General features: G+C 34.1%; 2 protein-coding genes across 3 annotated transcripts; one reads left to right on the forward strand and one right to left on the reverse strand.

Annotated features, from left to right (window-relative positions):
• The first annotated feature begins 21,754 nt into the window (after nt 1-21,754).
• Nucleotides 21,755-53,587, forward strand: LOC149531599 (mediator of RNA polymerase II transcription subunit 15a-like). Of its 2 annotated transcripts, XM_089809839.1 has the most exons (4): nt 21,755-21,911; nt 52,191-52,302; nt 52,848-52,966; nt 53,165-53,587. In XM_089809839.1, the coding sequence occupies exons 1-3, from the start codon at nt 21,853-21,855 to the stop codon at nt 52,929-52,931; spliced, it is 255 nt and encodes an 84-aa protein (XP_089665965.1). In that variant the 5' UTR covers nt 21,755-21,852; the 3' UTR covers nt 52,932-52,966; nt 53,165-53,587. The 2 variants fall into 2 exon arrangements, with proteins under 2 accessions (XP_089665965.1, XP_089665966.1); XM_089809840.1 differs by lacking the exon at nt 52,848-52,966.
• On the reverse strand, nt 29,971-30,695 carry LOC149531600 (uncharacterized). The gene is made up of 2 exons (XM_089811159.1): nt 30,265-30,695; nt 29,971-30,142 (listed from the first exon to the last, which is right to left on the reverse strand). Exons 1-2 carry the CDS (start codon nt 30,693-30,695, stop codon nt 29,971-29,973), a joined length of 603 nt encoding a protein of 200 aa, XP_089667285.1.
• Nucleotides 53,588-72,089: the final 18,502 nt, after the last annotated feature.

Consider the following 72,089-nt stretch of genomic DNA (forward strand, 5'->3'; position numbering starts at 1 on the left):
CCAACATTGGCATTTGCAATCCTTGCATCACACTTGGAGTCATAGGTTCTCCATTGTGTGGCATGCCATTACTGAACCCAAAATTGTGCATTTCACCTGGTGTATCCTTTTCCAAGGCTTTCCTTTGGGCCCCCAACTACGGTATGTGGGAGTTCCTGACCCCTATTGCCCTTTTTGTGGTCAACCAAAATCTTTTTTGCACTTTTTTTGGTTCTGTAGATGGGCTTAGTGCTATTGGTGATGGATCCATGATATCTTTCACCCCTTCCACCCAAAACCTTTTTCTTGGCATATTGTTCTTCTGGGTGATAAAACTTTGATACCCTTCAAATATGCCTAGATATGGCATGCTTTCATATTGGAGATCTTATTTACTATTTGGAAAGATCAAATGCAATCATTTATGCTAACAACACACTTGACATTAATGTGGCTATGTACGCTAAAGCATGTATTTATAACAATGCCATGTTGTAGATTCAAGTACAAATGGATAAAGTGGCTTTGGAGGTGGCTCACTTATAGGGGCTTTTGGATCATTGGTGAAATGCCCCTTGTATAGTTGCTCATATTCCATTGGATTTGGCCTCCGACAACTATACCCCTCCTCATGGTCATCATCAAGGACATAGTAGTTCTGCTTGCCACTCACACATGCCTCGCTCTCAGGGGCACCGCTCTCCCAACGGTGGTTCTTTTGGTTGGTGCCACTCTTCTGGAGGTTCTAGTGGTTGGCACCACTCTACCTCGCCTCCTTGGAGATCTGGTTCAGGGTGGTCCCCAATGGCTCTTCCTGCTACTCCTACTACTAGTTGGCCCTTTGCTCACTCAGACCCCAAGTGGGTGTTTCCCCGGCTGGACTTAGCCATTTCTCCTCCCAGGCCTAAGGGAGAGAAAGATGAAGCTAATGTTGATGTTGTTGATGATAGATGGGCTCCCCCTGAGCCATCTACTCACCCCAACCTTGGGGGGCACTCTGATGATAAGGATCCTCCTTCCTCGGTTGGCGCTATGCTAGCAGCATGAGGATTTCTTTGTTTTCTATTGATTTCTAAAAGTTTTTGATGAATAGTTGATTTTCGGCCTGTGACTATATGAACATGCGAGGTGATCCTATTTCTCCCGGCCCCTTTTTTTGTGAATATGTAACTTTATTGCATTTTTTTAAATATAAGGAAGGGACTAATCATCAAAAAAAGATTGCATGATTGTACAATTAGAGCCCCAAATTAAGGGAGAACTCTTTATCAAAGATTTAGAGCTCATTATGCAATTGCACAAGTTTTGGAGGAGGAATTTTGAAAAGGAAGTTTTCAAAGAAAGGGGATTATTTTTGCGTGCTTCATGTGATTGTTGTTTTAGCATCAGATCCAAGTAGGATCTTGTGGTTTATTTGTATAGTGGTTTTTTGTCCTTTGAATTCCTATCTTCTCCATGTTTGTTCTATTTTTGTTTTCAAAATTCTTCTAGGTTGAGACCCTTGTTTTGCATATTTATTGTTCTTCATTTTCAAGAACTTCTGCAAGCAATTTAATGATTGAAAACCTTGTGTGTGGATTTGGTTGTTCATCATTCTCAAGAAACATTTGTATACAAATTGGAAACTAGAAAACCCTCATGTTAAGATTTATTGTTCTCTGTTCTTGAATACATTTGTTAAAGAGTTAAATTGAAACCCTTATTGTTAAATTGAGGTTTTGTATATGGAATTCTTAAATTGGGTTTTGGATTCTGAACAAAAAAAACAAATTTCATTTTATAGAATTTGACCTATGGGTTCAGATTTCTATATCAGGGCTATTTTGGGAAAGTTTCTATTTTTAGAAGGTTCTATTTTTAGAAAGTCTCTATTTTTAGTAGGTTTCTATTTTTAGAAAGTCCCTATTTTTAGTAGGTTTCTATTTTTATAAAGTCTTTATTTTTAGTAGGTTTCTATTTTAGCACATTTCTATTTTTGAAAATTTTATGTTTTTAGTAGGTTTCCATTTTGGAAAGTTTCTATTTTTAGCAAGTTTTTATTTTTGGAAGTTTCTATTTTTAGTAGGTTTCCTTTTTGGGAAAATTTTTTTCCAAAGTTTAATTAATTTAAAATTATTATGGTAATAATTGATAATTATTATGATAAATAATTTTAATAAGTTAAAATTTGAAATTTAATTATTTGAAAATTTGATTTATTACTTTATTATTTAAATATAATTCTAAAGTAAATTAAAAATTAAAGAAATTAATTGGGAGAATTAATGTTTTCTTTTACAAACTTGGATGTGTTATATGGTTCAGATATATGAAAATGATTTGTAATACTAGGAAAATTTTAGTATTTGAAAACCTTAGTAATTATAATACTTTGGGAAAATGAAAACTAAAAACCTAGTTTTGAACATTGAATCTTGTGTTTGTTTGATAACAAATTGAACTATGAAACTATATTTAAATAACTTATATGAATTAGTTGAATCGTCTTGGATTCTAGTGAACTCGAGAAAACCTTAGTGAATTTGGTAACTAGAGAAATTAAAAATTGAAACCCTAATGGAGATCGAAAACATTAACTATAATATTTGGAAATAAAAATGAAAACTTGGAAACCTATAGTGAATTTTAAACTTGTGTGTTTTCCAAAACAGAATGAATTATGAATGTTACTTTTGTATGTACTCTTTCTATGATGTGTGATTTTACTGTTGGGTGTCAAGGTTTGACCTAGCTTTGACCAATCTTAGGATGTTACTAGAGGCTTGGGAGTTTTGCATTTGTGATGTTATGATGATTTGATTTCGATCTTTTATACTCAACCATGGTAATGTGTCTGGTATGCTCCATGATGTGTGTTGATCTATTAATTGTATTTGGATTTCTTTCCAGTCATTTTTATAGGACTGAGGTGTTTGGTATGATATGTTCTTGGTGATGTCATGTTATAACATTTTTTACTTAACCATTTTGAGTCTTTGATCAGTTATTTTTGTGATGCTTTCCATTTTCTTGTAGAGAACTAATGTGTTATTGTGATTTATCTTTGATGCTTTCCAGCTACTTGTAGGGAAATAATGTGTTATTGTGATTTATCTTTGATGCTTTCCAGTCACTTGTATAGGATTGAGGTGAAATTTGTGATTCTTTGATTTATACTTTTATGAACCTAGGGTAGGTTATCTATATGTAATGTTGGGAAGTGGCTTGCAATGGAGGTCGAGGCCCTAAGTGGTTGCCAGGGTAACCCATTGTAAGTTGTTTAATAAGTGAATATATTACACTAAATAGGAATAAAATTAACCTAATAAGAGTCTTTGTATGTTCTCGCACATGCCTTGTGTGCTAGTACAAACTAGGATGGGAGTAGAGAGAACACTTTGTTGCAACCATGCATCTTTAGTATGCCTTGTCTATATGAGAGGATATTAGTGCCACATAGGGATCACTAGGGAGCCGGGGTCCAGAGAGACTGTCAGGGTAACTCTAGCATTGATTCATGCGATGAAACTTGCCCACTTACATAGTAGGTTTCCTACGTGTCTTTGTTTTCTTTTGGGTCTAGATCTCGATTTATCTTGGAACCCTTGAATTAGATTACTTTTAGGATTTCTTGGACTTAGAGATTACTTTTGATTTTGGAATTGACATCATGTTTGGGACTTGGGACTATCTCCTCAGTGTGGTGGGAGTGGGCCTTTTTGGGTTACCATGCGGTCGGGTGGTAGTGCTTTTTACTCTTACCATTAAGATCCATCCCTTATTGTCATGGTTGGAGTTCTTTGTCTGCATTTCCTTTCATTCTATTCTTGTGTACTATGATGGATGGTTGTATCTTTATGATAGATGGTTGTATCTTTATGATGGATAGTTATATCTTTATGATGGATGGTTTCATTTATTGTATTGTACTTTGTATCATGGATCCAAAAAGGATGATGTAATCTAGTTTTATAAATGTATATTCTTATAGCCTTTCATATCCTTTGACATGTATAGTGGATGATTGAGCATTCTGAATTTTATTGCAAAGTGGCATTTGGAACAAATGTATATTATTTAAAATGGACTTTGGACTTTTAATTATTCTTTCATGTGGATGTGTTATTTATTATACTTAGTATTCATTAAAAATTAAATGTGACTCAACATCTTAGGATCTTTAAGGAATGTAATCTATTATGTTTTCTTATGTATGATTGTATGTTATTGCTTCTGCTACTTTATGTTTGATGTGTATGTCATTCTTTCTTTTAAAAAAAAATGGCAAAATTAATCAAAACTTTAGGTTAATTCTTTTGGATCCCTTGGCAGGGTGTTACACCCTTTTCCTCTTATTTTTCTTAACCTATATTCTACTCAACATCCACTCATCCTTTAGAATGCAAAATTTTGTTTCTTCTATATAAACTTGTGTACCATAATTATTAATGTCTTCAACACATAATATATCAGCATATTCACCATTCCCACAATTCATATAATACCTTTGGAAACATTCATATACATCATTAACAAACAAAGATGAAATATCTTCATTAATAACCTTTTTAGCAACATGCATTTCTACTTGTTCATTCTAAACATAAGATTGAAATTGAGAGAAAAACCTTTCTATGGCTATGTTTACCTTGTCTTCTTAAATGCTGATGTCAAATCAATCATAGATATACTCAACATTTCATTCTCTATTTTTTTGTCCTTCTTTGAATTTTTTCTTTTTAATAATTTTTTTAGTAGGCCATGTGATCTTTTTAGTTAGTGGGTACGATTTTTGCATTTCTAGCTCTAGTAGCATTCCTAATAGTTCCAAACTTTGTTGCATTTTTGTTAATATGTCTATCAACTCTAATCACTTCATCTCTTCCTCATTTCTCCTCCTCTCTTTCTCTTCTCTTTTCATTTCTTCTTTCTTCTTCCACAAATACTTCTTCAATAAATCTCTCTCTTCAAACAAGTCCATTAGCTTTGCTTCTAATTTGCCTTTGCCTATGGCTTACCTAGGTATTTTCTCTTCTCTACCTAATCTTTTGGAAACTAGTTCCTCTTCTCAACCTACATAAACATAATCTCAACAACCCCACAAGTTTCCTTTTCCTAGACCTTATGTGCTCTGATACCAAATGATGCAACTAGAATTCTACAAGCAATTAACAAAAACATGAGAGAAGAACAAATACTAAAATATTAAATGGAATCCACAATTCTTCTTTATAAATCTTTTAAATTTTCTTCTCCTACAATGAGATAAATTTTAAATTTAAATACAAATCCAAAATTACCCTTTTTAGCATTTTTTTCATAAAATCATTTTTTGCCATTTTTTGTAATTTTAAAAAATAAATAAAAAAAAGTTGAATTTTTTCACAAAGCTTCCTAAAACTGAGATAAGATGAAACTCCAACTAATATTTGAAATTGGAAATAATATTTTGAGGTTATTAACAAAAGTCAACTCTCTAAAAAAAACCAAGAAATCATTAAAAGCATTAAAAACTACTAACGACTCCTACATTGTAATCACCAAAATACCAAATGTGGGATAGACAAAATATTCAGTGTTACTATTTTTGGAAAAGACTAAATAATTTCCCTATATTTATATTATTGTGCAATTCTAAATATTGAATTCCCATTCACTGAAATAGTATTGCATGGAGGAAGATGAGAGAATTCAAAAATTGATATAGTTAAGTTGATATCCATTATCAAAGGATTGGGTATGATGGTCAAAAGAATGGTAAATAGATATTACCATTTGTTCATTTGAGAGAAGGGATAAATGAATAATTATAGCAAAGAGTTTTATGGTATTAAATGGATCAGTTAGAAGCCAACCAAAAGGTGTCTAGGATATGAAGAGCTTGGTGAACATTCCTTGGTCCTCAATGAGAGTTAGAAATGAGTCATCAGAAAAATGACCATTAACAAGATCGTTGGGTGAATTGGGAAGAGAAATTTCATCAAAATGACCAGTAGAAATATGAAAAGAAAATAAATAGCCAAACATTTATGTAGAAAACACATATACAAAGAAGGGACTAAAGGGTTTCCCTAATGGACAAATGCAAGTCAAAATTGGTATATTGGTATCCATTAATTATTATGTAGGTGTTGGCATCTATGAAAAGCACTTGAATAGACAAAACAAAGTGAGGACGAAAGTCAAGGGATTTCAACATGGCTAAAATGTGAAAGGCAATTCAATACAGTCATAAGCTTTGGTAAAGTGATTTATTTTTTAAATAGCATTCCGGCCATATTGGTGCACCCATTCCATACCCTCCTAGACATAATGATATTATATAGGATGAACCTAGATTGAATTGAACTAGTTTTTGTAGGGAAGACAATTTGAGGTAGAAGATGACAAATTTTCAAAGGCAAGGCTTTGACAATAACTTTTATAAGAAATATTCAAAAAAGTAAGGAGGTGCTGATTACAAATATCTTTAGGATCACCAAACTTAGGAATGAATTTTATATTTTCCTTTTTAATTTTTTTTCCTAATGAACTATAATGATAAGCCTTTACATAAATAGGATGAAGATCTAGCTAATATAATCCCAAACAGACTTATAAAATTCATAGGGGAAGCCATCATAGCCAAAGATTTTGTCATTATCCATGTAAAAAACTTCTTACTTGACATATTGAATTGAAAAGATTTGGTCACAAAAATCTTGTTGGGAATCTAATAAACAATTTGGAATAATAGTTAGACAATCCTCTAAGGCCTAATGATTGGCACTAGTAGGATCTTAAGCTATAAAATCTCTCTAGTAATCATTAATAAAGGATTGTAGAATATGTGTAGTTCTTCAAGAACTAAATTGTCCTATTTGATTCTTATAATACCTAGAGAGGGAAATAATTCCTTGTTGGCTTCATCTCCCACTTTAAGCTAATGCAAACATGTCTTTATTTGAGAACCTTTGGCAACATAATTGTCAACCACCTATTTATGTTGATGAAAGATTGTCACCATATGTTTTAATTTATTTGATAAATGGTGAGCTTCCAAGTCCATGAAAACAAAACACAAATCCTTAGTGGTTAGTGTGTGAGACAGTCAATAGAATTGGGCTAGCTACTTGCGATAAAAGTAGAAAAATTTAGTGGTTTGAAGAATGTCATCATCCCACTACTTAATCCAACCAAAATATTGAGTAGGATGAGGCTCTAGGTTCCAAAATCTCTAAATGTGGGCCAAGGTGGGAGAATGATTCAAGACTAATGTATTCAAGGAAAAAATAGAATGAGAGTAACATGGAAAAACACCACTCTGATATATAGAAAGATTATGGGAAAGTGGTTTGACAAAATGATATCAAGTAAATGCAAAGTGGACAAATATTGATCTACACCAAAAGAAAAAAATGAAATAGAGGAGATCATGATATGATCAAGGCATTTAAAAAACTTAACTCTAAAATTAATCCAACTATACCAAACTACATGTGGGAACGATGATTAGTATTGGGATTAAAAAAGGTGTAATTTATTGTGCATGTAGAACCAAGACTCACACTCACAAGTTGTTCAATAGAATGGTGAAATTTTGTCCTTATCAAATCCTACCTCATCCCTATTAAAATATCCTCATAAATCCTATGTGGTTGTTGGTAGTAAATTAGCTAACCGCTGCTATATGTAACCTCTTTCCATTTTATCATTATTTAAGGCATAAGTATTAATCATACCAAAATGGTGATTTGCAATCTTCATACAAATCCATACCAATCTATGCATGGGGTCCTCCCATGATCTATGATTTTATTTTTCCAACATGGTCCTAACAAGGTAACCACCTCTCCTCAACTAACTTCATGGGTGGAGAAAAAAAACTAAGTTGTGAGACCAAATGACATGACAAGTAATCACAAGCAGAAAACCAACTATATTAATTTCTTGAAGATAAAGAATATTGGTTTGAGGAAATCTATGATGAAGATATTGAACCAAATATTTTGTGAGAGTCCATTAAGAACCCTAAGAATCTAGGATAGGAAATTCATTAGAAACCATTATTCATAGCATCCTCATTTGCAAGAAAGGAGAAATTATTATGAAGGACATAAAATACTAAATGGAAATCTAGGTAAAGATCTTATGGGATCACCTACCTCTTAACAAGACCATCTTCATCAATTCCCTTATGTCTAGAAGGTCTGCAAGATTGAGAATGAAAGGAACCTGAATTATTTGGAGTCGCTAAAGTTGGATGAGGAGGTTTAGAAGTATCCAAGTTAGGATTGTGCAAAATGTTGGAGAATTCCATGGCTGATAGAGACTTCACCTAAACAATAGAGCTTCAAATGGTTCTTGTTGGAGATAAGGCCATGGAAACCTTGGGAGATGAAAGGTCTTGAGTTGTAAAAGATGATACATTTGAAAACTACTTAAGTGGAAAAAGAAGAGGATGTTTTCCCTTAAATACCACCCCAGTCCACTAACATCATCTCTGGTAGGCTTTAGTCTACAAGTAACAAATGACTATATAGGAGGTTTGGTCTTAGGTGTGACCATAGAGCAATCCTTAATTTTGTGATGTACATTGTAAAAATGGAAGCATACATTAGGCATGTGTAACATGAAACATTGAAAAAAAAACTATCTGCCAACTTGAATATCTATAGTTTCTCTTTTAAGTCCCATGCTAGGCCAATTTCTATGCAAACCCTTTTTTAAGTGCAAGCATGATAGACACATTAAGATGTCATACACACAACCTAGCCTAAATTTTGGGTAATTATTTGTAAAAATGGCCAACATGGAAAGGGAATCATACTAGGAAACTCAAATTCAAACAAGGACTTAAAGCTTTTTCTATTACAAGCTACAGTTGTCATTGCACCAAAAGATTGACTTGCCAATGCCCGATATAATCATTAGACTTATAGAACACATGAGGTGGTTAAGCCATGTCACGAATCCAAAAGGGGAACATTGGTGGAAAGTCCAAGAATCCTCCCCTCAACGTTACACAAGGAGATTCAAACTTGTGACCAAGCTTTGATACCACTTATTACAAGCTAGAGTTGTCATTGCACCAAAAGATCGACATGTGAATGCCTGTTACAACCGCTAGACTTATAGAACATAAGAGGTAGTTAAGCCATGTCATGAATCCCAAAGGGGAACTTGGCAGTAAGTCCAACATTTTCTCATTTGAGACAATGAATTCTCCTGACCATGGTTGAAACACAAGAAGGTAAGTACAGACAAACCAAGGGCCATTTCTTGAGAACACCCTCAACATGAGAGGGGTTCCTAGGGCATATCAGAAAAAACCTTTGGTTAGGTTTTGGATGTCGTCAAGGAAAACCCCATGGGGAACCGAAATCTTGGTCACCCAATCCTTTAGCACACTTTCAAAAAGGACATTAGCAACAAAGTACCCAATTAAAATTACTTTCTCAAACCATCCACAAGCTTTATCAAAATCTAGCAATGGTAAAATTACAAGAACTACAAGCTAAAAGTGGTCATGACCATAAATAATGGCTTTAATATTTCATGTAATAAATGCAAAATATTTGGATTTGTGCAAGAAAACAATATCATAACCCTAAAAGACATAAGCAAACAATTATGCAAAGATAGTTGGAGAGCACTCAAATCTCCCTCATTTCAATTTATAGAAGATTATGTACATTGCTTTCCATTTCATTAGATATCATATTATAAGAAGGATTTCAAGACTGTGTGTTATCTTTAAAAGTATCATTTTTCGTAATAATATTTTTAAATATCTTTTATATAAATATTTCTAAATATAATATATATTGATTTATATTCAAATCTTAAATATTATTTCTAATTATTCAACTTTATATAAATGACAAGACAAAATAAAACTCGATAATAAAGCACTATCTTATAAACCATCATATAATACTTGTTAAAAAAAATAATAAATGTTAAATAATACTAATGCATATTAACTCAAACTTTATATATATATATATATATATATATATATATATATAACACAAGACAAAATAAAATAAAATAATAAAACACTATCTTATAAAACATGATATAATATTTGTTAAAAAAAATAATAAATTTTAAATAATACTAATAATTCATATTAACTCAAACCTTTTTTTCATATTATAATTAATTTAATATTTTAATATATTTCCTTTATATTTTTTTAATGTGAAATTAGAAAGTAATAAATTTACTTTCTAATTAAGTTTTTAAAAAATCTTTGAATTATGAATTTAATTCTATAAATCTGACATAAAGCTTGTTAAGACATAATTTAACCGATAGGCTATTTTGTGGGAACTTTGTTCTTGAAAATTGAATTTTTGATGGAAAAATTGTGAAAAAAATTGTTAGTTTGGTCGAAAAATTGTAATCCCTTCTCGTTAATTATTTACCATTTTTTTAATCTCACTCCACTTTTAACTGTCTTAAATTGATATTTATTAGTTGTTATCTCCACTTTTAACTATTGTTTTTCTTTATTTATTTATTTTTAAAAATATTTATTTGTGCTCTCTAATGTTGTAATCTTATTTATTTAACTTTTGACTTTTAAAATTGATTTAGATTTTAGTTTTTAAATTATTTTAATTTATTTTTATAATAGTTTAGTTTTTTTTAAAAGTGGTTTTAAGTTTTTTTTTTTTTAGTCAATAGAATATTTGTTAGAGAGGCTATTTTTTCATATTTTTTTTGTATTTCACTTATTAGTTTTTCATAATAGATTTTTTGATGGGTTTTTTAACTGACTTTTTTAATTTTATTTGATAAATTGAATTTAAATAATAATATTTATTAATCTATTTAAAAGATTTTAATAAATATTATGTTATTTAAATTGAAAACTATTAATAATCTAATTTGTTCACATTTAACTATTATTTTTCTTTTCATATTTTTTCACATTGAAAAATATTATAATTTAAATCTCCACTTTTTAACTTTTTTTTTTCTTTTCATATTTATTTAAAAAATAATTACTTGTGATCATTAGCTTAGGTTGCAATATCTATTTATTTAACTTTTAATTTTTAAAATTGATTTAGGTTTTAGTTTTTAAAATATTTTAATTTATTTTCTATATTAATTTAGTTTTTATTTTAAATGTTGTTTTTTAGTTTCTATAATTTATTTAGTCAATAGAATATTTGTTAAAGATGTTATTTTTTCATATTATTTTTTTGTTGGGAATTTTTTTTTTCATATTTCATATATTGAATTTAAATAAATAATATTTTTAAATCTATTTAAAATATTTTCATAAATTTTATGTTATTTAAATTTAAAATTATTAATAAAGATAATTTGCTCACATAAGAATATATTAATTTTATTATCGAACACCTATCGACTCATCATTGTAAGCACAAAAGTATGCAACTACTAGTTAAAGTTAGTTTAAGAAATTTTTATTGCAATATCAAAGATTTTATATTTTATGTTTAACAAGACTAAAAATTTAAATAACAAAATAAAGTTTTTATCACAAATTTCTTTAATTTAGGAGCTCAATTTTTTAGTGTGAAATACAATATAAAAATTTAAAGAAAATAAAGATATTTTTTGTAACTATTTAAAAAAAAAAAAAAAAATTGGAACGGTCGAAGCCTTTGGATATATTAATCTAATAAAATAAATACAACATAGTACCTCTATTCAAATGGGCACTGGTAGGAAAGAATGGAGAAGAACACCTCCAGTCTTGCTCGGGACCTAAGTCCTTTATTATTACAAAATAAAAGGAGCATTCCCCAATTTTTACACTTGGTATTAATTACAATAGAGCAGACATGAGTCCTAATCTACATAAAACTATTATGAATAGTCCAAACTAGTTATTTTCCTATTTCGGGAGAGTCCCTCTAGCCAAAGAATTAGATTTTTTTTTGCATCTCTGCTTTGTTGATTTATCTGTATCTCACAAACCTATCTGATCTACTAAAACAGTAGGCGGCTAAGAGGAAATTTTGAGTACTCTTAAAGAAAATATAAATTGGGCATCCCTGGTTAGATATTGGCATGCTTTGCAACCATATGAAATCTAGGGAAATCTGGATTATCCATAATTGATTAGAAATGCTCTTAGTCCTGACAATTTAGGCTTAGCATTCTTTTGATATGTTCTAATATAATTGAAATCCTCCTAAAACTAGGTTTTAAATTATCATTCTAGATACCACAGAGTATTTAATACTGATCAATATCACATAGAGGCTACCATGCAGAGTGCCTTAGTTGAGGCCCAATAAATAAAAATTGTTCTGATAATGGGAGTTTGATTATCTTATAAGGATACTTGATTGTATATCTTAAATTTATTTAATTACTAGTTCTTATCTAAGTAGACCTAATCAAAATTACTTATTAATCTTATTAAGGTCATGGACCTGATTACTGCCTCAAGCGATATTCTTCCCATCTTAGAAACTATTAATGCTACAACATTCAGACTAACTAGTCTACTTGATTTAACCTAATGGAAAATGAGGAATTTCAAATTCGTATCATTTGATTCAATTAACAATTACTAAAAGCTAAACTCATTACCTTTGTTCTACTGAAAAACTACACATACGTTCAATGTAGTGGGAGAGTGCAGAACCTCACAAGCATCAAAGACCAACAGAGACCAATAAATTGATAAAATGCCACAAATATAGTAACCATATTTATATAATAAGCAGGATAATTACATATTGAAAGGACCAAGATGAGAATAAAACCCTATATACATCCTAATTGAAGAGAGGGGAACCAAACAAAGAACTTAAACCCATAACCATATTCCTTCCATACTCTATATCATGCTGGGAACAAAATGGAAGGAAAAGGAAGAGAAATCAGACATAGGCCCCTAAATACATAAGAAAAAATTATCCAAACAACTAGACTATGATATCAACAGAGAACTAACATACCACCAAACTGAGAATAGAGGACACAAATAGGGTACACCCACACCCAATCTAACAGGAAACAAAACCAAAAATAAGACACCAACATAGCTCCTAAGAGCCTGCCTACTTCCAATAGGCCATGATGATCTCTAATATGTCATTGGGCTTCTCCAGCTGGAAGTTAGGTAGAAATTCAAACTCATACTTCTCCATGCTAGACTTCTCCATGTTTGGGGTGCAGAAGTTCAAAGCCTCTATGTTATCTAGAACCACCCCAGGATGGATGTAGGCTTTAAAAATGTTGAGGTAGTTCATAAGCCATTATTCATCCTCTACAATCCCTCTCCACCAGAGGAGGAGTTGTATGCTGGCCTCAATGCTTGGCCATTCCTAGTAGAAGGCCAAGTTCTCGTAAATGACTAGAGAGGGGTGACAAAATACTACATTCAAGTTAGGGTTGCCTAGAGTGTGAGCCATATACCTTTTCGGGAGGGGAATCTGAAGCTTGTTGTTAATGCTTTTAATGTCTTCTTCCAGCCCCTTTTGCCAAACTGGGTAGAAAATATTACAATAGAGCCTGATCATGGTCCACAGCTCCACCTTGGCTCTAGCCAAACAACCAATAAATGTCCCAATGATGTCACTATTGGTCCACCATGTGTACTTGTAGTTGAAAGCGCCTTTACTGATGGCTTGACTAACTGCTATCCTAGTCATGTCATTGATCAACTTCAAAATTCTACTCCATCTCTCTGGTTTAACATTGCCCTGAAATGCCATTGTCCTCACCTCCAAGCTATGAAAGAGATTGATATTTGAGTCCATCTAAAAAGTTAAGATTGATCACAATGCTAGAGAAGGAATGCGACAGTAAGGGAATAAATAGAAAGGGCTAACAAAGAAGGACCTAGAAACTCCTAGATGTAGTGACATCATCCATAGATGATACTAGCTTGGGCAGAGGCACAAGGGAAGCCAATGACTTATTGATGATGAAAAATCAGAGAAGAGAGTTAGCAAAATAATCATGAAAAGAAGGGGAAAAATGTCAGACATAGGCTCAAAAAGGGGCAGACAATTATGCCCAAAAATAAAGCAAGGAAAAATAGAGGAGCACATAGAGGGAAGAAAAAAATGGAGAGAACAAAGCTTAAGAGGTGACCTAGCAAATAAAACTCTGATCCCAAAAAGTGGAGAAATGTAAGGAAAGAAACCCTAAAAAATTAAGGGAGAAGTTAAAGAAACTGCCTCATCGGTACTTTTAGAAGTTAGTGAACTATAGTTTAAATAAGGGGTGGAGAGGTAGTCCAAGACTTAGGTAAAATTACCTATCTCTAATAACCAAGTAGGTTTTGCCATTAGCCCCCTCATTTGCCAATAGGTCTACCTTCTTATTACCTTTCTATTAGATGTGATTAATCTGAGCATCTTCAGACCTATCCAGAATATTAAGAACCTCTTATAATTTTGAATTCAAAACCTAGTTGGGCATAGCTCTTTTCCTTATAGCATTTAATATGATTTGGAAGTCTCCTTCAATGATGATTTTGGGTAGTTCTAATTTTTGGCAGAGTTGAAGCCCATCTTACAAAGCTTCAAACTCAGCTAAGTTGTTAGTGGTTGGATCAATAGATTTGGCCCTCTTAGCTACCCAATTGCTCGACTTGTTGATAATGATGTAATCGATGCCTGCTGAGCCCGGGTTGCCTCTGGATGCTCCGTCAAAATTTAATTTAGACCAACCAATAGGCTGTGGTTTCCATCTACAATTTTCCCTTACCTCTTTATTCATCTTTTTGTACGTGAGCAGATGATTAATGAGGTTAGTCTACTTTTTCTTGATGAAGCCATCCCAACTTGAGAATGATCCTTCTTCTTTCTAGGTCTTCCTGAGATGGGAGTTAAGTGTTTCAACTATGCTTGCTTCTACCTTTTTGACAATCTCTTATGGCTACATTTCCTGGTCCCTAAACAATCTTCTATTACTTTCTTTCCATACCTCCCACATGAGGATGGATGGGCATATATTCCAAATGCTACTATAAACACCTTTATAGATATCAGTGGGCCAACTTTTAAGAAGATCAACTAAGGAATTTGGCAAAGGGGCATACCAACCCAACATGTGTTTGAGCCAATCCCAACAGTGTTGGGTGTAAGGGCATCTATATAAGATGTGATTAGTGTCTTCATTGTTTTGTCTACATAAAAAAATTCTAGAGGGACCTTCATTACTTAGTTTGTGGAATCTATTTGTTGTAAGTATCTTGTTTTGGTATGCCAACCATAAAAAGAGCCCAACCTTTGGTAGACATGATAGGTCCCAACACATATTGAGTGGAAGTTCCATTTCATCCCATTTTTGGGAGTTAATGAGGGCTTTATAACTGCTTTTAACACTATACTTGTCATCTTTAGATGCTACGCAAATCAATCTATTGTTCCTCTCTAATTGTTTGATTTTCCTATTTTTGATGATCTTTTCATATTTCTCTTTTGCTGAGGGTTCCAAGTCTAAATCATCCAAAGATTTCCATACCCAGCAAGAAGTGTCATTTGTTGTGATCTTAGTTTTATAATCACTGACCTTGCGACCCCATAGAGTGATTAACTTCTCTTTGAGCTCTATAGGGATCTCCAAGCTGTCTATGGGAAGTAGCCCATCCCATGAGTCCTCCTAGAATAAAGCTTCATCTCCTTTATCAGTGTCCCATGTGAGGTATTTAGTGATGAGGGCTTTGCACCTAATAATAAACTTCTAGCTCGTTGATTCTTTAGGGAGAGTCTTCATCCTAAATATGGAAAAGGGGTCCATAGCATTAAGATACTTACAATATATAATCTTATCCCATTTTCTATTTCTATTTACAAAGAGGCTCCATATTAGTTTGGCCCCAAATGCTTTGTTTAGCTAAAGTAAATTTTTAACACGTAAACCTCTAGAATCCTTTGGTTTGCAAATGTTTTCCCACCATATAAGTGGAATACTTTTAGAGAGCTCACCATTATCCCAAAAGAAGTTTCTAAAAAAAATTTCAAGCTTCTTATTGATGATCTTAGGAAGTGGGAGACAGGATAAAGGATATATAGGGATGACAGACATAACAGATTTAATCTTGACAATTTTACCCGCTTTTGAGAGCCATCTATCCTTCTAGCTACCTAACTTGGATTCTAATCTATCCAATATGTTTTGTCAAACCTTACTAGATTTGCTTACTTTTTCTAGATCTATACCCAAGTACTTTTAAGGAAATTCACCCTTCTTATAACCCATGATTTGACAAATCTACTTTTCTATTTTTGGTTTTTGGTTTTGGACTAATATTTAGTGCTGCAAATTGTTGATGAGTAATAGGAATGCTATCTATAATGATAATACCCTTGATATCCCCTTTGTTATAAGCTTCAGTGAGAGCTCTCCTGAAGGCTTCTGCCATAATGATAAATAGGAATGGGGAAAGTGGGTCTCCCTATCTAATCCCTCTTGACATTTTGAAGAAGCCCTCTGGGGTACTATTTACAAGGACTAAGATCTTGGTGGTTGAGATACATTAATAGATGAGGTTGATCCATTGGTGAGAGAAACCAAAAGCTTCAAGGGTTTTACATAGGAACCTCCAATCCACCATGTCATATGCTTTTTGAATATCTAGTTTCATGAACATGCTTGCCCTTTTATTCTTATATGCTGAGTGGATTGTCTCTTGGATAATAAGTATATCATCTAGGTTTGATCTTCCAAGAACAAAACTGGTTTGTTCTTCAGAAATAAATTTTGGAAGGATTTGTTTTAGTCTATTCACTAAAATTTTATAAATAGTGTTGCATAAGGCTATTGGTCTGAAATCCCCAGGATTATCAGGGTCCTCTTTTTTTGGGAATCAGAGTAAGAAAGGTATGGTTAATTTCAGATAGCAATGAGCCACCATTTCTAGAAGCTTCGATAGCTTACGAGAGGTCTTCACCCAAGATATCCCAACATTTTTGGTAGAAAAATGTCTGAAAACCATCTGGACCTGAAGATTTGTCAAGATTCATATCGAATACTACCAATCTAACTTCTTCATCTGATGAGACTACTTTAGGAATAACTTCAAGCATTTTTGATCAGGCTATCTTATTGGAATAGTCATAATTATTCAATATACTCTAAAAGTGGTCAACTAAAATTTTAGAAATTTTAACCTGATCCTTAGGTGATCTTTAATTTTGACTATTTTTCTTTTAGCTCTATTATGGAGGGTGGAATTGTGGAAGAACTTTATGTTATGATCTCCTTCATCTAGCCATTTTTCTTTAGACTTTTGTCTCCAAAAAACTTCTTCCTTAGCCAAAATGTTTTCTTGTTTGGCGAGTAATTCTTTTTCCAATAGATAGCTCTTATTATTCATACCCTTTTTTATTACTTTTAAATTTAGTTCCTTCAGTCTCTCCTCGATTTCTAGTTTTTCTTTGAAGATGTTATTGAAATGATCTTTATTCCATTTTAGAATGTTTTCTTTTAGCATTTTCATTTTTGAGACAAAGATATACATTTTAGATCCTTTGAAGATACCTTGACTCCACCAATATTTTATGCGTTCTAGGAATTTTGAGTCTAAAAACCACATTTTTTCGCACTTGAATGAGTTTCTCACTAGTTTAGAAGGTTTAGATAAAGCCATTCTTACAAAAAAAAGATCAGATCCAGCTATAGGCAAGATTGCAGAGTGGATGTTGATATTAATTTCACTTAATTCACCTTTGAGGAAAAACCTATCCAACTTCTCAGTTATATACAAGAAATCCTTCCTTTTATTATTCCATGCATAATTCCCGTTATTAAGCGGGATATCAATCAGATTATTGGAATTATACCAATGTTTGAAGTCTTTAGAGGCTTGGGAGACTCGTTGAATACCTCCAATTTTTTCATCAATATTTAAAATCGTATTAAAGTCTCCTCCTAGAAGGATTAGATCATCCTTGTGGCTGTTAAAAAATAAAGTGATTTCATCTCATAAGCATTTCTTGTTTGTATTGTAGAATGAACCATATATGTTCACCAGAATAAACTGAAGATTGGATTTAATGCTTTTGACTATTCTACTTAACCAGTTATTATTGGAGATTAAAATTTCTAAATTGGTTTTCCTAACATTCTAGATGAAACCTAAACCTCAAGAAGCCCCTCTAGATTCCTGTAATTTAATATTCCAACTACCTATCCTCTTTTCTAGCTTGGTTCCTTCTTCCTTATTTAACTTAGTTTCTTGTATTAGAATGATTTCAGATTCAAATAGTTTTAAATTTTGTTTTAGTAGTCTTTTTTTGCTAGGGGCATTTAAGCTCCTAGCATTCCACGTAGTGATCTTCATGATTCCTTGGGAAGGACCTTCCCCTTCCCTATTTTGAATAGCTGGCTGATCTTTTGCTGCTCTCTGGCCCGACTCTCTACTTCTCTGAGGTCCTTGAGGGATTTTCTACCTCTTTTAGATTTCACCCTACCATAATTAAGGGATTTAACTCCTTGATTCATTAGTATGCCCAACTATTCTATATTTTTTTGTGTACTTATGGAAATCTCGAATTGATTACCTTCTTTATCATCCATGTCTTTTCTTTCCAGCTCTTGTAATATCTGCTCTGCTATGCTTCGCTGGTCCTTTATGGCTCTATCCTCTGCATTAGTTAACCTCCTAATCTCAATTTCCTCAAAGTCCTTGTCTAGCATAATTTCTGGAAGAGAACTATTTGTATGTGGAGTTTCCTCTTTTTTATCATCATCTTCTATCTTTAATAGGTCTCTTTTAAGATTTTCATAGGTGTAATTATCTCCTCCTAATTTTAAAACTCTCTAGATCAAATTCTCCTTCTATGCTTCACTGCTCTTATCAATGTTTTCAAAGTTGAAGACTTCAATTAATTCCCCAATTAAGGATTCTAGATTGTCTACTTCATTCTTGTCTAGATATAGGTCATCGAGATCTTCCTCCCTAACCAATTCTCCGTGTAGAAAATCTTGAAAATCTTGTGTTAGTAGTCCTTCTATTTTAGTTTGCTCACTACTCTTATCCTTATAATTGCTGCCAAAGAGAGCAGTTGGATCTGATTTGGTTGGTAGCGTTTGTCAAAACTTGAAATAATAACTATTTTCTAATATTATTATTCTTTTTATAAAGTAAATTAATTTTATAATACTGATAATTTTTTTATAATAAAATAATATTTTTATTGAAACAAAATTTTCCCTATATTCTTAGTTTTGAAATTATGATGGCTATAAATCTAGCTTTTACTATGTTTAAAATACTTTTTACAAAAAGCTCTAAATCAAAAATTAGAAATTAATTTTTTTAAAGAAAATGAATGCATGTTTTATCTGGCTGTTCCCCAATTTTTAAATTTTGTAAAAAAAAATTTCGATGGAGGGTTTAGACCTGCGAGGCACGGAGCTTGTGAGCTACCAACCAGCGAAGGCCACCACAAAGACATTTTAGGAACCTGATACGAGCCCACTCGTGCTTAAAACCTCTTTGGCTTAGAGCCAAGGACTGAGGGGCATCCATACCATCAAAGTCACCTGGGGCACGATCCCGACCTCATCCCACCACAAAGACATTTTAGGAACCTGATACGAGCCCACTCGTGCTTAAAACCTCTTTGGCTTAGAGCCAAGGACTGAGGGGCATCCATGCCATCAAAATCACCTGGGGCACGATCCCGACCTCATCCCTTCTTGATTCATTAGTATGCCCAACTGTTCTATATTTTTTTGTGTACTTATGGAAATCTCGAATTGATTACCTTCTTTATCATCCATGTCTTTTCTTTCCAGCTCTTGTAATATTTGCTCTACTATGCTTCGCTGGTCCTTTATGGCTCTATCCTCTGCATTAGTTAACCTCCTAATCTCAATTTCCTCAGAGTCCTTGTCTAGCATAATTTCTGGAAGAGCACTATTTGTATGTGGAGTTACCTCTTTTTTATCATCATCTTCTATCTTTAATAGGTCTCTTTTAAGATTTTCATAGGTGTAATTATCTCCTCCTAATTTTAAAACTCTCTAGATCAAATTCTCCTTCTATGCTTCACTGCTCTTATCAATGTTTTCAAAGTTGAAGACTTCAATTAATTCCCCAATTAAGGATTCTAGATTGTCTACTTCATTCTTGTCTAGATATAGGTCATCCAAATCTTCCTCCCTAACCAATTCTCCGTGTAGAAAATCTTGAAAATCTTGTGTTAGTAGTCCTATTTTAGTTTGCTCACTACTCTTATCCTTATAATTGCTGCCAAAGAGAGTAGTTGGATCTGATTTGGTTGGTAGCGTTTGTCAAAACTTGAAATAATAACTATTTTCTAATATTATTATTCTTTTTATAAAGTAAATTAATTTTATAATACTGATAAATTTTTTATAATAAAATAATATTTTTATTGAAACAAATTTTTTCCTATATTCTTAGTTTTGAAATTATGATGGCTATAAATCTAGCTTTTACTATGTTTAAAATACTTTTTACAAAAAGCTCTAAATCAAAAATTAGAAATTAATTTTTTTAAAGAAAATGAATGCATGTTTTATCTGGCTGTTCCCCAATTTTTAAATTTTGTAATTTTTTTTTTCGATGGAGGGTTTAGACCTGCGAGGCACGGAGCTTGTGAGCTACCAACCAGCGAAGGCCACCACAAAGACATTTTAGGAACCTGATACGAGCCCACTCGTGCTTAAAATCTCTTTGGCTTAGAGCCAAGGACTGAGGGGCATCCATGCCATCAAAATCACCTGGGGCACGATCCCGACCTCATCCCTTATGATGTTGGAGCCTTGCACTCAACAAGACTTGATCCCTAGTGGGCTTTTTGCGAGCCATTGAACTTCTCTAGTAGACCAAGGGCCCATTGACCTGTTCCCCAATTTTAAAAAAGAGAACTTTTATAAAGTAAATCAATTTTATAATAAAATATAATAATATTTTAAATTCAATTTTCTCCATATTTTCAGAATTCAAAGTCTATTAGGCAGGGGTCCCATGGGCACCCACTTCCCTAAAGTAGAGTGGGTGCCGCTGAGATTTTTTAGGCATATTTAAAAAGGGAAGCAGTCCTATGGATTTGTATGTGAATGCATTTTAAAAATTAGCCCCTAAGTTCAAGGAAGATGATTGTCTTGTAAATTTTGGAAAAAAAAAATAAATTTCTTCATAAATTTGTTTAGTGAGATTATTTCATTTTGGTGGGAAAACGAGGAGTAAGTTTGACAAATGGTAGAAATCTTCTCTAAGCTAGTGGGGCTAAATTCAACCCCACCCCATTTTCACCCGTTCAAATTGAGAGGGCTAAGGCTGGGGTCCCATGGAAGCCAGCTTCCTCAAAAATAGAGCTGCACCCGCTGAGATTTTTAAAGAAATTTGTAAGTTGAGAGGTCCTATGAATTTTGTAATTTGAATTTCAGCTCCCAAATTTCAGGAAAATTTTTTTAAAATTTATTTTATGATAAAAGACTTTTTAAGTTTTAAAGTCTCAGTTTTTGACAAATGGCTAGATTTTTCCCTAAGCTGGTGGGGCTATTTCTAGCCCCACCCCATTTTCATCTGCTTCCTAAAAAAACAAAGCTCCTATTATGAAGGGAAACATTCTAATTAAACCTGTAGCCCCTCAAAAAAATTCTTATGGAACCACCTGAACCTAAAAAATAGACCTGTACCCCCCTCTCATGGGACCCCTGCCTAAAAATTTGAAGCTCCTAGATTGTAGTAAAAGATTTCAATTAAAGATTTACCCCCTCTAAAATATTACCATGGAGCCACCTGCTCCACAAAAATAGAATTCAAACCCCTCTTATAGGACCCCTACTTTAGTCATAAACCTAGCTTTTTCATATTTAAACTTATAAATTGGAATGAGTTGAAGAGAATTTCTCACAATTTCTAATATTGTACGGAATTCAATCCAGATTGCGTCTGTTGGCTTATCAATTCGCACAAATTCTGGCATGGAACGCAGGAGTTGGAGTCTCGACCGTAATGCCAGAAACAAGATGGTCATAAAGATGTAATTTTTTTAACTCTCATTGTTCTTTTCTCCTTGCCTTCTCTGGGCTGCATGTTTTTGTAACAACTAGTTCTATTTACAACATTCTTTTCCCATTTCTGGAGAATACCTCTCTCTATGTTTCAGAATTTCAGTTGCAATCGTATGACATATATGGTTTCTCTATGCCCAACCCACAAAATCTGATCATTCTTTTTTGGGAGGATACCTCCGAATTTTCATTTGAAAAATTAGGTCTCCGCCAAGAATGATTTGAAATCGTGTTTTCTTATGATATGATTGTCCTTAAAAACTCGAAAATGGAGGTGCTGCTTTTTGTTGAACAATCTCTAGCAGAATTGTAATCCTAAACTGTTATAAACACAATTCTTTTCCACCTCTTTCTCATATTAGGTCTCTCTACATCCATGCACTTAGCGACGAAGTTTAAATCTGATATTGTTTAACAATAGAGATAGTCCTATTTGTCGAAGATCCATTCAAGGGACTAGTCTATTTGAATCAAGGTTGAATTCCCATGGCTAAATTTCTGAGCTGACAGAAATTGGAAATTCCGTGTTCCACTAGGATGAGTCTCTACCATTTATCCCTTGCCCTGATTCCCTGTCCCCATTTCTGTGCTGTTGTCCTTTATATACGGTTTTAGGATTATGGGGGTATTCTTAGGCTTATCCTTTTCTTGGAACTTGGGTGAATGGATTATAGGTAATCTTAGAATTTTTCTGTATTCAATTGTGTCACTGTTTTTTCATCAATGTTTCAGATCTATCATCATATTCTCTATCAGTCATTCTGAAGATGGATCACAGACTGTGATCCAAAATATTAATGAAAAAACAGTGACACATTTGAATCCAGAAATATTCTAAGATTATCTTTGGATTGTGAAGATCTGCTCTATTATGAAATATAGATGATTTTCTCCAAGGATTTTAGAATGTTGTTAAGATTTATTCTTTATAGAGGTTTGGTCATCTTAAGCAGTTGTTGCTCTGCTTTATTGTCAATCCTTTTGGCCACACTGGTAAATTCGTACTTCTGTATTGGTTGAGGTTCATCAACCTAAGCATAGAGCTTCTTTGAGTGTTGAGCCAGTGCAGAGCAATTCCTTTTAGTTTTTATAGGAGATAGATACAATGTTGAGGGCTAAGATTAATGAGTATTTTCAGTTCAAAATAATATTTTTGGCAGTATCTGTTTGTAGGTCTGCATCACTCAGATCTGTTGTTCTGATTGGAATGTTTTGTTTAGCCTACCATGCAGTCGGTTTTATTTCTCGATTGTAGAATTCGTTCATGATGGTCTAAAAATTTAACAAGCCAGAAAAAATGACTTTGTGCTTCCTAGTTGAAGGTGTAATTGGTGAATGGATGATGTGTTTTTTGTTGAAACTAGAGCCCAGAAACTAAAGATGAAATACAATAATAAAGAAAACATTAGAGAGAAAATAAACACTAGAGGATATCATGGGAAAGCCCTTTTAGAATGAAGGGAAAAATCCAGCCACACAACAAAAGATCATTTTATTGATAATAACAGCTAAAGTGTACAATATCTCTTGATTGATGCAAATATATAACAATAGGAGACACTCTTTACATTATAACTGAAGGTCTCTTGAGATTCCCATAACTCCTATAATTAATTATAATTCTTCGGATATTCATGCCTCAATGCATGTGAATGACACATGCCATTTACATTTAATATTACAAATTAAACTTAACTGACCTTTTCAGCTGAAGATGACAATAACGGTAATAACGTCAATATTTCGAGAGATAAAGATCTCTATGGCAGCTACAAACTTTAACACTATGGAGGGAGGGAGGTTAAGCTCATATAATGTAGATCATTACTTCTACAGTTTTGAATTTAAAAGTCGGAGAGTAGTTTCAAAAATGCAAAACTATTATTGCAAATAACTTACATATGCAGAAGTATTTTTAAAGATCCAAGAGGCTAAACATCTGAGGTAGGTGTAGATAGCCTAAAATAGTTTTGAATAATGCTAGTGACAGGTTTAGGTTGAGAAATGGACTGAATGAGTCCTGTGGATGTATGCAAGAATGTACAAGACAATGGGTATAAAAAGGTATGTTGAAGATTGTGAGTAAAGTAGGCAGTTGTGCACTATACACTCATAGAACTTGTGCCCATGAAACCAACATACAAAAGGAACTTTAGGGAAGAGTACAGCCAAGTAAACAAAAGAACACACACAGAAGGACAGCCGTTGCCATGCCTAATTTGGCTTGTCAAAAAGCTTGCACATATAAGGATGTATACAATACATCCTTTATATGTGACAATAACTTGGCCTCTTTGTTAACAAAAATAAATAATGAACAATTATGGGTATACAAACCATAAATATGGCTTATATCTCAATTTTTTTTGGTAAAACATTATATTTATATTAATAATAACTAGTTCAAAATAGCTCTCGGAGAAAAGAATCAGAAAAGAAAAACTTCGATCATTGCTTGATACAAAAAAGATGCAGAAGAAGAAATACTGCATCAAGAGAGAGTATCTATCAACACTAATGAATCTTGTCCTTGTGATTCCCAAATCGAGAATATTCTAATTACAAAGAGGCCAAAACTCATATGAATACAATTCATTGTTTGGTGTTGCAGACAACCAAGAGCCAAGCCAAAATCTGTCATAAAAGTTTCCATCATTGATCTTCATCCAAAACTCCAATTGAGACTGTGATATTAGAAAGTCATCTGATGCAAGTGCAATCCAAGACCCTAAACTACATACAATATCTCAAATGAACAAGTGAGATCCATTAAAGTAAAAACATGTGAAATCACAGAGAAGCTGTGATTTACTATCAAATAATATATGAGGAGGGCTCAACATTATTTTAAACATATTCTTTTGTCATAATATTAACCAAGTTAGAGAAATCAAGGAGGTTAAGAGGGGAAAGTAAAGAGTTATCATAAACCCCATCAATACCCAAATTAGCCAGACAATCAGCTAAAAGATTGCCTTCTCTATAAGTATGCATGATGTAACATTCAAAAATTGAATCAAGAAGAGGCCATACTTGATGCAATATATACTGCATGGACCAATTATATACTTGACGTTTAATACATGCATTAATAATAATAGCTGAATCCCCTTCAACATGTAACATATGTATAGATAGTGATTTTGCAAGTTCCAAATCAAAAAGCAAGGCCAAGGCCTCAGCTTTGTTATTAGTACATGGATATGGTTTATATCTTATTAATTATTAGAAAAACATTTCTTTCAATAGTTTCCTAAAATATAAGGTTAATGCGGGCCTTCAAAAATAGAGTAAAAAATCAGCTAGTAATGCAAAAAGTCAGACTTAGGGTGGTGACTTGAGATTTAGAAGATCATACAAACTATCTTAAGTCACCTGCCTCTAACTTACCAAAGCTGATAACAGGGGTTGATCAACTCCAACACCGGTTAAAAGATCAGCAACTTTATTATATTCACGAAAGCATCTAATAAAAGAAGTACCATTGGAAGACTTGTAGACCATCATAGCTTTATATTTAATGACAATGGCATGACAAACTGAAAGGTTAAAGAGAAATTTAACTACATCTTGTAAAATTAAAATAAAACAGAAAATGAAGAAACATTGTAGTATTCATAAAAACAGGGAAAGCACTACAATTGTTTTTCCATGTGAAATGATGAAACTTAGAAACAATTTACAAACATCAATTATAAGACATAAATAAAGCTTTAATGTTACCAGTTTTCCTTAATTCGCCTTATCTGTTTTTCAGTCAGAGTACATAGTCATATATAAAGATCGTAGAATACCAAATAGTCTCTAAGGCAGTGATGAGAGGAGCACATTCATGGTCATCCCCAACCACATTAAAGATACCCAAATTCTCATAATTGATTATTAAATAAATGCTACTTCTGTTTGGCTGTGATTTGCTCTCAATTGCGATCAGGTTTAATTTCAGAAAAATATATGTTGAAAACCTTACCTCTGTCATGCTGCTACTGAAAAATAAAAAATAAATGAAACAAGGATTTGAAGGAGAAGTACTGGATGCATGCAACTGTACCCTAGTTTGATTGTTGTTTATACCCCATTTCTAAAGGCAAAAATGAAAGACAAATACACAAGAAAGAAACTAATTATATTGCCTTACTGCCTTGCTGAATACATTACAATAAGCCTCTATTTATAGAGGTCTGAGAACTCTTTAGAATGCTACCACACTTATTACATAGCACTTAAAATATTAATATAATGCATTCATTACGGGCGGCTAAGTCAAGTGGTTGGAATGGCTGGGATGGCAGATTGTCTGCTACCGACAATGGTGGGAGGTGAGCAGTTATTGCGGAAGGTTGGTGGGCAATTGGTGAAATTAATACCGCCAACACTCCCCCTTAATTTCTACCATTAACAAATTTTACATCAATAATTCCCATTTTCTCTCGTAGATATCCAGTTACTTTTTGGTAATGCCTTAGTGAAAATATCTGCCAATTGATCTTCAGATTTCCAAAACTCAAGGTAGATTTCTCCATTGTTGGTCGATTCTCTGATGAAGTGGCACCTTGTATCAATATGTTTGCTCCTTTTATGGAATACATGATTTTTGGATAATGCAATTGCTGATTTGTTATCACAAAGTATTGGTGTTGGTTCTTGTTGATTATGTTGTAGATCTGAGAGAACATGACGTGCTGTGGAAGTTGTAGCTACATATTCCGCTTTAGTTGATGAAATTGTCACTATAGGTAGCTTCTTTAATGCCCATGACACAGCTCCTGACCCAAGGTGAAAGATATATCCAGAAGTGCTCTTCCTATCATCAATGCTACCTGCAAAATCATTGTCAGTATAACCAATCAAACCAAATTTTTTAGCTTTGGAGTATAGGATTCCATATCCCATTGTTCCTGCAATATACCTTAATATCCTTTTTCCAACTTGCCAGTGAAAATTTTGTGGCAACTCCATGAACCTTGAAATCAAAATGACACTGTACATGATATCTGGCCTTGTAGCTTTCATGTACATTAAACTTCCAACAAGTCTTTTGAACATAGTTGGATCAACATTTGAGCCCTTCTCTTCCTTGCTAAATTTTGTTCCTGTTGCAACTGGAGTTGATGTTGGATTACAATTTATCATTTTAAATCTCTTCAAAATATCTTTTATATACTTGGATTGACAAATGAAGATACCTTTGTCACATTGAATAACTTCAATACCTAAGAAATATCTCATCAACCCCAAATCTATCATTTCAAATTCTTTCATCATTTCTGACTTGAAGATCTCTATTGATAGATTTCTAGTGAATATCAAGTCATCAACATACAAACATACAATCAAAATCTGACCACCTTTATTAGTCTTGACATACAACATGGGCTCACTGTTACTTCTATTGAATTGATTTCTTATTATGTATGAATCAATCCTCTTATACCAAGCCCTAGGAGCTTGTTTCAAACCATAAAATGCCTTGTCTAGTTTATATCATAGTAACGTGAATCGGAATTGTATCGGAATCGGCACGGCCGAATCGAATCATGAATCGAAGGTGAATCGTCGGTGAATCAGCGATGAATCGGCAAATTTGAAAAAACCCTTTAAATGTAAAGATTTTAACAATTTAAGACTTATTTTATGCACCCTTTATTGAATATAACTTAAAAACACTATAACATCATCAAATAGAATCTAACATATATAAACATGAAACATAAAATCCATCACATACGTAACTATGTTATCATTATGTACTAAAATGTAAATTGTATGCTAGCTGAAGTAAATAAAAATCAAATGATCATAATGATTCAAATCATAGAATCAGTAAGATGAAATCATGAAGATCTATAAGACATCAAATCATAAATGTATGTAATATGTATAAATCTAAGATGAAGATCCATGAAAGTTTGAAACATATGTCTATCAGTGATTCAGTATCACTATCAATATCTATACAGTGTAAACAAAATATAAAAACAAGGCTCCAGCTCAAGCCTCATCATCCGCATCATCATCCTCTAGCTCTGTTGTAGCCTCAATCTCAGCCTCTAAGTATCCCGTTTGCCTATGAGAAAGGCGTGTAAGGTAGGTCCTAGAGGACCGTCGAGCCATGTCCCTTGCATGTGCAATGGGCTCACGAATAACATCGCTAGGGCCTACGTCTGTGTGTGCGCGTGTGCGTCTACCAATACCTGAACGTGCTCTAGCTGCCTCCTCTGCCCTGGCCACAGCCTTAGCCTCTACATCCACCTGGTCAACCCACGCGCGGTCTTCCTCAGTGAAGACTAGGTCCACGGTCTCTGTGATCCACTCTGATTCTGGATCAATCTCCTCCAGAATGATCGGAGAGGAGTCAGCGCCCAAAATCTGTCTGATCCTAAGATGAAGGTCGTAATGACCAAAGACAAGATCATTCAACCTCTGCACTGTCAACCTGTTTCTCCTCTTCGAGTGGATGTGCTCGAACATGGACCAATTGCGCTCACATCCAGAAGCGCTGCTCGGCTGACTCAGAATGCGGATGACAATTTTTTGAAGGTTTGGGGTTGTGGCCCCAAACATTTGCCACCATCTATCTGAAATAAGGAAAAAACAAAAACAATTAGTCTCTTTTACAAATTATAACTCTAAAATTAATGCATTATATAATCAACTTTAAGTTTAGAATCTAGATTCATGAACATTGAATATATTATTTAATTTTTACCTGGCTGTAGTGTTGTCTGAGCATTTATGGCCATCTTGCCACAGAAAAGTGGCCCCTCCTTATTGTTGAACTGGTCTAGCTCAACAATCGTAGCAACGCTATTTTCATCGCTACTCAATCTCTGAATCACTGTGTATAAGCCAGTGAGAACCTCCGCATCCTCCTTGAACTCAGGACGGAAACGAAATGCCGGATTCAGATAGTAAGCTGCTGCATGGATGGGTCAATGGAGCTGATTTTGCCATCTCCTATCGATGATGTCTCAAATAGGGCCATACCTCTCCTGCACTCCTGCATATTGGGCTCTAATGGCCTCCTTGGCCCTATCCATGCCCTCATAAATGTAGCCCATAGAGGGCTTCTCCCCATCAGCAGTTCGTAGCAAAGCTACAAGGGGCTCAGTGACCTACATATAAGTAAAACGAAAAATTTGAGTCAAAACTTAAATATAAAATAATATAACTTAAAGTAAAAGCAAAATACTAAATGTTAAATTGCAAGAAATTTACCTTAAGGATTTTTCTAGCGGGTTTTCAAAAACCATCCTCATCAAATATGCAATCCGTCACATCTAACCCTATAGTGGTCGTGGCATAGGAAGAGCAAATCCACTCCTGCCCAACAAACATGCTCCTCAATCCATCCCTTGATGTCAACAAGGACTGCAAGGTGAGGAAATTCGAGGCAAACCTCGTGATACCTGGGCGAGCTAACTCCTTTCCTTTTGTGTACTTCCTCGTTGTGCTAAGGACAAATGCATGATTATAAATGAATTTGCATATGTTTTTTGTCCTTTCCACACATGACTTGACAAACTCAAGTTTGCCAATTTCCTCCAACATGAGGTCAATGCAGTGTGCCGCACAAGGGGACCAAAATATGGTGGGGTGCCTCTCCATCAAAAGTTTACCTACAACAATTTTAAGTCAATTAGAAACTCAAATTTCAAAATTCAAATAAATTTATTTTCAAAACTTGAAAAGTTAAAAGTTTACCTGCTGTAACATAATTTGCTGCATTATCCGTCACCACCTGGATCACATTTTGTTACCCCACCTCTGCTATAACTTCCTCAATAGCGTCACATAAATATGTGGCATTTTTCACATGTGCCGAAGCATCAATGGATTTTATGAACATGGTATATCCTACAAGTAACAAAACAACGAATTATAATATTAAATGGATCATTAACGAATTAGCATTCAACAAATCAAAATTTACAATTATGTATGTAGGAAAGTAGAATGATCAATCACCTCCACAGGATACAAGAAAATTGAGGAGTGTTCTATTCCTCCTATCGGTTCAACCATCAGTCATGATGGTGCAACCCTTTGCAATCCATTCCTTTTGGTTCTCCTCGAGGCAACCCTCATGTCCTCTACCATCTCATCCAGGAGGTATCCGCTCAACTCAGCCTCAGTTGGGGCTTTAAACCCCGAACCACAAATAGCAACCGCATCTATCATATTCTGCCAATAAGGAGCCCTGTCACAAATAAAAGTTTAGATGTCAAAGACCCAAATTATAAAACAAGTAGATATAATTAAAGTTTTACTTTTACTTTTAATTTTAACTTTAAAGAAAACAAAGAATAAAGAATGAATTACCTGGCTGCAATAAATGGAATGTTGCAAAAGTACCAAAATTTGCATATCTCCTTTCTGGCAGCATCGTGAATCTCCTTGTTCAAACCCATGCCCTCAAGCGTGGGTTGGGAAGCAGGAGTAGTGTGGGGCACAAAGTAACTATCCATTCTGTTTTTCCGCACTCTAGGTTGCAATAGGTTGGTGTGGGACTCTGTCTCAGTATGTGACCGACTAGCACTAGCACTAGCACTAGCACTAGCACGAGCAGAAGAACTAGGATAAAAAGGAGGCCTAGAAGAACCCTCTCCAACACAACCTACGGATGCGGAAGCTGATGCAGATGTAGATGTGGATGCGGCTGCGGATGCGGGAACATGGGAGCCAATACCCCTTAACCCTTCAACTTGCATTTTCCTATTTGCTTTGTGTTTTTCAATTTTTTCTAATGCCATTAAGCAAGTGCGTTTTGCCTCAGGAGTTTGGTGAGTGCAAACTGGAACATCGTGTCTAGGTATAGCAGCAATGTGGAATTTCAATCTATAAATACCCCCAGAAGTTATTTTTTCTTTACAAAACATGCATTTTGTTTGATATTTGGTTCTTCCAGGAAACTCTTCATTATATTTCCAACATTCATCTTTTTTACCCATTGGAATTTGCGAAAAATGAGAGCAAAGGCTGCTGCAATAATTTTTTTAGTGTAAAATATCAAAGTTTGAAGCTAGTAAAAGTTAGAAAACAACAAGCCCTAGCTTGCAACTTAGTAAAAATAAAGAACATTCAAGATTTACTCTAAAATTTTTGAAAACTATAGAAATTTAACAAAAAACGCATAATACACTAAAAGTTTAACAAAAAATGCATAATACACTAACATGCAAGAAAAAAATAAGCACTTACCTCTTGCAAATGAGTTGATGAGTGTTGATATTGGCTCCTTAATGCTCCCAAAGCAATTGATGGGCTCCCCAAATGGCCTGTTGATCTCTTTGGTGCTCTTCCTTCTTGCCGGTTGGAAACCTATAGCTTTTTTTTTCTCTTCTTCTCTCTCAATTTTCCTCTCTTCTACTCATGCTTAACAAATAGAAGGCCCTTTAGGGTTATAACAAAGAGAATAGGTCAAAAACAAAGTAAAAAAAACAAGTGATTTAAAAAAAAATTTCAACTTCCCTTTTTACACGCCGCGGGCGATTCATACATGATTTTTAAAGGCGATTTTGGCGATTTTTCCATGAATTGCCTGAATTGGTAATACAGGCGATTCATGGCCTAGAAATCGACGATACCGATACACGATGCAAAAAAAATCGCACAGCATGAATCTTGTTGCGGAATCACCGATTCAGGCGATTCTCGTTACTATGGTTTATATACTTTGTTTTCATGCCCACAAACCTCATAACCAAGTGGTTGTTTAACGTACACCTCTTTATCAAGAAAATCATTCAAAAAAGATGATTTTACATCCATTTGATACACTTTTCAATCATTTTGTGTGGCTATTGCTAAATTAGTTCGAACTGTGTCAAGTCTAGCAACTGGAGCAAATGTTTTATTATAATCAACTCCATATTGTTGTAAAAAAACTTTAGCAACTAGCCTTGCCTTATGCTTAACAATTTCACCTTTTGCATCAAATTTAGTTTTGTAGACCCATTTGACTCCTATACATTCTTTTCCTTTAGGTAAATCCATTAATTCCCATCTTTTATTTCTTTCAATAGAGTCAATTTCTTCACTCATTGCCTTGATCTGTTTATCTTCTTTAGTTGCTTCGTCAAAATACAATGAATCACAAGAAAATAAAACAAAATTGGAGCATATGTCTACATTCTATTCTTCTTGATCATATATATCTTTTAAGCTTCTTGTTTTCTTACCTTGGTTTTGAGAAATGTAGCATCTGATTTATCACTTACACTTGAACTTGGAGGAAGGCTCTTTGCACAAATTTCCTTGGTGGAGTACTAGGTGGTGTTTGAGTACCTTCTCCTTTTGATTCATCTTCACTTTGCAATATTGGTGCTTCACTTGTGACTTTTTTGTTAGCATTTCCATCCCATGAATCTTCTTCTTCAAAATTAACATCCTTGCTAATGATCAATTTCTTTGAAACAAGGTTGTTCTTCACCATAACCAATAAAAATACATTTTTCACTTTTATCATCCAATTTTCTTCTCAATTCAGATGGCATCAATGAATAAGCAACACATCCAAAAACTTTAAAATGAGATACATTATGTTTCTTACCATTTCATGCTTCTTGTGGAATTTTGTTCTTAACACTCTTTATAGGACTCTTGTTCAAGATGTACAAGCACATACTACTGCTTCTGCCCAAAAATCATTAGATAAATTTTTGGCCTTCAGCATACTCCTTGCCATTTCCACTATGGTTTTGTTCTTCCTCTCTGCTACACCATTTTGTTGTGGTGTGTACCTTGTGGTAAATTGCTTCTTAATTCCATGGCATCTACAAAAGTCTAGAAACTCATTAGAATTGAATTCACCACCTCTATTAGATCGTAATACTTTGATGTAGAGGTCGCTTTGTTTTTCAACTAAAGTTTTGAACTCCTTGAATTTTTCAAAAGCTTCACTCTTTTGTTTGAGAAAGCATATCCAAGTCTTCCTGCTAAAATCATCAATAAATGTTAGGAAATATATACTTCCTCCTAATGATGGAGTTTGGATAGGTCCACATATATCAGCGTGAACTAATTCCAATGGTGTTCTTGCTCTATTTTAACCTCCTACTGGGAAGCTTTCTCTATCTTGTTTTGCCAATATACAACTTCCACATGAACTTGGTGGTTGCACTATTTGAGGCAATCCTTTCACCATATTTTTCTTTTGTAACAAGCTCAAAGCATCAAAATGAAGAGGACCATACCTCAAATGCCATAGCCATGATTGATCGGAGAATACTATCCTCAAACTAACTTCCTTTCCTCCTTGAATGCAATGAATCTGGAGGGGGAACATTCGATTTTGTGTCATGTTGACCCTTGCAATTAACCTGCCACTAGGATTTCTATCGAAGATTGTGCAAACATCATTATCAAATGAAACTTTGTAACCATTTTGTACTAGTTGACCAACACTGATGAGATTGTGTTTTAATCCAGACACAAAATACATATTAGGAACATATCTTTTTCCTCCATTTTTTGTCAAGACATTAATAACACCTTTTTCCATTACAAAGACTTTACTGTCATTTCCTAGCATTACTTCCAATTTTATAGAATCATCCAAGCTAGAAAACAAATCTTTATTTCTAGTCATATGGTTACTACATTTACTATCTAGGAACCATATATCACTAAAACTTTCTTTAGCAACATTACAAGTTACGAATAAACTTCCTGAATTGTTATTAGATACATCTGAGTAGTTAGCACCATTCCTTTCAATCTCGTCTTGTTTCTTTCTACATTCACTTGCAAGATGACCAAATCTCTAACAATAATGATATTGAATTCAAGATTTATCAAACCTTGATAATGGATGCTGGAATGGACTTCTCCCACGTCCTTTGTTCGAACTTTGAATGGATTGATTTGTTATTTCTTCTTGATTTGGACTTCCACGTCCATCTATGCTTCTACCTCTTCGTCTTCCTCTATAGTTTGATCTTCCTCTTCCTCTGCCAAAAGTTACATGTGATCTAAAAGCATTCTTCAAAGAAGAACTATCATTTCTATTCATTCTAGATTCATGAGATAAACGCGACCCTATTAACTCATCAATATAGAGTATTGTCAAATCCTTAGATTCTTCAATGGCAACAACAATGGCATCAAATTTTTTAGGCAAACTAAGAAGTATCTTTTCAACTACTTTTTGATCAATCAAATCATCACCATATGCTCTAATTTGATTAACCAAATTCATTGCTTTATTTAGAAATTGATCAACCGAGTTTGAATCCTTCATACACAAATTTTCAAAATCACACCTTAAAGTTTGCAATTTAGCAATCTTAACTTTTGATGCCCCTTGATATGCTGTTTCTAAAATATCCCATGCAATTTTAGACTTTTTAGCTGCAAAAACCTTAGGGAAAATATTACAAGGTAATTGGTAAATACTTGCTTATTAATAACAGAGACCGAAAGGTCAATTTATACAAAAGGAAGAGACGATGTTTCCTTAAGAAACGATCGTAAAGAATAGAAACATTCTATTCCAGAGAAAGCAAAAAACGAAAGCAAACTAAAGCTAAAGATATTTACAAGATAACCATTAACTAATAATAGACGTCTTATCTATTATTGTAATACCCTCCCTTAATGGTTAATCTATCTAACACACTAAGTTGTCCTCTGAATTTGACAAACTTATCAGGACCAAGAGGCTTGGTGAGAATGTCTGCAGTCTGATCTGAGGTAGGAACATACTGTAGATCTATAGTCCCGTCTTCAACCAGCTGTCGTATGTAATGACAATGAACATCCACATGCTTGGTTCGTTCATGGAAGACTGGATTCCGTGCTAACTTGATAATGCCTTCGTTATCAACAAACAGAGTAGTCGGTCCTGCTGGTGACATCTGCATATCCCCAAGCATCCGACGAAGCCAGATAGCTTCACATCCTGCCTTAACAGTCCCTATATATTCAGCCTCTGTAGAAGAGAGAGAAACTGCCTGCTGCTTCTTGCTGGTCCATGTGACTGCACCGGATCCCAAACTGAACACATATCCAGATGTTGACTTTTTATCATCAACAGAGCCTGCCCAATCTGAATCTGTGAACCCACTGAGTTTAGGATTATAACTCCGAGAATACAAAAGTCCATAATCAGAAGTGCCTTTCACATAACGAAGCACACGCTTTGCTGCCATCCAATGATCAGCCTTAGGAGCTGTCATAAAGCGTGAAATATAGCTGACTGCGAAGCTGATATCAGGCCTAGTAGCAGATAGGTAGATGAGGCTGCCTACTAGTTGCCTATACGTAGTATCATCAACGGAAGGAGAATCAAACTTGGCTGATAACTTGAGACCTTTCTCCATAGGTGTAGATGCAGGTTTGCAATCCTGCATTTGGAATTTGTCTAACAAGGCTCTGGCATATTTGGACTGAGAGATGAATATACTAGAAGACTGTTGCCAAACTTCAACACCTAAGCAATAATGCATGAGCCCAAGGTCAGTCATATCAAAAGACTGGCATAAGTGTTGTTTGATTCCCTGAATCAAAGATGCCGAACTGCCAGTGATGATCAGATCATCCACATAGATAATCAGAAGGATGATGTCACTGTCAGTAGTCTTGATGTACAAATTTGAGTCTGAAGAACTCCTCTTGAAGCCTTGATCACTGAGGTACGTATCAATCTTGATGTACCATGCCCGAGAGGCCTGCTTCAAACCATAGAGAGCTTTTACCAATCTGAGAACCTGATGGTCTTTACCAGCAACCTTGAAACCAGGAGGCTGTGTCATGTAGACCTCTTCATGGAGATCACCATTTAGGAAAGCACTCTTTACGTCCATCTGATGGACCTTCCAACCAAACTGTGCTGCCATGGCTAGGACTAATCTGATGGTGCTCATCTTTGCAGTAGGAGCAAAGGTCTCCTCATAATCAATGCCCTGACGCTGAGAAAAGCCCTTTGCCACTAAATGAGCTTTGTACTTATCCAAAGTACCATCTGATTTGTATTTGATTTTGTAGACACATTTGCAGCTAATGGATTTCTTCCCTAAGGGAAGATCAGAAAGGACCCAAGTGTTGTTCTTTAGCAGGCTCTGGTGTTCAGATTGCATGGCCTGTTCCCACTCTGGAATTCCTTTAGCCTCGGAATATGTTTGAGGTTCAAACACACTGTGAATGTTGGCCATAAGAGAAAAGTTAACAGAATCTATAGTTTTGCTCTTTTTCCCAGTAGTTCTCCCATCAATGAGCTCATCATCATGAAGATCAGCAAGTGTCTTAGCCCACCACTTAGGCCGGAGAGGAGAATGACCAACAGTAGTACTAGGAGATGCTTGATCAGCAGGATCCTGATCAGAAGAATCTGGATCAAACTCAGGTGAAGCATCTTCAAAACGAGGTGATCCTGCAGGAGAAGCCGGAGGTGGCTGTACAGGTATCACTGGCAGGACTGGAGCTGTAGGAGCTATTGGAGCCCTCCCATCAGGTGGACCTAATGGAAGCCGAACTCTCAAATCATGAACCTGCATAGGCTGGTCTGCTGGATCAGGAACAGGAGAAACAGGCATGAATGGTCCTCACTGCTCATCAAAGACTACATCGCGGCTGTATATGAGACGAGATGTCTCAACATCAATAAGGCAGTAGGCTTTGTGAAGACTGCTATATCCAGCAAGCATCAGTTTCTGACTCTTGGCATCCAACTTGGTGCGTGAAGCATCAGGGATCCAAACAAAAGCAAGAGAGCCAAAAACCTTCAGGTGATTGATTCTGGGCTTGCGACCTGACCAGGCCTCTTCCGGAGTTTTACCTTTGACCGCCACTGTGGGTGACCGGTTCAACAGATAAACTGCAGTGTTAACTGCTTCTGCCCAAAAACGCTTCGGAACATGTCTGTGTTCGAGCATGGAACGAGCCATCTCGGTGATTGTCCTGTTCCGACGTTCAACTACATTGTTCTGTTGTGGCGTGTGGGGTGTGGTGAACTGGCGTTGGATGCCATGTGTATCCAAGAAGCTGGAGAAAACATTAGAACAAAATTCCCCCCCATTGTCTGATCTAAGAGTAATAATAGATTTCCCAGACTCTTTTTCAACTAAGGGTTTAAACTTCTGAAATACAATAAATGCATCGGATTTCTTTTTAAGGAAATACACCCACATTTTTCTACTGAAATCATCTACAAACAACAGAAAATACCTGTACCCAAGAACAGAAGGAGTGGCCATAGGGCCGCAGATATCAGCATGAACAAGCTGAAGTACTTGAGAAGCTCGCCAAGAATCGCCACTGGGGAAAGGTGTGCGATGTTGCTTCTCAGCCTGACATGCGTCACAAACTCCAAGGTGTTGGGTTTGAATCTCTGGCAAACCAAGAACAAGCTCATCCCGAGCAAGTTGTGAAAGATAATGCACATTTAAGTGCCCATATCGTTGATGCCAAAGTGAGCTGATGGAAGATCGCCGAGTAGCCATAGCTAAGTCCTGAGAATCACCAGAATCAGTAAGTCTAAAAAGACCATGATCCTCAAGACCAACTGCAATAGTAGACTTAGTCGCCCGATCAGTGATGGTGCATTGATGTGAACTGAAGGTGACTGCCAAGTGTGGAGAATGTCGCAGCAACTGACTGACCGAGAGTAGATTTAGTTCCATCCCTGGAACGTAGTACACATCAAGGAATATGAGCTTCCTCCCAATAGACTGAATTTGAATGTTGCCTTTATCAACAACCGTGTACTCTTCTCCACCACCAAAGATAACAGAATCTGAATAAGGCTGGTAGTCAGTAAACCAGTCTCTGCGGTGAGTGAAATGTCGAGAGGCACCTAAATCAATGTACCAGGCAGATGACTGTACATGATCTGCGGGTCTTTTAGCCATGAAGGCATAAAAGGCAGATTCCACCTGCTCAGTGTGCTCTGCATTGTTCGCTTTGGGTTGCGAACCTGATTGCTTAGACTGGGCAGCTAAGCGTTTTCGACATGCAACCTTCATGTGACCATACTTGTGGCAATAGTTGCATTGAATGTTCTTCTTTTTGGTACCATCGGATGCTGGAGCAGAAGACTTCTGCTGAGATGGTTGCTGAAACTTGCCCTTATCCTTCTGAAAGGATTTCGCAGCAAAGGCTTGCTCAGTGGAGGTGGAACTAGAGCTGCTACCGAATTGTTGTTTCCACCGATCTTGCTGAAGTAGCAGGGTGCAGAGATTAGTGAACTTTAGATCAACACCAGTAGATGTGATGTTGAGAGTCTCGATAAAATGCTCATAGGAATTTGGTAAACTCCGAAGAGTGATTATCACAATATCCTCTTCCTCCATCTTGCGACCGATGGCAAGTAACTGATCACGGATTTCCTGAATCCGATTCAGGTGTGCCTGGAGCGAGGTGCGCTCATCCATGACAATAGAAAACAGACTGTTTTTCAGAAAGAAGGCTCTGCTCTTGTCGGAAGTCTCATGAAGACCTTTTAGATGTGTCCAGATTTCGGCTGCTGTCTTGCCGGATGGAATTTGAGAAAGCTGGTCATCAGCTACGGATAGTTTGAGAAGCATTACTGCCTCTCGATTATTCAGATCCCATGTATCTTGATTAGGACCCAGAGAAGTCGGACGCTGCGTAACACCCAGAACAAGTTGATCAGTGTTTCGATATTCGAAGATTGCAATGATGCGTTGCTTCCAGGTTCCATAATTGCGACCATTGAATTTGGAATTATGCTCGAGCAGAATATTTTTCAGAGATGCCATGGCACGTTTTTCAATGAAAAACTGTGAAAATTTGTGAAGGCATGTTTTTCGAGGCAAAAATACGGAAGACCCAGAAGAATCAGAGAATGACCCAAAAGAGAGCTTGAAAAACCCAGAAGGAATCTACTGTCGTTTTCTGAATCTGCTGGCTCAAAAATCGAGGCACAAAAATCGAGGCACCCAGAAAAAGCGGACGACAACCCAGTTGAGCTCTCGAAAAACCCACCAAGAATTTGCAAACAAAAAATTTTTTCAACCCCAAAAATTAGGGTTTCGAAAAAAAACGGCCCTAGCTGAAAAAAGCTTGAAAAAACTTCAGATTTCTTGATGAAAAATGGTCGAATCTGCTTCCCAGAGCACAATGACAGACTGAGACGGCTAAGAGCATGAAGATTTGATATAGAAACATGCAGATTTTCACCCCAAAAACGCGAGTCTCCAAAAAATGGCCACGATTTCCATGCGATTTGCAGACCCGTAATTCGGGAATTTCTCCAAGCAGAAAAACCCTAGGTGGGTTTTGGAGAAATTAGCTGAAATAATTTTGGAAAAATTTAAACAAATAATTTCAAGAAGAAATTATAAATTTTTTCGAAAAAATTTAAGTATTTAGCTCTGATACCATATTACAAGGTAATTGGTAAATACTTGCTTATTAATAACAGAGACCGAAAGGTCAATTTATACAAAAAGAAGAGACGATGTTTCCTTAGGAAACGATCGTAAAGAATAGAAACATTCTATTCCAAAGAAAGCAAAAAACAAAAGCAAACTAAAGCTAAAGATATTTACAAGATAACCATTAACTAATAATAGACGTCTTATCTATTATTGTAATAGAAAATTGATTCATCTAAAGATTGTTGAATTAGAAACAATGCTTTATCATCCTTTTACCTGTTATCTTGTAATTTATCTCTTTCATCTTGTGATAATGCAGACTCATCTTGTGGTTCATTAAAACGCTTTTTAATAAGATCCCATATTCCTTGAGAAAAAAACAATGTTTTCATTTTTATAGCCCAAAACTCATAATTTTTACCACAAAATATTGGAATTTGTGGTTGAGCTATACTATTCCCAAATGCCATATTAAACTCATAGTTACAACTGCAGTCAACAATTTTAAACTTTGCTTTACAAAGCAAAACCACCAAACAAGTCTAAGCCAATGACATATAGCTTAAGCAAACAACAATACAATACTTATTTTCCCCTTTTAACAATTTTGTTTGCTCATTAGACTTCAGTCCATGAAATCAGCTCATACCTTCTCTCAAACATTAAATTGGCATCTTTTCTTCTCTAGATCTTCGCAGCCACTAATCCCCAACTTTAGAAGCTTATGATCTGCAATAAAGAAAACATTAGAAGCTCCATTCACTGCTACAGCAGTTATAAATATCAGCAAATATTTCTTTTTTTCCTAGGCCCAGCTCTTCATGCTCTAATACCAATTTGAAGGCAAAAGTGAAAGACAAATACACAAGAAACAAACTAATTATATTGCCTTACTGCCTTGCTGAATACATTACAACAAGCCTCTATTTATAGAGGTCTGAGAACTCTCTAGAATTCTACCACACCTATTACATAGCATATAAAATATTAATATAATGCATTCATTATGGGCGGCTAAGTCAAGAAGCTGGAATGGCTGGGATGGCAGATTGTTTGCTACCGACGATGGTGGGAGGTGAGCGGTTACTGCAAACGGCTGGTGGGCAGTTGGTGAAATTAATACTGCTAACAGTTTCACTGTTATTGACTGATTTATTGATCAAACCCAACATTCTGGTTCTGATGGGCATGAGGAAGTTGGCAGGTGTTGGGTGCCCTCAGTGCCTAGTTTTTGCTTCTATGGTGCTTATGGCCAAAAAACCCCATCCAACAAACTTCTGTTTTCCAACTTGGACATTTCATTTTGCTCTAACCCTAGAATAATAGTGAGAATGACTATAGTATTTTTGCCTCCTAAATCTGAGGACAGAGAGAGGCCTTTGATTACTGCTGCCCTGTTGATCCATGATTACCTCTAGAGGCACCATCAAATTGAATGGACAAAAGCCCTGCTGGAGGTTCATCCAGTGTGAATAATTATGAAACTTCTTGCTTGTCTACACCCGATTAATGGGGGAGTATAGAGAAATATTATTGTCACATGCATACTATAATGGTGCAGGACATTAATTCATTCATGTGGGCTTGGACATTATTTTCCTTTATTAAAAAGTAAGGGTTTTGATAGGAGCATGCACCCAAAAACAGTAGTAGTCATACATTAGTTGAATAATAAAGCATGATAATGAAAAAGTGATATGACATATCCAAACTCACAAAAACCTAAAATAGACCAATGGCTCAACCAAATAAAATGACTGACTTTCAGAACCAACAATATAGCCCATTATATCGAAGAAATTGGGTAAATGCCACCTTTTGTATCGTCCTCTTTTGAAAAGGATCAAGTTTCTATATCCACAAATACAAAATGGACAGTATCAATGTATCATGAAAATATGTCATATCCATAGATAATAGATATAGTTGGGTTTACCAATAAATGTGAGGAACATGAAGGGTACTAAAATACCCAGGGGCCAGTACTAATGACCTTCAATATAAAAATTGTGCAGTTTCTTGGCACATGAGTTCCTGGAAAGAGTACCAACTGCTTCTTAGATGGAGTTTCATTATTTTTTAAATAATGCTTTGTCTATCTATGATTAATGAAGACTAAGGTCATTCGATAAGAGTTTGTCAAAGGTCAATTAATATTTTGTTCGCCATTGAGTAAATAGTGAGGAAAACCCTCAATGACATATTTTTTCAATCTCTTTCTTGTTTATGTAAATATAAGTAGGTGCTATTGAATAAATGTCAGATTTGCAGGGGCATTTCATCATGTTTGAGCATTCTTTTGTATTCTGTCATTTAATACCTTTTGCTTTTGTTTTTCAGATGATTTATTCAGGAACAAACAAGTTGTCTCCCATCTTTGGTTGATTCTTGTAGTTGCCTTTTCAAAAACTGCCTAGGCAGATTTATTGAAGAAATAGCTGTGAATCTTGACAAAGCAGGAACCAGAAAGATTTGTTATCTTTTGGTAAAAAGTGAATGAATTCAGAGTCAGAAGACGGTGTTAGCTATTGGGATGACTCTGATTTCATAAAGAGAGACCTGGAGGAGTAGGGAGAAGGAAGCCAATTAAAATCTTCTTTTAACTTATGGATGGAGATCTTGCAACATGACATTTGGAAGGAAGTGGAGGTCCAAACGTGGTTGGGTAAGATTCTTGCAGCATTCAAGTGCAAATTATGACCTTGAGGAGAAACTAAATGTGTCTTCCCACGCATAGGGAGATGGATGGCTTTTGCCAAGTCCTAGGGATAGGTTTACCTAGTTTCCTGAAGCTCTGACTCAAAGAGCAGACTAAATCAAAGACAACTCATTTTGCACCTAGCTCGTGCATTTTTATTGAAATATCATTATATAGGAATACAGATGGCTTCAAAATTTAGTAGATGAAGGCCCTTCTGCTTGAACACAATATCTACATATCCAACTTGTCAGTATCCCATTCTGCAATGCTAAGTTTGGGCTATTTTGACACCTTCAGTTTTTTTTTGCATTGTAAGGAATTATTTGGTTTTGGTCATGTTTTACCTTGATAGGGCCTTTAATATTCTAGATTAGTAACAAGTTGTAGGTTGGGTCCCATCTAGAATTTTTTGAGCATTTTCCCATATTTATGTTTCATTGGATCCTTGGGTGTGCTTAAGGACTAGATTATATTGCTGATATTGGAGGAGCAGATGTTGTGTTGGGTATACAGTGGCTGCTTTCTATATACTATTAAATCTTTATGCCCAAGGAAAATAAGAACAACTGATTCAATCCAAAAGAACAAAGTTCTAGAGAAAGGTTATTTAAAATATATGGGCCACTTGTACATTAAGAGTTTGATCATTTTGGTCCACATGCAAGCTACAAAAATTTAGAAATACTTTGCATGTACAAGGTAGTGTTCCAAGATCAACCAACGTGTTTGTTCCAGTTACAGGTGATTATGGAAACTTATGAACAAGTAAGCACTAAAATGTGTGTTGACATAAGAGGATGTGCAAAACAATTGTGAGACAGCAGAGAAGAAAAATAAAGTTCTATTTGGTGTTTTTAGTCCTTAGCTTTGTGTTATTATACAAGCAATGTTTTATCAACACCATGGGTGATTTAGAGTTTCCTTACCCATTGACCATAGAATGAGTGGAAGCTGTCAAAGATATGTCATGAAATGTAGTGAGGAAAAAGATTCTTGTATAGATATGTCCGGAAGCATTCTAAATGTGATATCTCTTCAGTTAAAGCATATACAAAGAGTTGTCATTGTGCAAGTACTCTTTTATTGCTGCTGAATTTGCAGGTGCATTCTATATTCATGAGGGCGAACCTTATACAATCACACACTAAGGAAGAAATTAAGCTTGAAAAAATAAGTCAATTTTGACTATTTAACACATTTTGCCTAGAAATCAAACCTTAGTGTGTGATGCTTAAGCTGTCCCATGGATGAGCAGCTGTTCCCATTCTATCGCTATTTTTGTCATCTTATTCAGTATTTTCTGCATTTGATTTTCCTGCAATTCATTTAGGAACACAACAAAGTATATTAATGGTTAGTACGTATATTTGATTAATGTTAAATTTTGAATTGAAAATGTATATTTGATTAATGTTAAATTTTGAATTGAAAATGTATATTTGATTAATGTTAAATTTTGAATTGAAAATGTTTGTGTTCTGTGAATTCATTTTCCTCATGTGTTCATTAATTTCTCAATGCTGGCGGTATGACATCTTTGTCCATTCTGTGCTTGCGATTCCTCTCACCTATTTATTTTTTCTTGCAAAGATTTGTTCCCACAAGCAATATATTATTGCAATTATTTGGTGAAAGTGCTTGCAACTGGCTTGTTTGTTAATAGAAATTAGACTAGCTTATATATACCTCTATATATATTACGCCGAGAGTAATCATCCTCAAGGCGCCTATTTTCATTTTCATAAATCCCAACTGTGATTAAAATAACCTTGGGATTAAATGAAAATAGGCGCCTCGAGAACGATTACTCTCGGCGTAATATATATAGAGGTATATATAAGCTAGTGGCAGTCGCGGCGCAATAGGAAAAATATTTACTTTTTATTTTTTATTTTGATAAGGTTACTATAAAATTGTTAATTAATTTTTAATTAGAGTTGTATGAAGTTACTATAAAATTATGCTTCAAAATATTTTTAAAAATTTAATATAAGGAGTTTAATATAGATTAAAAAAATATTTTTTATTTTTGTGATATTGTAATGTAAAATGTTATAGTCATACATAGATATATGGTTAGGGACAAAGTTACCATTATAGTTAATGTTAACCTTAGGGATAGAATTAGGGTTAGGGTTAGCATTAGAGTTAGGGTTGGAGTTAGGGTTAGGGTTTGAGCTATGGTTAAGGTTAGGGATAGAGTTATGGTTATGGTTATTGTTAGAGTTATGGTTAAGGTTTAGATTAGAGTTATGTTTATGTTTAAGGTTAGGGTTAATGTTATGGTCATGGTTAAGGTAAGGGTTAGAGTTATGGTTATGGTTATGATTAGGATTAGTGTTAGGGTTATAGTAAGGCTAACGTTAGTGTTAGGGTTAAGGTTTGAGTCAAGGTTAATGTTAGAGTTTAAAGGGTTAGGGTTTGAGTTAGGATCAAAATTAAGGTTAGGGTTAAGGTTAGAGTCCAATTATGGTAGAGTCAAATCCAAAGTTAGAGTTATGCTTATGGTTAAGGCTAGGGTTAGAGTTATGCTTATAGTTAGGGTTAGGGATAAGGTTAGAATCCAATTATGGTAGAGTTAGAATTAGGGTTAGAGTTAGGGGTAGAGTTATGCTTATGGTTAATGTTAGGTTTAGAGTAATGCTCATGGTTAAGGTTAGGGTTAGAGTCATCATTATGGTTATGGTTAGGGTTATAGTGGGGATAGGGTTAGGGTTAGGGTTTGAGTCAAATATATCTTTTAATTTAATATAAGGAATTTAATTTAGATAATTTTTTTTTTTTTTTGGGATATTCTAATGTAAAATGTTATAGTCATACGTAGATATATGGTTAGGGACAAAGTTAACATTACAGTTAATGTTAACCTTAGGGATAGAATTAGGGTTAGGGTTAGGGTTGGAGTTAGGGTTAGGGTTTGAGCTATGGTTAAGGTCAAGGATAGAATTATGGTTATGGTTATCATTAGAGTTATGGTTAAGTTTTAGATTAGAGTTATGTTTATGGTTAAGGTTAGGGTTAGAGTAATGGTCATGGTTAAGGTTAGGGTTAGAGTTATGGTTATGGTTATGATTAGGGTTAGGTTTATAGTAAGGCTAGGGTTAGGGTTAGGGTTAAGGTTTGAATCAAGGTTAAGGTTAGAGTTAGGGTTAGGGTTAGTGTCCAATTATGGTAGAGTCAGATCTAGAGTTAGAGTTATGCTCATGGTTAAGGCTAGGGTTAGAGTTATGCTTATAGTTAGGGTTAGGGATAGGATTAGAGTCCAATTATGGTAGAGTTAGAATTAGGGTTAGAGTTAGGCGTAGAGTTATGTTTATGGTTAAGGTTAGGGTTAGAGTAATGCTCATGGTTAAGGTTAGGGTTATGGTTAAGGTTTGAGTCAAATATTATTTTAAATTTAATATAAGGAGTTTAATTTAGATAAAATATATATTTTATTTTTGGGATATTGTAATGTAAAATGTTATAGTCATACGTAGATATATGGTTAGGGACAAAGTTAGGGTAAGGGTTTGAGCTAGGGTTAAGGTTAGGGTTAGGGTTAGATTCTAATTATGGTAGAGTTAGATTTATGGTTAGAGTTAGGGGTAGGGTTAAGGTTAGTGTTAGGATTAGAATTAGGGTTAAGATTAGGATTAGAGTTAGGGTTAGGGTTAGGGTTATAGATAGGGTTAGGGTAAGGTTTTGGGTTAGGGTTAGGGCTAGGGTCAGGTTTAGGGTTAGAGTATGAGTTAGGGTTAGAGTTTGAGTTAGGGTTAGGGTTATAGTTTGAGTTAGGGGTAGACAGAGCATTATAATTTGGGTTAGGATTAGGGTTACGTTTAGGGTTTGAGTTTGAGTTATGGTTAGAGTTAGGGTTAGAGCTAGAGCTAGAGTTAGAGTTAGGGTTAGAATTAGGGTTAGGTTTAGGGTTTGAGTTACCAATAGAGTTAATTTTACAGTTGGGTTAATGTTAGAGTTAGGGTTAGGGTTAGAGTTTTGAGTCAGGGTTAAGGTTAGAGTTAGGGTTAGGGTTAAAATTAAAATCCAATTATGGTAGAGTTAGATTTACAGTTAGAGTTATGGGTAGGGGTAGGGTTACGCTTACAGTTAGGGTTAGAGTTAGATTTAGGGTTAGGGTTAGGGTTAGGGTTAGGTTTATATTTAGAGTTAGGGTTATATATAGAGAGAGTTATATCAATGTTAAGGTTAGGGTAAGGGGATTGAGTCAGGGTTAAGGTTAGAGTTAGGGTTTCAGTCAGGATTAAAGTTAGGGTTAGGGTTAGAGTCTAATTATGGTAGAGTTAGATTTACAGAAAGAGTTAGATTTAGGGTTAGAGTTAGGGGTAGGGTTAGGGTTAAGGTTAGGGTTAGAGATAGGGGTAGACAAAGGGTTAGGCTTAGGCTTAGGGTTAGGGTTAGGGTCAAGGTTAGGGTTAGGTTTAGGGTTAGAATATGAGTTAGGGTTAGAGTTAGAGTTATAGTTAGGGCTATAGTTTGAGTTAGGGGTAGACAGAGTATTAGAATTCTAGCTACGATTAGGGTTAGGTTTTGGGTTACGGTTATGGTTACGGTTAAGGTTAGAGTTAGGTTAAGGGTTACAGTTATAGTTAGGGTTAAAGTCCAATTATGGTAGAGTTAGATTCAGGGTTACAGTTAGTGGTAGGGATAGGGTTACAGTTATAGTTAGGGTTAGGGTTGGAGTTAGAGGAAGGGTTATATTTAGAAGTTTTCTTATGGTCACAGTTATAGTTAGGAGGGGAGTAAGGGTTGGGATTTTAGATTATATTTATTATTATATAAGGTGCCCTACATAATAATATGTATATTCCCACGCTCATGGATAAGGTTAGGGAAAGAAGTAGGACCATGGTTATTAGTGTTACATTTAGAATTTCATTTAGGAGGGCATTGTGTGCTATTTTTTCCCCCTATTCAACCCATCACTGATGTCTAATCTGAGAGACCTTAAATGGGATAGGTTCTTTGCAGAGGGTTAACATCGCTAAAGTTGGCGGCTAACATTTTGTGTTGGCTCGGTTTCTTCATTGACCACGTTGGACCATTTTTTCTTGGTCAGTTTGATTCATGCTGTGAGATTCGATAACTCTTATTTCTTCGCGAGCTATCTTCCCATCTTCCCAAAAGTGCAAGATGTTGCCATGCATTCCCATTCTAACATTTCTTTATACGCTAGAGTCTTCGAAACACTCTAAAGCCTAGAATTGCACAAGATGCTGCCATGCATCTCCATTTTGATGCATCGTCATGCTACATTGTTTCTTCAATTCTCTGAAGCCCAGAATTGCATCATGCTACCACGCATTGCCTTTCCAACATTTCCTCACTCCACAATGCTTTCATGAGTATTTGAGACCCAAAATTGTGCCACATGGAGGGGGTTCGCACCTTTTGTGCTATTTGCTTTGTTCGTTGGGAGAAATCTCTTCACTACATCTTAGTCATCCATTGGAAATAAAGCCAATCTTGATCAATGAATGTGACTTAATCCTTCATTGGGAGGAGTTTCCTTGTTGCATCTCAGTCATCCTTTTTGAGGGGAGAATCTACATCAACGGTTGCAACTTAATCCTTCATTGGTGAGGATTCACGATGCATCTATGCTGTCTATTTCGAGAGGAAGACCTTCATCGATGACCATCATTTATTTTTGGGGAAACCAAATTCCCCCTTGTGGTCAACCTTGCATTTTTTGTGGGAGGTTAACACATCATGTTATCTCTTTTCATAGTTTTCTGCCAACGACATGAAAGTCTTTCCTCCTCTTTCCATGAGTCTCCATTCTAGCGCCTCCTTACGCTGCATTGTTTCTTCAATGCTCTAAAGCCCAGAATTGCATCATGCTACCACGTCACCTTTCTGACATTTCCTCACTCTGTAGTGCTTTCGTGAGGCTCCAAGACCCAGAATTGTGCCACGTAGCGGGGGTCCCCATCTTTCGTGCTATGGTTACAATTTAGATTTTAGGGTTATGGTTAGAATCAAGGTCAATTCTAGAGTTTATAGAATATTTAGAGTTAAGATTAGGGATTAAATATACATGAGGGTTAGCATTGGGTTGTATGATAGATACAGTTAGGATTATAGTTAGATATATCATTTAGATTAGGTTTTAGTCAGGGTTTAATTAGACTTAAGATTAGGGTGAGGATCAAGGTGAAGTCTATATTAGGGTTCATATCATGGTAGGATTGAAACTAATGTTAGGGTTAACAATGAAATTATGATTAGGGGTAAGGTGAAGATTTATATTTGGTCATGATTGTGGTTTGTGCTAGGATTAGGGTCTAAGCTATGATTAATTTTATGATTGTACCTTTAGGGTTAGGGTTTTGTTTAAGTTTATGATTATGGTTACAACTATGGTTTATGGTTCAAGTTTAAAGTTGGGAATGTGATTAGGATCAGGGATTAGTAAATTTTTTAAGAGTTCGGTTATAGGTTTACACCATGGTTAGGACCTTGGGACTGGATTTAGAGTTTAATATCATGGTTATCCCTATAGTTAGGTTTAGGATTTTGATCAATATTTTGGAGTTTGTTTTTTATTATGGTTAAGGGTTAGATTTTAGGGTTAGGACTATAACCAATATTAGTGTGTAGGTTTTTGGTTTAGATTATGGTTTGGGCTGAGATTTTCGTTATGATTAGAGTTTAGAATATCAATAGGGATATGTTTTAGTGCTATAATTATAGTTTAATGTTGGATTATAGTTAGATTGTACATCATTGTTGGGGCTAGGGCTAAGGTAGGGGTTGCTGTTAGGGTTAGCTAAGGATGACAATTAGGATGGTTTATCTTTTCAAGTAGAAAAAAAAACTCATATTGATTGAAAAACAAAGAAATTATACTTCGAAAATATTTTTCTATGTCATAATAGATTCATTTATTTTAATTATTGTATTAGTTAATTAGTTGTTTAATGTTTCAAAGTAAACATGGCTTATTTTATTTAAATATAAATAATATTATTGTTTTGAACTGAATTTAGCTTAATTGTTAATGATCATATTTATATTTCTAATATTAACTCCAATTTGATCAAAGACCAAATATATTTTTGGTATTTTTGTAAACGAACTTGCTTAACACTTCCCTATTTCAAAGTTAATAAAATATCATTTCTATTGTCTTAGATTTGAGAGTAAGTATATTAAATAAGTAATAATAAATGAACATTATGATTAATATATTTCTAAAATAAAAATATATTACTTAAAAACTTGTTTACTTTAAATGAATAAAGTACTCATTTACTTGTAAATTTTAAAAATAGAAATTAATCTACATATATATAAAATATTTATTCTTTATCTTATTTGCATACAAATTAATTAAAATCTAAACTTTAAACTACATAAATATTTTTAAAATATATATTCATCAATAATTAGTTTAGAATAAAGTAAAATCTAAAAATTAGGCACATATAGAATCTTTTTAATTTCTAGATACATGTTTTTCTAATTTATTTCTACAAACATGCAACTGATATTTCTATTATCCATTTTCTTCCATTCTAAAAAAATCTAGATGTAAATAGAATTTTTTTAGATGCATGCAATCTTTCTAATTTTTTCTACATACATATATTAACATTTCTATTTTATATTTTGTTTATACATTATGGTTATTTCAATCAAAATATCTAGATGTCAATAGAATTCTTTTCAAAAAATCTAGATGTATATAGAATTCTTTTAATTTTTTACATACATAAAATCTTTCTAATTTTTTTCTACATACATAAAAGAATAATTTCTATTTTCTATTTTTTATTTTCTATTTAAAAAAAAAAGCTATCATAAAGATTGATAAAAAAATTGATTGCATATGCATTCTTTGTTTTGTGCACTAAATGCATTAATTTTTTTCATTTATCTAATGGTTTTGAATGAACTTTGTCTCATCTTGGCATTGCATCTTCCAAAGATGAGTAAGCAATATCAAGATATAAAATATCAAAGTTGAAAATATTAAAATGAATGACTAAAATATCAAATGCTCAGGATGCAAGGCAGAAATAAACTGTGTTGAAGTGTATTTTATTGATTAAATGATGACTTTTATATTGAATTACTAAATTACCAAATCTACCCACCCCATTGTAAAACTTAATTGCTCTGTTTCAAACGTGATTAAATTAAAAATAGAAAATCTACACAACATAGATCTATTCTGCATAATGCAGATTTTAAAACTATGTAAAAGATTTGTTGTTCTGCATAATACAAATTTTAAAACTATGCAACAACAATTTATTCCTGACTTCCAACTATTTGTATCTTCTCTAATATAAATTATTTTGTTCATATCATACATTATATAATGAAAGTAAATCCATACCAATTAATATTAATGTAAGTGAGAAATAAATTTTTTTCACATTGATAGAAGAATATGACGGAATCCAAAATGGGTTTGCCATGGATTTGCATTCTTGCATCAATAGTTTAAACTGATTCCGTACTCATGAATCACACCGGCTAAAATACACTGAAAAACAATCCATTGCAGGGAGGCGATAAAGATTAGTAAAGAACTTAAAGAAGACACGCGGGTATACTACGAAGAGTTTTTAGAAGTGAGCATCTTATTAGCTCCAAGCTGGAATCTCACAGAACAATCTATCACAGAACAATCAAATATTCATTTAGGTTTTTTTTATAAAAACATTACAAATACTATATTTTCAAAACAAAGAGATTGATGCTATCAACACTCAAATGAACAAGACTCATTCTTATTAACAACATTTACAGAGATAAAATAAATAAAATTTGAGAAGACCGAGCAACTCTGGAATTTTGTCCAAATACAATGACCCAAATCAAAGTCAAATTGAAATTGAAATCAAAAGGCTCCAAAAATTCAATGTTTCAATTTGTCATGGATCTTCTGAATTCTGCAAAGATTTTAGTGCGCTCATAGACTAGAAGGAACCTATAAATTGGAGCCGCAACAGAGCCAATTCCAAATGCATATCCAGATCCAGAGTCAGTCATTTATCTTTAATCCATTCTCATTCAGTCCCAACAATGCGCTAATAGCATCAGGAAGCTCCATGCATGAATCAGAAGAAAATGGATAGATTTGGTTAGGAAAGTACATATTGGACCAAAATATTTCAGAAATAGAAAAGAAGACATCCCTAAAACACTCCCATCAAGCACCATTAACAATGAAAAGTATTATAAAATATATATATATCAAATAGATTTTGAATACAAATCTAAATCTAAATCAAACATGCAAGACTAAACTATTAAATGCAAGCCTAAATAGTTATGAACAGAATTCTAAATCTAAATGAAATTAATTAAAATTGAAATCTAAATCAAAGTAGAATATTATAACTAATTTTGAATTTCAATTTACATCTACATATAAATCTAAATGAAAATGTAAATAAAAAATAGAAATCTCGCCAATAGTGGCATGTCGTGATGGTTAAGTTGTTGAGTTGTTATCTTTGCCATCAAGGTTCAAATCTAATGGAGATGAGGTCCTCCGTTTGTGGCCTCACTGGTTCATAGCTCCAGGTCAAAAGCGTTTACCCCTCTTAAAAAAATAAAAAATAGAAATCTCACCTGCAAAAATGTTACTCCAAAACTTCAATTTATTCCTATTCAAAAACTCCAATCTAATCCTCCAATAACCTCCACCTCTTCCTTCCTGCAAAAACATAAAATGAAAATGAAATGAGGAGCCTTGGTTTTATAACTTCTGAGAGGCTCCTCATATCCCCCAACAGACGTCTCTTCACATTCTACGAATTTGTTTCAAATTCCCCCACTCCTCGCAAAAAATAAGCATGAATGTGCATGCAAAATTATATTTAAAAAAAAAAAAAATCATATTGAAATTATTTCGCCCCTATTTTTTCGGGTTCTACTTTTTCGGGCCCTACTTTTTCGGGCCTATTACTTCGGCCTCCATTTGGCTTTTTATTATTTCGGCCAGCTATTATTTCGAGAATTCTTTTTTAATATTTAATTTGGAAGTTTGTAATTGCTCTCAAATCTTTTTTATTGACAAGGAATCTTGACATATTCCTATGCTGAACATTTGTGCTCCCATTGTATAGAACGCCTCTCGACGTAATTATTGACAAGGAATTTTGGCATATTCCCGTGCTGGACATTTGTGCTGCCATTGTATAGAACGCCTCTCGGCGTAATAAGGTTGTGTGGATATGTATGTGCAGAACGGATACTCTCCAAAAAGCCATGCCAGTTAGAGGTTCTGAAAGCGTGGATGAACTTAGAAATATTGCTGTGCGGTTCGAAGAGAAGATTTATGCTGTTGCTGCAGACCAGGTGTGTTTCTTCTGTTCCAGTATATCTAATTTTTTTTTCATGAGTTCTCTGCGGAATGCATATTCCATTTTGTCGCTTTGTCCAATTTTACTACAATCAAGATTTTAGTTTGTTTTAATGCTTTGTGTCCTTTGAGCTTTCTTGTTGATAATTAATACTGTACGGTTATATCTCCATCTTTTAATTACCACTTTGCAAGGAATGGATATAACGAGTCTTAAAATCTATATATCATATAATATGAACTTTTTGTTTTGTATTGAAGGAGATTTGAGCTTGACACCATCTAGAAGCTTTGAACATGTACTTTGTCATTGAATCAAGTGCCTTCCCTCGTGAGTCATGTGATTAAATTTATCTCGATTCCAAGCTCAAAGCTCTCTCGACCTAATCTTCACATTGACTTTCTGACTCAATGTAATTTAATGTGAATTTTGATTTGGTATATCCCCAATATAAGCTAGAAAGATATTTCCCTTCGAATCATGATGGATATTTTATTGTCATGTGCATATGTATATGTGCTAATCCTTTCAATTCTGCAGCGCGATTATCTATGGAGAATTTCAACAAAGATGATATTATTCGAAACAAAAACCCCGGTTCTTCGAGGGAATATTCCCAATTAGTTTTGCTGCTAGCGGCCAGAAGCCTCTGGATCCTGGTGTGAAATCTCACAAAATGCTAATGTTTTAACACTTAGCGTTCTACCAGTTAATGCCCTTGAGGTTTTTGTACCATCACTCTGATATCTATAACAAAATGCACAGTTTCTTGTGTTTAACATAAATATTTCACTGAGGATTTGATTGACGTTATAGCTTTTTTTCCTCCTATTTTGACTATTTCAAAATTGTGGCAGGGTCTACAATATCATCCAAGCTGCAAAATCTATCATAGATGCAGCGACTCTCCTATTTGATTTTTGTACGTCTTCCCAATGGATGCAACATTGATGATCATGCTTTCTGAATGATTATGTTGTGATACATGAGTAGTCTACACCCTTGGTATGAGTAGGTTGTTTATGCTTTCGCCCTGATTTATGAGAGTACGATGTATTTGATGGTTTCTTTGAGGTTGTGCTAGTGGTTATGTGAAATTATATGGTATCACGATGTGTTTCATGAGTACCCTTGAGATGTGAAAGTGGTTTCATTGTGTATTATTTGGTCTATTGCACATGACTTGGATTCATGTAGCAATGTTGAGTCATGATGTTTTGACCATATTTGTATAATGGTTATTTATGATGTTATTTGGTGTATTTTACATTTGAGGTTTACGATGTTGTTTCAGGATAACTGTTTGAGATTCATGTAATATTGTGCCTTTGTTCTATTTAGTAATTTGGTTGTTATTTCCATTATGAAATGCTTAGAATAATTGGAATGAGTTATCAATATTATGTTCTTAAATTATTGTGCTATGGATCTTTATCTTGTTTCTTTCAGTAGACTTATTCAATGGAATGCTTTATTAGGTGGTTACATGTATTTGTTGCTTTGACTAATTATATATTATGCATCTATACTTGATGTTGTTTTTTATACTATAGAAGACATCCTTGGAAGTGGCACATGGAGTTAGTGATATGACCTTTTATATCGAGCCAATATCATCCATGTATGGGCGATGTATCTTTATGTTGTTATTAATAACCCTCTTGTAATTGGTAAATCCAAATTTATAATGCATTATGTGATCAGACTTGTGAGTAGGTCTCTGCATTTAGGGTTCTACGGCTGTTGTGGAAATAATTAAATTAGTTTTATTATTTAATTTAATTTAATTTTATTGCTAGCTATCTAATTGATCATAGTTGAATTCAAAATAGTTGAAATTGATTTATTAAATTTGGGAAAGAAGCCAATTAGTCTATTAAATAATTTAATATTCAAATTTATATGCCACTTTAATAAAGGTGTTTATATTGGACAAAAAGTGAGTTTTATATTCACTTCTCACTGTGTTGTTTCATGGTTTTGGAGAAGTTCCTCCAAACCCTATTTGAGTTGAATCTATGTTTTGTTTGTTGCAAGAGTTTGTATTGACGGATAGACAATGTAAATACTAGACATCTTGGGTAACCTTACACTATAATAATTAATTTAGCCTGGTAAACCACAATATAATATAAGATTCAAATTTGCATTCATTATATATATATATATATATATATATATATATATATATATATATATATATATATATATATATATATATATATATATATATATATATATATATATATATATATTCTTTGTTTATAATTCTTTTTCTTTGTTTCTTACTCTTTTTTTTATTTGTTTAGTTTATTATCTTGCTTAATTTTTTGTGTTTTTCTTATTATTTGTCTTTTCTTTCTATCTTATTTCTTTCTTAATATTTTTTACTTTTTGCCCCTTCTAATTTCCCACTTCTTATTTTATGTTCCTTCTCCTCTATTTCTTCTTAAGTTGCTCCTCCTTTGTATCTTGCATATTTTTCATCTCCTTGCTGCCCTCGTGCCTTGATGATGGTTCATAAAGTGTGATCCAAAAAGTTGGCTCAAAAGAATACTAGAAGCAAAACAACTACAACATTGTAGTCACCAAAATGTTACTGTTTGAAAAAAGACTACACAATTTCCCTAGCTTTATATTATTGTAGAATGCTAAAGAATGAATTCTTGCTCACTAAAATAGTATTACGTGGAGGAAGAAGAGATAACTTATAAATCGACAAAGTTAAGTGGATATTGATTATCAAAGGTTTGGGTAAGGCGGTTGGAAAAATAGTGGAGGGCTATTAGTGTTTATTCTCCCATCTTTTCATGATATTAAAAAGGAGGATACAAAGAATATGTTTGGGATAAAAAGGATATATACACTCAACTATTTGGAATATATAGTCACTTGGAAAAAAAATCTAGTAAGGCTCTTAAAAATATCATAAAATAAGGAAAAAGCAATATTAAAGAAAAATAATTAACAAACAAAGATTCTTATCTTCTTTGGGGAACAATTAAGAAGAAGGGAGACACGTTTTTATTACGTGCACTTCACCCATGAAGAGCATATTATAGCTATTAGTAGTGATAGACATATCTATTTAAGAATCAATTGGTTCACATCAAGATTAGTACTCAATTGATGGCTATGCTAATAAAGACATATTGATGTGAGATCTAAGCCACTAAAAATATGAAGGTTGCACAACCAGGCAAGACAACTATTTTTCTTAGGGAACTTAGGGTGACATACATCCTAGACTATAAATTATTAATGTCATGTAATACATATTTCACCCTAACTATTGAAGCTTCAAGCTATTAAGATCCCTTCATTCTTAGGTACTCACTTCCCCTTGTTGCAAATTAAAACTTTGCATTTGATGAGCCTCTTGGAGCAAGAACTGGAGACTCCATTGGTTGTTAGAAATTTTTGCTCAAATAAGATCAGACATTCATAAAGTAGTATATATATACATAGAGAATGGTCTTATTGACCACACAATTTCCATGCTATTAAAGGAATTGAACAAACAAACAAAATATTTTCTTGGCCCACCAAACCATTAGGCATCCAAATAAGGGATACACTTCTTAATAACAAGACCAAATTAATGTAATTCTAATTAGGGACATCTAAGTAGATGTATGGTTTCAATGCTTCACAACACTATTCTACCGAGGGGTGCATGGTGCAGTAAGTTGATTTTTAGCGCTAGGATGTAACACACAAAAGTTGGACAAGCCAAAATGAAATTCCTCACTATTGTTGGAGCAAAGAGTGATTATCTAATAGCTTGACTCTTTTTCCACTAAAGTTCCAGAGTTTTGAAACTTGTCAAACACTTTCAATTTGTTCTTAAGAAAATAAACACACATTGTACAGCTGAATTCATCAACAAAAAGTAGAAACTCCTTGGACCTAGTGACTAATGGAGTATTTATTGGTCCACATGTATTTGCATAGGCCAACTGCAAGAGCTTAGATGTCCTCCAAGTATCACCATTTGAAAGCAAAGCATGATGCTACTTTCTAGCTTGACAAGCTTTGGAAACTGCATGATTCTAAGTCTAAATCTTAGGTAACCCAACAACCAAACCCTCCCAGATTCACTGAGAGATATAGGAAATATTTAGGTTCCCATAATATTGATAAAAAATATTGTTGATGGAATTACTTTTGGCTACTATGCCTTACTCTTGAGAATTACCTTTATTAATGAGTCTATAAAGACCCTGATCCTTAAGAGAAATAGTGATTGTAGTGTGTTATTCTTTGGCAACAATGTTGCACTTGTGAAAATTGAAGATGACATCCAACTATGGAGAATGATACATAATCTGACTGACTGAGATGAGATGGAGCTCCATACTTAGGATAGAGATGCATTGAGAAAAATCAAATCTCCCCTTTCAGATGAAATTTGAAAGATGCCCTTTTCAACTACATACTCTTTGCCTCTTCCAAAGACTACAAAATTTATGAAAAGTGTGAACTTTGAAAACCAATCCTTATGTGTGGGAAATGTTAAGAACTTCTTGAGTCAATATACCAAGCATATTTTTCTTTTGATGATTGGATAGGCATTATGCCATGAACACATAGGAGGAAGACTCCTATTGATCTAAATGTGTAGTGGATGGGCCTTTTGCTAAGATCCTCCTTGGGTAGATTGTATGGATATAAAATGTGTCTTATAATATTTCTTCTTGTGGCCAAACTAGTGACATTAGTTCCACTTTACACCTTTGTTCATAAAAAACTCTTGAGGTTGAACTTGTCCTTTATGTTAAAAGGAGTGAGGATTACCTTTTTCCTTATTTGAGGCTTTGACTTTTAAGGTCTTTTTAAGTTTTGAAGTAGATTAGTGTAAACAAGATGAACAAAAAATTTCAAAGATTATCTTAGGGAAAACTCTCCTACTTGAGGGAGAAAAACCTAGCCACATAGAAAATTTACTTCTATTAAAATAAAAAAGAATGTCGTGATATACAATTTTCTTCTATGTTGGACTAAAATGAATAGAGCAATGTCAAAATGCCCTTCACTACAAATGACAAATACTTGACTCTTTATCTTCTTCATGGAGAGTGAAGGGACTATAGAATATCGAGAAGCATAAAGAATAGATAGTCATTGTAAGAAACTCCAACTCATCCACCACTAAAATCAAACTATCTTGAAGAGAAATATATAGATCATTTCTAAAAGCATACACGATTCACAATTCCCAATATTAAATTAATTATGCATGATCATTATTCAAGGTACAAACAAAAAATATTTGTCTCTTTACTGCCGATCAATTAAGCAACGCCCTTTTGGATTTCAGTATTCATATATGCCTACAATAGGAACAACTACTGAATTGTGTTTCAACATCAACGTCTGCTTAGGAAAATTGGGATGGATTTTGTGTTGTGATTGCCTTGCAAAATAAAATTAAAGAATGAGAGAATCAAAGGAAAAAAATACTATTCCAAGAAAGAAATAGATCTCCAACTTGTAGAATCACATGAATAGCCCTCCACATTCTAACAACAAATAAATAGCAACAATTCCTAGGACAAGCTTCCATCTAGAAAGCTCCTCTCATTTGGGCACTAGTGCAACACACTAATATAATTCATCTTCAAATATGCATCCCATCTACGCATCTCTTGATCACATTGTATAAATGAATCATATTTTATTCTTTGGACAAGGCAATTGAATCTCACTTTACAATACAAGGAACAACCTTGAGCCCATCACTTCAAATCCATATTTCTTCTTAGAATTATCCTAGTCATGAATCATTTTCTCTTCATCACCAATTACATTCGTACTCATGCATCAAAACCTTGAATTAGAGATGATTAATGATGTAATGATCCTTGTCCTATTCAATTAAAATTCCAAAAGTAAACATAGTCCACTTTATAAAAATATAAAAATATCATTTTTCTTAGTACACCTTATCACAAAAAGATTGCCAATAATCACATTAATTTTGTACAAATCATTGGTTCTTTGCTTCAATATCTTAACCTGATTCTTATTTAATGACTTTTTGGTACAAAGGAAAAAAATCATTCTGATTCATATGAAAATATATGATAAGGTTTTGATTTGGCCACCCATGAGAAGCTCACCAATATCATCTACACTTTTTTTTAAAATTCCTTTTGGGGTCTCCAATATGGAAAACTATAATAACTTAACATACAACTTTAGGTAAATAAAATGCATAAAAAATAAACCCAAATAGTAAAATACCAACAAATAATACTCATCTGTGAAGCAAATCTTTGTACCAGGGGAGCCATGTAACCTCAATATCGATGTCTAAACCCTCATAGCTAATGATATACATGACAAAAGATGACACAATAACAATCTCTTGAGTGACGTCTACAAGAATCTCATAAATGAATAATATAAATTGATCAAATTAGCTAATTAAAAACAAGAGTACCACACTACATGACACACAAAGTGATAGACCTTTCATTTTCTAATTGTTGTGAGACATAGATAACTGTCATGACACTTCAAATGCATGTCCCTCCATCTATCTTGAACTGTTGATTTTACAAAAAGAAGAATTTTGAGTTTCTTGAACCCAACATTTGTTGTGGCATGATTGTCCATAATTCTTGAACCATGAATAGAAACACAAAAATAAAGATCTTGAAGAACACTGCTTCAATGAATTTGGTTCTTGATCTTGCCCATACCTACTTTGATACCATGTAAGTTTTAAACCATAAAGCATAAACAAGACAAATAAAATCACATATTATTTCCTACCTAATGGAGAAAAACCCAATCACAGAAAAATTACTTGTATTAAAGTAAAACAAAATGTTTTGACATACAATTTTTTTCCTCATTGAACTAAAATGAAGATGAGCAATATCAAAATCTACTTACAAAACTTACCATCTGAATAGAACCTTGAACTACATATAAATAATTCTCGACTCTTTAATGTCTTCTTGGAGAGTGAAGGGACAACTAGTTATCAAGAAGCATAAAGAAGAGATGGTCACCATAGGAAACTCCAATTCACCCACCATTGAAGAGTAAATGAATAGATAGCTACCATTAGGAATATTACATCAAAATTCACCAACAAAATCAAAAGCCAATAAGGTAAAATGAATCATCTTCAATAGGAGAAAAGAAGACTCCCAATGCTGCACTCATACTTGTAAAACATCAATAGGTCTATGTAGCAGAGGAAGACATAGCATTGCTTTGGAACTATTGCTTCCATCTATCTAGTTGTAAAAGCTTGTTGAATAGGTGAATAAATTTTAGAAGTGATATTGAGCATCTCAACTAAATGTTCATAGGATTCTGGCTAGCTCTTTGGTGTGATCACTATAGACTTTTCCTCCATTTTGCATTCAATAGCCTCTTGTTGTGACCTTTTCACACATTGCCCCATTACAAATGAGAACCCACTCTTCTTTTTTCTTGACATTTTGGTTTCGTTGTCTTGGTAGTTCTATCTCCAGTCTCCCTATGTTTCCTTCTTGTTTCAAATGAGAAATGGTGATATTTGCTTTCTTTAAATAAAATAGTGAAGGTTTTGTTCTTGAAGAAAAACTAGAAAAAGAAAGGAGATAAGATGAGTCCAAGTTTGAGTAAATCCATCAAGAATGCCTAAAGTCGAATATTCATCAAGGTGGCAAAATGTTGAACCAAAGAACATGAAAATTTGGAAGTGGCTAATCGAAAAGTAGATCAAACATAGGATATGACTGAATTAGATATCACAAAGGAAGGTATGAATTCTAAATCACAGTTAGAATACAAGGGACCAATCTCCATATCTACATCGTAACTATAAAATGAGACCTATCAACACTTGAGTACAAAATATCATTAGTAATGCTTGAGAAGTTGATGTAAAGATAGAACATACTCATTTAAATGGGAAATAATGAAAAAGAAAACATGTCCTACAGATACCAGTTCACAGTGTAATGCATATGATCATTATTTCAAGAGTTCCTTTGAAAATTCATTGTAGGGAACATGATGAATATTTCTTATGAGTAGGTCTCTTCATCATAATTCAAGCTCACATAGGAAACTTTTTAGCTAGGAGCTACAAAAGGACCCAAAGGTTTAGAGAATCTAGCTAGCCATGAGGAAAGTTTTAAAATGAGAAATACTTGTTGAGTGCTAAATGATATTTGTTATGGGAAAAGATCAATATTTGGAAACGTACAACATTAAAAGGTTTAAGTGCCTTTTACCAACTTAAATATGTGCTCATATTACATCGGGATGGATAATTTATCTCAAATCCTTGACTATACCTTTTATATGCACATGTTTAGGTTGGGACATGCAATTAAATTTTTCGAGACCATTTTGTATCTAAATTATGAATTCAAGATGGATTTAGTCAAGTGTGTGATAAACTTCAGGTAGAGAGATGCAAAATTGCAAAATAAATTCATTTTTTTGGAAATGAAATGAATGTTAATTAAATATTGAATTTTATATTTTATATTTAATAATTAATTAATAAACTTTAGAAATTGGGAAATGACAAAAATGGATTATTTTGTTTGAAAAATATTGTATTTCAAGAATTATTGTTGAAAATAATTAAATATTCAAATTTGTCATCTAATATTTAACTAAATAATTATCTAAATAAATTAAACAACAAGACAAAAAATTAAGTGTTGTATGGTGGAAATGACTAAGGAAAAGAAACTCAAGTCATCATTGAAATTCAGGTTGAAACATATTGATTTTGAGGAAAAGTATTGAAGTTGGACTAATTTTATTTTTGGAAATTTGGGATAATACTTTAAAAAATTGAAATTTTTTGATCCAGGTGGATTTAGAAAAGCTAAAGATATCATAGTCTCATAATCTCTCAAATTCAACATTATTGTAAAGAGCTCAAAAATTTGAAGGAGCTCATATGGAGAAGTTATGCTTAGTCAAAGTTGTGGTCAAAGATAGAAGGAATGAACATCAATATTGTATATTTCAAATATAAATCGTTCCACTTTGACAAAGTATCTTGTGTATAAAGAGGAATTCCAAGACTTAGTGCTTTCTTGATCCTAAACACTTGCGTATACTCTTGCACAAACTTCCCTTTACTTTTCTTTAGATTCTACCAATCCATAATGGCTTGTTACATATAACCCAAAGGATAAAACTATTTCTTTAAAGTAGAAGTAAACTCATACCAAGATGAAATGACTTTACCATGTGTAGCAAGACCATCCCAGATCTTACTCTCCCACCTGACCAATGCAGTACCTCCCATTCTAAGAGTAGCTAAGTAGATTTTGGAAGGATCGTCCAAAATATTTTGAACCTTGCGCTACTCTTCAATCTTCTTAAGCTAGTTATCTAGTTTTTCTACATCTAATAAACAATTATATATAGGCAACTCAAACTTTACATTAAGTTTTAACAAAGTAGCATTAACTTGTACAAGTTGTTTCAAATGAGAAGAAGTAACAAACAAGAAGAAGAAGAAAAAGAGGATGAAGAAGATGGGGATGGAGATTTAGGAGGGTCACTACCCTTCCTACTCCTTTAGCTTTGTCATCTTTTGATGAGGATTTAGCTTCCTCCTTTCTATCCTTGTTTGCATTTCTAAACTATCATTCATGTCTCTCTTGGAGAAGAATGTCCACCAATGCCTTCATTTCTACAAAAGCTGTCTAGAAGGATTCTACATCAAATGTGGGAAGATTTTTTTCATGTGCCATCTCTGAATGAGGGAGATTCCTTCTTTTCCCAATCTCTGGATTGATCTCTACAAGTTCACTTTCTCTTTGTTTTGACCTCAACCTCGTTACCATTCACCACCTAAAATTTCCTGCAAAACGAGCTCTGATACCAAACTTGATATGTAGACTAGGATTTACAAAATTTATAAAGTAATCCAAAATATAGATTTAATCCTTGATCCAGATAGTAATTGTGTGGCATGTAATTTAACCATTGAAATAACAAGAATATTTATTTTTTAAACAATTAATTAAACTAAACAGTTAATTAAACTGTGTTTAATTACATAAAATAGATTAACAAAAACTAAGATAAAGGAGAGAATAAGTAAGAGATAGAAAAGATGCAAACACTTGATTATGATAGTGACCCTATTAGGACTATGTCTCTAGGTCCACTTCTCCACATGGGGACCACTTTGTTAAATTTTATTGAAGAAATTGTCTTTTTACAAATTCCAAGCTCCAAGCCTTCACAATCTCTTTTCTTACATTTTTTGGTGTATTATAACACCTTGTATATTTCTCACAAGGTAAAAATTATCTCTCCCTTTACAAAAATTCTCTCCAATAATTACAAAAATTCTCGCTAATGATTTCTCACAATAATTTTCTCCTCCAAGACTAATTGTCTCCCTCTCACCCATCTAACCCTTCTAATACAAATTTATTTTCTAATATGGGATGAAACCATACTTTTAAAAAATATTTCTATATCTCCTAATTACAACCATAATATTTCTTAATTTAGATTGTATCTCAACAAAACAACCTGTAACATATTTTGCTTTATAATTTAAGCCTTATATGGGTTAGAATTTGTTGAAGAGATTCAATTTAGAAAATATTTGTTTTAATAGCAATCTTGAATCCATGGGTGGTACATTGGTTAGGAGTGTTTAGTAGAGTAATGGAGGTTGGAAAATTTTCCATCCAAATTAGGCATTGGCATATATACCTAAGATTAAATAGAATAGTGTAATGGTAAGGGGAGTCTGTGGTTCAATTCACGTAGATCTTGTTTTGTCCTCTAGCCCCTTTTGTCTTATATGTACTAACATAAGAGAAAATTAAATATTGCCAAGTTAATCAAATGTATACAAAATGGTGTAATGGTGGAAGAAGTTAATAGAAAGGAGTGGGTTCACATTTTGAATTCCACCAGAAACTTTTGTTTGGAAATGTATGAGTGCCAACTAGGTGCCATGTGGCATCAAATGATTTGAACTTGGGAGGACACATGTCCTATTCTAATTGGACATTTGCACACATTATCATAGCCACATGCATTTCTACATTGTTACCCATCTTTCACATTTCACTATAGAATTGGATCAAGATGTGGACCATGTTATTTATGTCATGCTGAGGTCGTCTAGTCAACCCTTTTCTTGGGTAACTTTGATTGGCCATAACTTTTGCATACAAACTTCATTTTCAAAAATGAAAATAGTTCTAAAATCAATGTGATGAGTACTATAGATTAAAATAATTTTTTCATGGATTTGAGAGAATTAGGATTTCACCTTTTTTTCTAGTCACACCTTGATTCACTAGTTTGACCACAACCTTGAATAAGTATAACTTTTGCATATGATCTCTTGTTTCACCCATTCAAGTTGCATCGAGTTCAAATTTTTGAGCTCTTCACAATAATGTTGAACTTGAGAGATTACAAGACTATGAAATTTTTGGCTTTTTCCAAGATCCGCCTCAATCAATTTTGTTGTCCAATATTGTCTAATTGAAGAAATTCTACCCCTTTCAAGTTCACACCCATGATGAGAGTGTAACTAATGAAGATAAATATTGAGAAAAGAATTTCAAATAAGACATAAAAGGCATAACATGTTTTTTTTGAAAGAGGGGGTGTTAGAAAAAATAGTCCACCAAGGTGACTGAGAGGGGGGGGGGAGTCAATTATCCAATAATTAAAATATTTATCAACCTTAAATAATCTTAACCATTCAACCAAAGTAAACAACAACCATAACAGGATGCACATACACAATTACACTAGATATGTTAACTAGGGAAACCCTTGATTAGAGGGAAAACCCCAGTGGGAATGATGCCCTCAAGATGATGTACTAATATAAATATTTCTTGTGAGAGGATGGACCCTAATAGGAGTCCATTACAATATTTAGTACATATGAGTCCCTGTTAGGAGACTTTGAATCCCTGTTAGGAGATTCCAACTATGTTAGGAGTTGTGCCAACCTTGTTAGGAGTTGTGGAAGATAGAAGGACCCACCATCCAAACAACTTCTAGGGAAAGACCATTGAACTCACTGTCCAACTGATCTCTCAACTATTCCTTGCAAAATAATTATCTGTACTATACTTTAATTTCTTTCTTTTGTCTTGTCAATCAGACCAATCACTATCAAACCTTGTAGACTAGGTCACGAACCTCAAATCCAAATATCAAACCTTAGATCTCACAATAAAACTTTGGCAATGAAGTTCTTTCCAACTTTGCTCTTCTAAACTTATCTTCGCATTCTATTCTTCATGGTACTTATAATAATTTTCTTTCTTTATCCATAATAAAGGAAAATTTCCTTCCTTTGTACTGAATCCATAAAAGAATTCCCTGAGTCAGCTATTAAACCTTCTCAATTAATTATTATAGGACCTCATTAAGAACATGTTACACTTAGCGATAACATTAATCTTTCACCTTGTAACTTGAATAAATTTCTATATGTGTAAAATTATGATGAGTGAGCTTAGCCACATTATCTCCAACATGTCTTCTACATATATTTAACTTCATCTTCTCATAATAATAGCTCTACTAAGAGATATGAAAAGTTTACCAAAACAAGCTTTAGTAAACTCTATCTCAGAATAGTCTTCACCGAAGCTTGCATAACTTCTTCCAGACTTCATATCTTATGCTTATGAGGTTAGTTGCATATACTAGACACTTAGTATAATCTCCCTTTAACCTCGCTAGTGAAAGTACTTAAAAATTTGTCTATACGAACTTGATCTTTCCACTTTTCTTCTGTTAGATACCATAGAAAACTGTTTTGTTGACATCAATGACAAACACAATCATGAATGTAACATATCATCATGATAATGATCAAAATTCATGCTTCCAATAGGGGGAAGGTGTAAGAATTTTGAAAAGAGATAGTTTTTTTTTGTAGAGAAAAAAATCTTATATTCAAGTTTTAAATATGATGTAATATGATATAGGAGTATCCTTGGGTTGTTGGTAATCTTGCATCACCTAAAAATATATTTTCTATTTTATGTTTTCTAGTTATCTATCTAATAGTTTGAGTTGGAAAACATGTGTTTGTTCTTTCTAGGATATGTGAGTTTGGCTTCATATTGTGGACCTATCATGGATCATTATCCTAAGTGTGCATATATAGTTTAATATAACAAGTGGTGAAAGATATGCTTCATCTTCTCAAGTGTTGATTTCCCAATTTGTTCTTCATATGATTCCTAGTAGTTAATTCAATGAGGCTCTATATTTAAGTATTATCTTATGCAATCTTGGATCTAGGTAGTTGGTTAACGTGTGGACCTATACCTGAGACTGCATAATGTTATCTAATGTATAATGTATCTAGTCATTAATTATTTGAGAGAAAATGCTTGTTAACATGTTTCCTATTTTAGGATATTATTAACTCAATGTCGACCTGTATATCATGGTGGTTATATATGTAATGCCCTTGAGTCTTAGAAGGGAGGGATATGATCAATAGTGATCAAGGATATACTTAACAAAGCTTGGAATAAGGATTGTTGGTCTATAATTTGGCATATAGCCTAACATGTTGTTAATTATTTTGTATGCAAGTCAACTTATCAATCAATATTCAATCTTATATATGAAGATCTATTGTTTAATAGTGTGTTATTGCAAATGTATCTTGTTATATTTGTTGGGGGCTTCATCATCTCCTTTGGAGGTACACCTCCCTTGTACTACATTAGATGGTATCAAAGTTGTTGATTGTTTGATTTGGTTGAAATACCATAGAAGAAGGTTTGATTTTGGTGGAGTTTGATCTTGTAAAGCTAAAGGTTGGTCTTGTTAGTGACTTAACAAAAAGTGGATGAATCTGATGGTTGCTAATTTGATCTTGGCAAACTTGTGAAGATTTGAATTGCTTGGTTGTGGGCTGGTAGATTGGAGTTATGGGTCACAATTGTAGAGGAATTGTTGAAGTTTAGTTAGAATCCTAATACAAACCTATTGATCCTTGTTGGTGGAAATGTCACAAAAGTTTGAGGCAAATTCACCTTGTTTTAATTCAATGTTCCACCTGAAAGAATGAGCCCTAGGATGTTGGAGAATATATATTTGAAGAATTCAAGGCTTAGATGAGGAATAATATTTTTATGTCTTGAATGGCTTGAGAAGGAATCTTGAAATAGAAGAAGAATATGTTAAAGCTAATGAAGATCTTGAAGTACTTGAAGTAGAGATCCCTACAAAAGAAGAAAGATTGTTACAAGCTATGGCACAAGTTGGTAAGGGAAATAGAATGGAAGTTTCAAATTATTCTATTTTTTTAGATAGTGAAGGAATTGATAGATTGGATTAATGAACTTGAGGATTACTTTGAGCTTGAAGATATTGTAGGTCCATAGAGAGTTAGGTTGGCACAAATTAAGTTGAAAGGTCATGCAGCCTTGCGGTATAAATAATTATAGAAGGATAGAGAAGATAATGATGAATCTAAGATTAGTAGATGGAAACCAATGGTTTCTAGATCGAATGATGAATTCATCCTTGAATACTATGAACTTGAATTGTTTAAAAAAATGTAGAACTTGAAGTAGAAAGATATGTCTTTGAAGAATTATATTGAAGAGTTTTACAAGATACCAATTAGATCTAGACATCACACATATTCTAAGGAAAAGGTTGCAAAGTATATTAATGGCTTGAAATTTAATATTTAGGATTAATTGAGTATGCTAAAACTTAGTTCAGTTGAAGATGCATATCAATATGCATTAAAGGATAAAGAAAATCTAGGAAGGGAAAAAGGTAAATAAATGATTAAAGTTGATAAGGGTAAGCATGTTGTTTCCAACAAGAAGTTTGTATTCCAAGGTACTTGTTTTAAACTTGGTAAGGATGGATGCTGTTATTTTCAATGTCCTTGTACAAAAATTGACAAACATAACTTGGTAGTGTACGAAGAACATAAATTGGAATCTTTTGATATTTATTTGGATTCACCAAAAGTTGAAGAATATATTTTGATGAGAAGAATCATCTTGGCTAAGCATGATGTTGTACCAATGCAAAGAAGAAACTTATTCTAAACTATTTGTAAGTTTAGAGGTAAATTTTATAAAGTTATTATGGATGGAGGTAGTATTGATAATCTTGTTTATGAAGAGATGGTTAGGAAACTTGGTTTGGAAAGATTGAAACATCCAAATCCTTATGACCCATCAGTTGGTTTCAAGATCATGATCATTGGATTCATTTTAGAGAAAAATGCTTGGTTAATTTCAGTTTTGGACCTCTAAGGATGAAATTTTATGTGATGTAGTGGATATGAGTGCTAGTCATGTTTTATTTGGAGGAGCTTGAAAATTTGATAGGGGAGTTATACATGGCTTTAAAAGAATAATTTTATAGTAGAGAAGGATAGTAAGAATTTTTTTTTGATTCCTTTGAGGGATGAGGAAGTTGTCAAAATAAAGAATCTGCGTGTTTTCAAAACTTTCACTTTTAAGATGGTACAACTTGTGGTTAAAGTTTTTATTTATCATGTGATTAAGAATAGAGGTAAAAGAAATAAATTTTCTAATTAGATGAAGGAATGCATGTATGATTCATTTGATCCTAGAAGTTGTAGCATCTATAGTAGATTTGAGATATCTAATCGAATAGTTGGTTGTAGTAGTAAGTTCAAATAAATCTCTGTGTTGATTGATGAAGAGAATTTGTGGATTAAGAATGGGCATGAGATTTATGTTCATGAATCATTATGAAAAATATTTTTGTCAACTTAGGTGTTAGATGTAGGAGAATCCTTGGGTTTTTTTCAATCTTACATCACCCAAAAGGATAATTACTATTTTTAGTTTTCCAATTATATATCTAACAATTTGAGTTGGCAAAAACTTGTTTGTTCTTTCTAGATTCCACAAGCTTTGCTTCATGTGATGAACATATCATGGATAATTATCTTGATAATTTAGTGCAATGATAAATTAACCCACAAATGATGTGACCAAGCCCCCAACAAACTGTTGGATACAATTGACTAATTGTGTGTTGTCTTTGATGTCACACAAATGTCATATTAGTTGTTAGGTAGTGTCTATTGAGCTCACTCAGGCGTCAAAGGAAATTATGGGAGAAAATAATGTTAACTGAGTTATCATGGTTAACAAAAAAAAGTTGGTTAGAGTTGGTATTAACTAAGTACACTCGGTTGCCAAAGGATTTGTGCAAAGTTTGTAGTGTTAACTAAGCTTCTATTGGTTAACACGAGGAATCATTTCAGGACCAATGTTTACCAAGCTGGGTCGACTATCGAAAGATTTTATGTAGTGCCTCTCCCATTTGACTTTTGTAAGTCATCCTAATGGATGCACCCTTGCTGATCTTTTGTTGTGATGGATCATGATTGTGACCCTGAGTGGTCTACACCGTTGAGGTGTTTGGATTTATGTTTCTTTATCAATTGCGTTGATTATGCTTTTGACTAATCTTTGAGATTACGATGTGATTTTTGGTTCACTGAGGTTTGTGCCAGTGGTTACCAGGATTGATGTGGTATTATGAGGTTGTTTCGTGATTACCCTAAGATGTGTGCAGAGATTGCACTATGTTCTTTTACCATGCTACATTGGATTGGGTTCTTGTAGCAGTGGTTAGTCATGTTTATAACTGTGTTTGCTTATGTGTTTTAAATGCCTTTTTAATGCAGAGTAATCAATAATTATTAAATGCTTAAGTAATTAGAATGGATTGTTCTTGTTGGATTATTTGGTTATGTGCTGCGGACATTTACCTTGTTTTATTTTGATATGAGAGATATCTGTTCTTAGGTGATGTTTTACATTTGAGATGACCTAAGGGTCAAATGTTACTCTTTGATTCCAGTATCATAGATATTAGACTACTATGCTATTCAGTTAATCATATTGCATGATGATGCTATTTTGAGATGACAGTATGTTTTATGATGATATCTGGTTATCTGGTATTTGGACATACCTCTGATTATGTTATGTGATGGATTTAATGCTATGGTTATTTACTTCATTCCTACGTTGTTATGCTTTATGCGAACGTGAGTGATGTAAATAGATTATTTTAATATAATTAATTAAATGGATAAATTAGGTGATTTAATGCATTTATTGCTTCGGCTATGTTATTATATGCAATTGCACTTGATCGTGTTGTTTAGTGTGCAGGATTTATATCCCTGGTAGTGGCACATGGAGTTAGTGATTCAGCCTTTCATATTTTACCAATGTCATCCTTGTATGGTCAACGTATCCTTTATTAAAATATTTAATTTAAACCTTTCGGTGATTATTAAATTTGAACTCATTGCATTATGTGATTAGACCAGTAAGCATGTTTGTGCATTTAGAGGTTCCCATTGTCGCGAAAGTTGTTAAAGGGGATTTATGTGTTTTTGGGTTTTCGGGCTTTTTAATTGATTTATTTTAATTTCTGGTAGCTTTGCCATAGATGAATTCCTATTTATAGGAATAGCCTATTTTCGTTTGGGTCGATTCGGGGTTTAACTAGATTGGCTGTTTAAATGCCCTAATCGATTATTCACCCGAAAAGTGAATAAGTATCTAAAGAGGAATTTAATTCCTCACTTCTCACTTTCAAATTGGAAAGTTGGAGAGTAAAACCCAAAATCCTCTTCATGAGGATTTACTATTTTGTTCGTTGTGGGAGCTACGGGCATGGGATCATCGTGAGGTTGGGCTGGTTGGATCCAGCTCGGAGAAACCTTGGATTGCCGCAATTTTTAGCTACTTCTGCGAGATATTTATTTTATGGTTCAAATTCCCGTTTTGCCCTTTTGGCTGTGAGGTAGGGCTTTCCTGTTTTATTGTTTCTGCTCCGTTTCTACTTCTGTTTTTGGTAGCCATTTGTTTGGAGGCTAAGAACTAGTGTTCCCCTCCGTTTCTATATGCTAGTTCTACTCGGTTGGGCGGGTATGAACATTTCCTTATTTTTTGGGATGAGGGTTTGGAATTTTACACCGTTATGTTGGCCGTTTTTGCATACGGTGTCTGATTCTATTTATTTTTGGATTTTTTGGGTTTTTGAACCCAAAGGCCAAATGGGTTTTAATTTTAAAGTTTTCCAATTTTTTGGGGTTTTTACCTCGTTTTACGTGCCACCCTATTTTCTTAGGTTTTCTTGGCATAAAGTGGGTCGTGGACCTTGATGATCTGTTTGGATATCAGTCAGACCATTTTTGCACTTTTATGTTGCATTGGGATGCGTGTTGCATTCGTACTCCCGACGTTGTGTTCAGTTGAGTGATTTTATTCTTGTTATGGTTTTTGTTGGACCTTTGCTTTTGTTTCGTGAACGCTAGGATTCATGTAGAATCCATACTCTTAGATTGAGGCTGGTTGAGTGAGTTCATGATGTTTGGTCTTGTTACATCATTGGGATTCATGTAGAATCCATACTCTCGGATTGAGGCCGATTGAGTGATTTCATGATGTATGATTTTATTGGCTTTGGGATTCATGTAGAATCCGTCCTTCCCGTGTTGCTTTTAGTTGGATTTTTTTTTGCATTATGTTCTCATTGCTATCTTTGTGTTATGATCTTCGTGATGGTGGTGCGCCACACACGAGTACGTGCACGTACATTTGTTGGGTGACTTGCGAGGCCCGATCTTTCGTGGATTTTTCGGAAGTTATGATCATTGGGGTCGAGATGGGAGTATTCATGCCCATGGGCACTTGTCGTAGGATGAGCATAGGTAGGGTAGTGTAGCATATGGAGGGGGCTTCTATCTCGCAACTCGGCAATCATGACGCCATGGGTATGGCTGAGAGGAGCTTGTTTAAGTGATAACTAAAGAAAATGTGTGATTGGTAATAAAACTTAAGATAATAAAATATTTGGGGTGCAAGAGCCTTTTTGTTGAGGGATGTTGAATCTGCGCAAGTCCTAGCTTGGGCTTTTTGATGCCAAGCGACTCTCCATGATGTTAGTCCCTACATAGTAGCCTATTGAGTGTCTGACCAGGAGCTGTACTCCTTGCATTGTCTTAGGTTCTTGGTTCAACCATCATACTGTCTGGCATGAGTGTTAGCCATGAATGTTGTGATTTTTGTGTGTTTGTGGTTGGATCTTTATCTCCATCAGCACGACGGGTGTGGACCTATGGGTGCCACATGGTTGGGAGGCGTAGCTACCTTCACCACTGCTAGGGATCGGTGTACAGAGATGATCTTTTGTCCTAGTGCGACCATTGCTAGATGTCTTCACTTGGTACTTCAGGTTCTGGAGTATGCTTTCTTGTGATTTATGCTTTCATTGGGATGCTTGTATATCATGTTTAGATGATGTTATTTTATTTGGTGCATTCCCTTATTATGATGTTTAGCATATGATTAGATCATGTGATTTGCTTTAGTAGTATATCTGTTGCTTACTGTTGTTTAGCATGTGATAGGTGATGTTATCTACTATAGGATTATCTTATGCGTTATCACTAGCATGTTAGATTTTCTTATGTTGTTATTATGCATGTTTTAGTAGTGACGTCCCTATTACAATAGTACTGACGATTTGGTCAGTGGCTTGGGATGTTACGCATGGGGGATGGCTAAGATCCACGATGGTCTTATGATGCTATTGACAATTGGGAGGAATCGCGTACTTAGTTTGGTTGTTTTGTTCCTGAGATGCATTTATGTACATTGCGATGTTGTTTTTGTTCTCTGCGATGTTTATATTCAGTGTGTTCTTTGCTGCTGTAGCTTAGATAGTTTGATGTTCTTCTTTTTGTGTTGTTCTTGCAGTCGAGTG

This window comes from Cupressus sempervirens, chromosome 11 (genome assembly GCF_028749045.1).
Source record: "Cupressus sempervirens isolate cs-2001-9-10 chromosome 11, ASM2874904v1, whole genome shotgun sequence".
Taxonomy (NCBI): domain Eukaryota; kingdom Viridiplantae; phylum Streptophyta; class Pinopsida; order Cupressales; family Cupressaceae; genus Cupressus; species Cupressus sempervirens.

Coding starts and splice junctions, on each gene's coding strand:
- LOC149531599 (XM_089809839.1), top strand. CDS start 21,853: ATGGAACGCAGGAGTTGGAGTCTCGACCGTAATGCCAGAAACAAGATG. Junction 21,912..52,190: donor AACAAGATGGTCATAAAGAT/GTAATTTTTTTA, acceptor ATGTATGTGCAG/AACGGATACTCTCCAAAAAG. Junction 52,303..52,847: donor ATGCTGTTGCTGCAGACCAG/GTGTGTTTCTTC, acceptor TCAATTCTGCAG/CGCGATTATCTATGGAGAAT.
- LOC149531600 (XM_089811159.1), bottom strand. CDS start 30,695: ATGGCATTAGAAAAAATTGAAAAACACAAAGCAAATAGGAAAATGCAA. Junction 30,143..30,264: donor ATTCCATTTATTGCAGCCAG/GTAATTCATTCT, acceptor TATTTGTGACAG/GGCTCCTTATTGGCAGAATA.